This window comes from Bos indicus, chromosome 7, assembly GCF_029378745.1.
Source record: "Bos indicus isolate NIAB-ARS_2022 breed Sahiwal x Tharparkar chromosome 7, NIAB-ARS_B.indTharparkar_mat_pri_1.0, whole genome shotgun sequence".
Taxonomy (NCBI): domain Eukaryota; kingdom Metazoa; phylum Chordata; class Mammalia; order Artiodactyla; family Bovidae; genus Bos; species Bos indicus.
In genome coordinates this window covers 91,964,848-92,025,795 of record NC_091766.1, presented here as the reverse complement: position 1 = coordinate 92,025,795, position 60,948 = coordinate 91,964,848, and the positions used below count along the sequence as shown (strand labels likewise).

At 34.8% G+C, this 60,948-nt stretch overlaps 1 long non-coding RNA gene across 1 annotated transcript; it reads left to right on the top strand.

Moving 5' to 3' along the window:
* Nucleotides 1-7,822: 7,822 nt before the first annotated feature.
* On the top strand, nt 7,823-26,728 carry LOC139183938 (uncharacterized). The gene is made up of 3 exons (XR_011567422.1): nt 7,823-7,956; nt 10,139-10,224; nt 26,450-26,728. It is a non-coding gene; the product is annotated as an uncharacterized lncRNA (long non-coding RNA).
* Nucleotides 26,729-60,948: the final 34,220 nt, after the last annotated feature.

Sequence of the window (60,948 nt, the reverse complement as noted above, 5' to 3'; positions counted from 1 at the left end):
ACAGAATTAACCTTTTTTTTTTTTTTAAGAAAGAGGAAATTTACTGAGTAAATCTGACTGATATCTAAGGATTCCATTTTGGTATGTACACAGAGCAGCAACCCAGAGAAGGAGGTAGACAATAAACAGGACAGGTACAGGGCTAGAAAGATAGATCCCTGGGTGAGATCTCTTTACCATGGCTGCACACCAGGAAGATGGGGCAAAAGTTATCCTCAAGTTGTGTTTTAGTAATAGATATTTGAAAAAAAGCCAGAACTAAGTTCGGTGGCCCAAAGACAAGTCATCAATCTGGGAGTCTACTGTGAGAGAGGAAGATAAGGTACTAACTACATCAATTGTCTTCCTCACAACAAGCCAACGTTAAATTGTATGTGTTAAAACAGGAACCGTTTACCATTCATCCTGAGTTGGGAACTTTCTTTGCTGATGGTTTGCCTCTTGGTTTGCCTCTTGCAATTCTCAGGAAATTACATTTCACTGGAGAATATGATGGGCTAGAATGTCCAAGATGGCTGATGGTGTAGACTGTTGGCTGGAGAGTCTCAGTACTTCATGGACTGTTATCAACAGTCGTTTAGACTGGCTCCTTACATGTCAGTCTTAGGGCAACATTGCCAGAAGCCAAAGACTTGAGGTCCAGGGTAGAGTAGTTTTACAACCTCAATCCTGTCATATTTTATTCATTAAAGCAAATCATAAAACTAGCCCAAATGCAATGGCTTGGGAAATAGACCCACTCTCCTTTGGGAGGAATTGAAAAGAATCTGTGGACATATAGCTGACCAGAGTCACTGAATCAACAGTGGGTGTTGAAATTAGAGACCCAAGAGCATTTTTTTTTATCAGAATTAGAGAATAGAAAAGTCTAGAGTACTTTTCAAGGCAAAGTGTGAGCGCTTATAGTAAGTGAAGATATTTGAAATATTATTCCTGTGCATGTTTGGTATATGTTTAAATATGTCTGTGGGAAGAATTCACTTACAGAATGAGGCCTAAATAGGGATTTTTCAGCAGTAGAGTGATTTCATATATGTAACAGAATTATACACCGTCTCTATATATATATATATAGAAAGTTGAAAGTGTTAGTTCTTCATTTCTTTTGCTATGTTGTTGCTGTTGTTGTTCAGTCGCTCAGTCATGTCCAACTCTTTGTGACCCATTGTCTGTAGCACATCAGGCTTCCCTGTCCTTCACCATCTCCAGATTACTCAAACTCATGTCCGTTGAGTCACTGATGCCATCCAACCATCTTGTCCTCTGTTGTCCCCTTCTCCTCCTGCCCTCAATCTTTCCCAGCATCAGGATATTTTCCAGTGAGTCAGTTCTTCACATCAGGTGGCCAAAGTACTGGAGTTTCAGTTTCAGCATCAGTCCTTCCAATGAATATTCAGGACTGATTTCCTTTAGGATGGACTGATTTGATCTCCTTGCTGTCAAGGGATTTCAAGAGTCTTCTCCAACCCCACAGTTCAAAATTATCAATTCTTTGGCACTCAGCTTTCTTTATAGTCCAACTCTTATATCCATACATGACTACTGGAAAAACCATAGCTTTGACTAGATAGACCTTTGTTGGCAAAGTAATGTCTCTGCATTTTAATATGCTGTCTAGGTTGGTCATAACTTTTCTTCCAAGGAGCAAGCGTCTTTTAATTTCATGGCTACAGTCACCATCTGCAGTGATTTTGGAGCCCCCCAAAATAAAGTCTCTCATTGTTTCCCCATCTATTTGCCATGAAATTTTGGGATCGGATGTCATGATCTTAGTTTTTTGAATGTTGAGTTTTAAGGCAACTTTTTCACTCTCCTCTTTCACTTTCATCAAGAGGCTCTTCAGCTCCTCTTCACTTTCTGTCATAAGGGTGATGTCATCTGCATATCTGATGTTATTGATATATCTCCAGGCAATCTTGATTCCAGCCTGTGTTTTATCCAGCCCAGCATTTCACATGATGTGCTATGCATATAAGTTAAATAAGCAGGGTAACGATACACAGCTTTGACATACTCCTTTCCCAATTTGGAAAATTGGAACTCCTTTCCCAGTTCATTGTTCCATGTCCAGTTCTAACTATTGCTTCTTGACCTGCATATAGATTTCTCAGGAGGCAGGTGAGGTGGTCTGGTATTCCCATCTCTTTTAACACTTTTCTGCAGTTTGTTGTGATCCACACAGTCAAAGGCTTTAGGGTAGTCAGTGAAGCTATAATAAGCTTTTAAGTGGTTTGTTTACAAAATAACTGAACTCCTACTGGACTTCCTGTCCTAAAGCTATATGAACTGGGAGTGTTTCCTCCCAAGTAATACTACATACTTTCACTGAGAAACAAACTTCAAAGGATTGATTTTTCAGGGTCATGAGCAAAAGCCAATTATGCATGGATTGCAAAATCCTAGGGTATTTTTTTCTTATGTGTTGGAGTCAATTTTATCTTGGATTTATCTAGTTATCTGGAGTAGGAAATGGCAATCCACTCAAGGATTCTTGACTGGAAGATTCCATAGGAAGAGGAGTCTGTTGAGTTACAGTTCATGGCGTTGCAAAAAGTCAGACACAACTGAGTGACTGAGCATACATCTAGTTATATCTTAGATTTTTGTTTTGTAAGTGCTACTCAAGAGGGCAGAAAGGTGAGAATATAGAATTGTTCTTGTGGTGATCCCAAGAAGAGAATCATAGTTCTAAGACTTTCTTATTTTAAGTGTCAATCACAGATTTATATAACCACATGAATTGAATTAAGGTGTGGCCAGTTTGGTTTGGCATTTCCTATTGTCCACAACTGATTAGGCTTGTCTCCATGTGGTCATTAGATTACAATACAAAGATCACACATCCCACATACTACGTTTAATGAATGGGAGTGATTATCTGAGTTCACTCTTCAGTTGTCTAGTGTATTCATAGGGTGGTCTAGATATTTTATCCAATGAGATCTTCACTTATTTTAGTTTTAATTTTTATTTAACTTCTTAATTATGGCAGATAATATCAGAAAAATATGGTTAAATTGTACTTCTGACCGAAGTATCCTTTTTCACTTACTGGAGAACAGCATAAACAATGCCTATACTTCCACTCAAGCTAAATTATGAGGTTCCCCCCATTGCGCAAAAGTGAGGTTTAGTTCTCTTTTGTATTTTTTTTTTTTTTTTGGAACAGCAAGCACACACCACTTCCTATATTTAATATGTATTACTACTTGCATCAGATTTAGGTTTAGCTTCATATCATACCTATTCTAAATAATCATAAGCTAAAAAGTTAATTTTTCTCTCGTGTCTAAAATTCCTTAAAGTAGGCAGAACAGGGCTGGTCTGGCAGCTCCAAAACTATTTCAGATATTAAGTTCCTTTTAGATCATTCTTTATCACCCCTAGGATGTGCCCATGGATTCCAGGGTAGCTAGTGGAATTCCAGTTCATATGTATGTTCTAGAAGTCAGCATAAGAGATGAAGAGGTAAAGAATGACTCCCATTATTCAAGTATATAATACTGAATTTTCATCTTACTGACTCAGTCATATAGCTACATCTGCAAAGGAAGCTGGGAAATGCAGTCTTTAACTGAAAGCATGATAGCCCATCAAAAATTGGAATTCTATTGTTAAAAAACAAAGGAGGAATAAATATTGAGAGACAACAGTTTTTTTTACAGTACTTCCTAAGAATTAATTGAATTAAAAAGAAATGAATATGTAGAGATTTTTGTTATATGCTTTGAGAATCACCACTTGGCAAGGTGTCCAAAATCACTTGACATCTCATTAATAGGTGCATTGTGTCATTTAAAGTGAAACTTGAATTTAGATCATCAGAAGATGCTATAACCTCTTCAAGTATAAATCTATCTTCAGTTTCTGCACTGATGACAACAGCTGCATCTTACCAACAAACCCCCATCTGATAGAAACATGTGTCTGATTTCTATTTTAGTCCTGGCATAGTAACTGTGAAAGACTTTGGTTGGCACTTAGTTATATTGCTAATATGTCACCTACTATTATTGCTGCTGAACCAGTTTTTCTGTCACATCTCTTATCTTGTACCATATCTGTAATCCCCATAAGTAAGCTAGAATTACATCCTTTTACAAAAATTTCCATCTTAATTCTATGCCTAAATATATACACACCCACTGACTTGTGCACTTCACAATTTCACTCAAATTCTAATACCATTATTTAAAAATTGTCAAACAATCAAGAAAGACTGAAAAGAAGGAAATCAACTAGAAAATTATATACTTGGCAGCACTATGTAAAAAATCATAAAATTGTACGTATTTATTACTTTAAAAATGAGATGATTATTTTGTTTGCTTCCTTTTGATTTCTTAGAACATTAAATCTTAAAATTCTTACCTAACTCAAAATGTGTTAGCTAAAGCATTGCTGGTATCCAGAAATCAAAATGCAGGGTGGTTTAACAATTTTGTAACAAAATGTTTTTCACAAGTAATTATATTTATCACAGAACTTCCTAAGGCTATTTAATAATTATGATCATTTCAAGTTGTTATTGTTGTTTTTGAGTCATATTTCAGGTAGACAATCCCAATGGTCAAATCTAACTTTCTTTGTTGATTCTTCCATTTTCCATCCACCCCATTGGTCTGGGGTTGTATTCTGCTCCTACAATATCCATTTTTTTTAAAGTGATAACTTTCAGTAAAGTATAAAATGCATACAGTAAAGTAAAGTATCTTAAACGTCTATCATGAACTTGTGCAAAATGAGCACACCTATGAAACCAGCCCCAAGATTAAGAATTAGAACTTTACTAAACCCCAGATACCACTTGCACCTTTTTCTAGTCACTGCCCTCCCTCATGACTTTAGCACTAAAGATTGCAAATATCCATTTTTAAACTTTTTATACAAAAATGCAATTATGCAGAACATATAAAAATATGTCTTTAGACTCAGACTTTTGTGTGTGTGTCTGGGGTGCTTCTAACTTCATTTTCACTGCTGATTAATTTTCAGTTGTCTTTGCTTTAGAGCAGTCTTCTTAGGGTGTTCTTTGGTATAACTTTGTAATTATTCTGCATGGTATTCATAAGACTTCTCAAATTTAAGGGCTGATGTCTTTTATGTTTTGGAAAATTTGTAGCCAATGTCTCTTCAAAGATTCTTTGTCTCCCATTCCCACCCCCATTCTCTGCCCATCCCCTGCCCCTAATTTCTTGTTCTCTCTCTCTCTCTCCTCTCCTTCTAGGAGCCCAGTTATTTATATGCTAGAGTTTTTTCACTTTTCCCACATTCTTCTTATGCCTTTTCTAGTCTTTAATGTATCTTTCCTCCTCCCTGCTTTTATTTGTCATTTGGATATATTCTGCTAACCTGCACATTTTCTTTCTGTCGAACAGTTCTCTGCTGTCTCTAACATTCTGTTGATACTGTTTAATATGAATTTCAGATATTTTATTTTTCAGTCCTAGAAATCGTGGCCCCATTCTCTTGGCAGGTCTCATACTCTTTCATTTTATGAAGCTGATAAAATCCGCAACCTACTTTTCAGAGATTTTATGCTTTAGCTTTTAATCTCCTACTCTGTAAAGCCTCAGAATTTGGTCAGTCCTTTGAGGTAAAGCCCAGCCATATACTTTAGCCTCCCGTGTGAATCTTAATCAGAAGCTCTTTTGGTTTTTCTGTTTCCTGGAAGTGACACTCTATTAGTTCAAAACCTCAATTCTCAGTGTCCTGCTCAAGCCTAGCGTGGGCAAAAGCCCCATAGTAAAAGCAGCTGCGAAAGTCAGCTCATTCTTTCAAGGTTCTCCTCTCTCTGGAATTTTAGACCCTCCAGTTCTTGGTGCCTCAGCATCTCTCCAATGTCTTCAAACAAATGATTTATATGTTTTATCACTTTCTCCCAATTGTTCTCCATGAGAACTTTGGACTGCCAGAATCAACTTAATTCCACCTGACAGGACCTATTTTTTTAACTGACCTATTCACTTTATTTTAAATACTATATTATATGGATAGCTTGAAAGTTTACACTCTACCTTTGTTGTCTGTTATTGATAAGCTTTAACTATCAAAGATCTGAATGTATACTTATAGTATATAGGGAGTGGTGTATCACTTTATGAAATAAAACATATTAGAAAAAGATTGTCACAAAATATGTAATCCTAATAAATACACTTAAAATTCTTAAATGTCATCCAACTATGTATTCTATAAAATATTTAAAATTAGCTCTATAAGATATATACACATTCAGAAAAAATTTTCAAAGACTTAGAAAAGTTTATCTGGCAGAATTGGAAGAGGGGAAGAGGGTATATGCTGCGTGTTTTTTCCCCTCCTCATTTCTAAGATTATTTTTTAATGTTTATCTGATTTGAATTATGTACTTAATAAAGCATATGTTTTTAGAAATTATGATAGATCTTATATTTTCTAATTTCTGTCTATAGCTCTGTTTCTTTAAGAAAGCTCACCAATGCCTACTACTTCAAGGAATAGTTATATAGTGATGATTTCCAGCCCAAACAACTCTGTTGGGCTCATGACCCTGTGCATGGAAAAGTCAACAAGTTATTGTGACTTAGATATCATATAGGTACTTCAGAATCAGCTTGCTGGAACAATTTCTACCCCTTGACTCTCACTACACCTGACATGTAGGATGCACATACTGTGTATCAGCTATCTGTGGTAGCTCAGTCAGGAAAGAATCTGCCTGCACTGCAGGAGACCCAGGTTCGATCCCTGGGTCAGGAAGATCCCCTGGAGAAGAAAATGGCAACCCACTCCAGTATTCTTGCCTGGAAAATCCTGTGGACAAAGGAACCTGGGGTGCTATGGTCCACTGGGTAGCAAGAGTCAGGTAAGACTTAGTGACTATACCACCACTACTGCTCTGTATTAACTGATTAAATGTCACCTCCTACTTCTGCTCCAATTCAACACCCTCTTTTTGCCAGCTGGTAGAGAATTCTTCTGGAGAAGGCAGTGGCAAACCACTCCAGTACTCTTGCCTGGAAAATCCCATGGACGGAGGACCCTGGTAGGCTGCAGTCCATGGGGTTGCAAAGAGTCGGACAGGACTGAGCGACTTCACTTTCACTTTTCCCTTTCATGCATTGGAGAAGGAAATGGCAACCCACTCCAGTGTTCTTGCCTAGAGAAACCCTGGGGTGGCGGAGCCTGGTGGGCTGCCGTCTATGGGGTCGCACAGAGTCAGACACGACTGAAGCGACTTAGCAGCAGCAGCAGCAGCAGCAGCAGCAGCAGCATAATATCCTGAGCATAACTCTATCATAGCACTTATTATGCTATGGTAAATATTTGTCTCTCTTCTCTCTGAATACGAATTCCTTGAAATTAGACTCTGCTATTGCAGGGCCAGTGTTTAATAAATATTTGAAGAAATGAAACTAGTGGATTATTTAACTGAAATTTTAGGTTTAAAACTAAGATTTGCAAACCAAAAGTATTTTGAAATATTTAATGAGAACTTTCAAAAGACATGAGATATACATATGTTTTCCATTCCTGCTATTTTTTAAACCAAAGTTCTTCAATAAATATTCATGAATAAGTGTCAGGTGTGGTCTTGAAAAGTGGTAATACAACAGTTAATAAAACAGAAAATGCCTGGTTCCTTCTGAAATTTATAGTCTAGTGATAAGAGGAAATATAAAAATTAAAAATAAATGTAATAAGCTTGTAAACCATATAACAAATAATAAGTAGATAAGTGTCATAGATATAAAGAGATATTAGAGCAGGTTGAAGAGGATCAATAGTTTGGGGGGGAAGAAGTTCAATTTTCATCTTAAAATGTTTTTCCTAGGCCACATTACAAGCTTTGAGCAAAGACTTGAAAGAAAAATATTTGTTTAATGAATATCTGCAAGAAGAATGGTCTGGATAAAGAAAATAGCTAGAGCAATGGCCCCAAGCAATTAAGTGGAGATAGAGTGGAATGAACAGGTAAGAGGGAGAAGAATGGAAAATGGGAATGAGAGGAAGTGGGTTCTAGTTTATGTCGGGAATTTTAGGTTTTGTTGTAAGGATCTTGGCTTTTACTCTAACTTGAAATGGAGAGTCATTTCACTACTGAGTTTTAACAGTGATAGAACATGGTCATGACTACATTGTATTGCTCTGTTTTGCTGTAGTATTAATAAACTATCAGGAAGAGGGGTAACTATCATGCTGGGAGACCTGCCATGGTGATGAGAGAAGATAGAGCTCTGATGAGGATGGTAGCAGAGAGTTGAGAAGTAACAGGTGCTAGATCCTAGATAGTTGAAGGTGGAGCCAATGAGATTTGCAGATAGATTAAACATGGTTTTCGCCTAAATAACTGAAGGATACAGTTGTCATTGACTGGAGTCTAAAAGACTGTAGGTAGAACAGATTTGGGAGAGAAGATCAGATTTGGGCATATATTAGATTTGTCGATTAGAAATATACATGATTTGTGTCAGGTCATCAATTCAGGAGAGAGATTTGAGCTGGAAATATAAGCATATAGATGCTATTTAAAGCCATGGAATAATGGGATAGCACCAAGGAATGAGGCATAGCCAGGCTCCTCCATCCGTGGGATTTTCCAGGCAAGAATACTGCAGTGGGTTGCCATTTCCTTCTCCAGAGGATCTTCCTGACCCAGAGATTGAACCTGGGTCTCCCACTTTTTAGGCAGACACTTTTATTGTCTGAGCCACCAGGGAAGTCATAGATGGAAAAGAGAAGATCAAAGAAAGAGTTCTGGGAATCATTCAAATTAAGAGGTTTAGGAGAAGAGGAGATAGAGTAAAGGAGATAGAGAAGGAGGCAATAGTCAAGAAGGATGAAAATCATAAGACTGTGACCTGTAACTCAGGTGAAGGAAATGTCTCAAGGAAGAGAGCAATCAGCTCTGGATTGCTGATAATCTAAGTAGAACAGGGACTCGGAATTGATCAGTGGGTGTACTACTGAAATTATGGAGTTGTGACCAAAGAGAGGAACTTGGCAGTAGTGGTGGTGGTCCAGATTAAAGTAACATTAATAAAGAATGGGAGTAGAGGAATTATATATAGAATAGAAAAGTCTGTTGAGTTTTGCAGAAGAGAGCAAAAAGATGAAAAACAAGTTTGTACTAAGATGTGACAAATACTATTACAATAATCAGCATATTATTTCCCATATGCTTATGAGAATGGTCTAGCAAAGAATGAGTGCTGTGTGTGCTCAGTCACTTCTGTGGTGTCTGACTCTGTGTGACTCAATGGACTGTAGCCTGCAAGGCTCCTCTGTCCATGGAATTCTCCAGGCAAGAATACTGAAGTGGGTTGCCTTGCCCTCCAAAAGGGGATTGTCTTAACTCAGGGATCAAACTCCGGTCTCCTCCATGGTAGGTGGATTCTTTACTGGCTGAGCCACCAGTAGCTCACAGTGAGTAGTTGATGTTATAGGAGAAAGTGAGGGGCAGAATTTCTGGTGCTATGCCCTTGAAGAGGAATGAAAGATGGGAAATTGTATGAAATTCAGACTTTCACTGTGGAAAGAGTTTGGAAATTGCATGAATAACATCAGGCAGGAAGGAAGAGTATTCAAGTTTATGTACTGGGGAATGTGAATGGTGGATTCTTTGGAAGTTCTTTGCTTCAATTTTTTTTTTTTTCAGTGAAGGAAAAAAAAATGATCAGCTGAGTTAGGACAGGGAAGAGGATGTTGAGGTCTAAAGAGTGAGAAGATGTCAAATACTTGTCTAGGAGCATACAAGTGTGAGTGGACTGGAGACATATTTAATGACATCATTAATGGTCCACTTGTAAGCTATGAACAGCAATGTAAAGTGAGACTAGTCAGCATGATGGGGAATTTTTCTCTAGCTAGTTTCAACTCTACAGATGCGGGAGCAGAGGAAGAATAAATCTGGTTTTAACCAAGATCAAGAGAGTGGCACAGGAATTATATGCAAGGAAATAATTATAATGCTTGACCATGGAGTTTTGTTTAAAAAAAATCAAACAGAATTCTTATTTTTGTAAACTAAAATAATATTCTCTGGAAATGGAATGATGATAATAATGTATTCATTAATAATAATATACCAAATAAAAGTTTAATTTGAAATTTTAAGTTCAAATGTATTTATGAAATTTCATCATCTCTTCTTTAGAACTTCAACAATACATCACCATTGACATTTCAGCATTTGATTATTTAGTGTGAATTCACTGAATGGAAGAATTATTAACTACCAGGGTAAGTAAAGTAATTAAATTTAAAACAAGGTCTATGACTGTCCAGTCATTGGAGTTATCTCTTCTAGATGAGATAATATTTAAGGAAATCAATGGAATAGGAAAGAATAACAAATAACAAACTGAAGAGCATTAAATTCACTTTAAAATTTCATTTTCAGAATGGTTATTAGAACTATATACAAATATATCTGTTATTTAACTTACCATTGAAATTATACTGAAAATCTAGAGAAAAGTGAAAACTGCATATTCAGTAAAGTACCATATCTCTCAAACAAGTACAAAATAGCTTTTTAATGATCGTTGTCCTGAAAGAGGTCACACAAATGAATGTGCATATTCCTTTTGCAACTGTATTTTTTGTTGTCCATGAGGGATGGCTCATTATTTGAAGCAAAACATTTAATTTTATTTGCTTTATAAGATGGTACCCTAAGTACTTCTTTCCCATATGATTGGTTAGAAATTCTTTTCTCTTTAAAGTAGCATTCTTTGGGCATTAAACAAAGTCAATTCAAAATAATTCTGTTGAAAGTCTCTTAACCTGATGTTTATGAATATCTTCATATTGTTTGCAAAGATTCTGGACTTTTGTTTGTTGATTTATACACAAACTAATTGGTGGAGGTCCCTAACTTATAAGGTCCCCAAAGGGATATTTGGCTCACAATAATAGTAGTGATAACTGATCCAGATACATGATAAAGGCGGTACATTTATTCCTATGCTCTAAAGAGGAATAATTCTAGTGCATACTTGAACCCATTGCACAGAGTAAAAATTTGTATGTAGTAATTCTGTTTTGTAAACTGAGTTACAAAAGGGAAAAGTGGATATACCCAAATCACCAAGGCAGCAATGTCAAACACAAAAGCCACATGTAAAAAATTCTCTCTCCAATGGACTAAGCAGGAGCATGCATTTTTTCAACTGTGAGCAATTGGCTACTGATAACCTCTTTTATTAACAAATCAAGCAGCTGTTCAGATCTACAGAAAAGCCCCCATGTTGTCCCTAAATACTCCAGTACAAAATCAGTGTAAACCAATTAAGTTACAGAATGGGAAAAGCATCAGATTTATAACTGATGATTCATTTAACCTCATCCCACTCTTTTAGCTTTCAGTAATCATCAACCTCCAGAAAATGATAAGCTTTTACATTAAACATGAATAAATATTCCAGAGTGAATTCTTCTATTTAAAGAAAAACACACATTTTAGGAACTTTTTTTTTTCTGTCTGGCTATGTAAACTTTATTTGTTTTTTAAACTTGAAAAATACTTTTAAATAGTGACTGGAAATAATCTATGCCCCAGAAGATTTTATTATTTATGTTAGGAAATGCTGTTTGCACATAAAATATTGTCCAATTATCAACAGAAAAAATGGTAAAGATATCAATATTTTCAAACTATAATGTTATAAATGGACCAAACTATCAAAATGTACTTAGAGCATGTAATATTTGTAAAAAGAAAGCTAAATTAGAATTTAAGGAGATGTGGCAAATTTAACATGTAAAATTACATATTATTTATATTTTTCATATAAATGGAATAAAGCTTATGACTTACCCCAGCTTTTAAAACTGTAGTTTAGAAATATTTCAGTTCAAAACTCATTATGTGAGAGTTCATATGATTGTATCCATATTTTTATAGTCTCTTACTTATTTGATAGTATCAAAATTATAGCTAATATTAATCTTAAAATCATAGCAATTTTAGAACTTCAAAGAACTCCCAAGGTCCTTGGGTCCAACTCTTTTATTTTACTTCCTCAATAAAAACTCATTAGGAAAATAATCCTATTTTTCACATTCGTTGCTAAAGGGAACACAGATTTCTATGCTCTGTCACCCTGCCCAGCTCTCTCAATGAAAGGAATGACCTTGAATTGAACTGTAGAAAGTAAAAGGAAGAAAAGTTTACTGAAAAAGTTTAGTAAGGATACAGAAGATTAATGCATATATTTGTGTTGGACAGACACCCTTCCCTGTGCTGCATATTCAAAGTGATGGGATCATGTTATTTATTATATTTTTCAGATCATTTGCAATGTTAATTTATATGAGTTTGATATCGCTTTTGTCTCTTAGTTGTGTGTTATTCTGAGAAACCCCTGGGGAAGCAAAGGATTTATATGCTTTGTGTACACGTTCTGCAGACTAAGCGCTCTGGCATAATTATTTTTGGCACTCACTAACTGATTAAAACATCCAATTTAACTCATGATCAGTAAGATTAAACCTTTTTAATATACCTCAAAAGTAAATTATCATTTACCACTCAAACATCCCTTTCTGCACATGTCCCCAGTAAAGCCATTCTTTTTTTTTTTTCCATTAATGTACCTTTTAACGAGGATTCCCTTTTATTTCTTCCTTTGGGCAAAACTGCCTTATCCTTTATAGAGAGGTAGGAACAAAGATGAGATGGAAGCTGACTAGATAAGTACATGGGTTTCTAATGTCATACCAATTTCAAGTCTTTATTTTTGTTGTATTCCATATAGAATTTGCTGTTCAAGAAAACATACCCCTGATTTGAGTTTATTTGATGTAAAGACAAACAGGAACAGTTAGAAGAAAATAGTACTAAAAAAAATAGTGTTCGAAAAAAATTATTTACATGACTCAGAAAAAAAAAAACCTGTCATCTTTTATTTAATATGAAATTAGTTACTTTTAAAAACTTAAGTGTTATATTTCAGTCTTGCAGTGAAACCCACTTAATGGAATTCTCAAAACACATTTCAATATTAGAATGATTTGCAGGGGAAAAAATCTTCCCAAGGATTAAAAAAGCATGATATAATCCTAAATTAGAATAATTGCAATTTGCAGGTTCTCTAACCTGCTGAGGACCCTTGCAGTGGTTCATCAGTATAATGAGAGCGGAGGAAAATAAAATGTAATAGATAACATGCATTGGCTAAACCAGCGCCTCATGGAGCTTTGAAGGAGTCACAGGTGTAAGCACCTCACACACTGAGGGAGGTGGAGGAACATCAGATTAGTGGAATCCTCCTGTGTGGATGCAAGGGTGTTACTGTGTACAAATGTCGTGGTTACTGCCTTTTATGCATAGGATTAACATAAAATGAAACAAGAATTATGGAGTAGGGCTTTAGATAGAAAATAGGTCAAGTCGATGCAGTAAATATCCTGTCAGAATTTTGATCCAGATTTACAAATACTTCACCAGATTGCTAATAAGCCTGTAGCCCGGCATGTAAATATTTGAACAGTATGAAAAATGCCTCAGAGTTAAACAACACTATTATGCCCCAGATAGGTTGAACTACTGAAATGTTGTCATAAACTAGGCAGAAGGGACACTTTTCTGGAATACATGATAGACAGACCCCAAACACTGCCAAAACTATTTCCCTAAATTGTCAGGAAGTCAAAATCTCAAAATGGACTAAATCTAGCAGTTGGTTACGCGAATGCTAAGAGCTAGCAGAAGCAAGCTGACAAAAGCTTTGTGTAGATTTCCCATTCTTGGATCTGTAAGTGTTGGAGTCCTCTGGAAATACCAAGGGAAGAAATGGCCACTCTTAATATCTTTAAAACTACCATATCCATAGAGTAGACTTCACTTCAAGATATATTCTAGACATGGGAATATCTTAAGGGGCACTAATATATGTGATTTTTTAAATTAGGTGTGTTTGTGCCAGCCCTCTGGACCTTGGGGTTTACACATAAACTTAAGCTCAGTGGGCTAACATTTTCTCCATTTCCTCATTCCACATGAAATTAGAGAATAATTTATTGTTGAGGAATAAGATGTGACTCCCTTGGTTAGTGTATTAGTTTCAACAGTTATTAAAACTTGTGTAAGACATTTCTATTGTACTTAAACATAATTTATGGTCTTCATTTTTTTTCCCTTAACTTTTTGGCCAAATACAAGACTAAAAGACTTCAAACTTTTTTTTTTAAGTGAAATCAGTAATAAGAAATATTCTATTTTCTCTTTTCTGGTTCTACCTTCTATTCTACCAAATAATATATTTACTCAATGCTAATTGATGAAATAATAAGCATCTTTTCCTAATAAGAAGCAAGTTCAATTACTGTGTATACCATCTGCAAAAAGGCATTATTATATCACTTTCCAAGAGTGTGATTTATTTTTAACTAAGAATGAAAACTTTCAACATGGGAGGGGTAAGTTTGTTGTGCTTAAATTTTTGTAAATTGGCAACTTTTGGCACAGGTGCCAAAGAAGGAACAAGAATAAATGTCTCAAGCTTTGGTTGTTAGGGTCTAATTATAAGCGTTGTGGTGTAGAATTCATGGATTATTCATGTGTAATTACAGATAGCTATTGTGCTCCTTTAAATCATCCCTATGGCCCATTATCATCCATAACAACTGAAATAGCAATTGTCATAGTAAGGTTTGGGTTCTGTCACAGAGTGTGGACTCTAGTCAATAATGATGAATGGTAAAATTTTACATCAAGCAGTCCAAAGTCTGGTTGGCCCCCTCCATAAATCTGGACAAACACCAAGCAGAGCAGCTGCAGGGTCTGGAAATTTAAAAGCCAACACTCGCCTTACCCCCTACGTGCATTTACCTCTGTAAAAGTTTAAAAAAAAAAAATAGGGAGGAAAGAAAAAAGGAAATGCTCAATATATCAATTCTAATAATTCACATGCTGTTTGAAGAATTTCCCTCTATTTAAAATAGGAGTGAACCCTAGGTTGTTTTCAAGGTCAATTTCAGGTGAAAAGGGGGTCATCTAGAGGTCACTCCGGCTCCCATGCAGGTCAATAAATGCCTCTTCACTTCCACAGCAGACAAGCCGCTCACATCCAATCAATCCACCAAGGCTGCTGCTGCACCCAGTGTAATGAACAGTGAATAAATGTAGCCTATCATCACAAAACATGCTTTTTAAGTACCTTTCCTTTTCATGTAAAACCTCTCGCTGTCAAATTCTACATTCACTCATCCAGCAGTGAGTAGCAAAAGTGAGAAATCAGACTCTCATTGGGGTTGGTAAAAGGTCACAGCTGACAGACAAGGAGGTTAAACTGCCGAGTTAAAATACTGTTCATTACCCACTGCAGCTTTTTGCTAACTACACTTCTTTGTGTTAGAGTCAAGCAGTACATCAATATGCCCCTCCTCCTAATTTATTAGCAATTGTTGAATTGTATGGGGTGGGTGCTAAAAGGGAAATTGATGTCGTATGGGTGGCATATATGTATGTATAAATTCTTTGGCTTTTGCAAACTTCAAATTCCTTATCTATTTTCATACTTAATACCCTATCCGGCATTGTGTCTACTTGAGATGTACCCTAATTATTAGGGAAACATGAACCTAAGATCAGAAGAGACTGAGGAATCTGAATTCCAAAGGCCCAGGGTCAGTTGTTGGGAGACTTTTTGAATTAAGAATTTTTTCTTAAAAGAATGATATAGAAGGCATGTTTACTTTTCTCAATCAAAATTTTGCTATTGAAACCTTTAATTTACACTAAAAGATGCAAAACAATGCATGTTAAATATACACACTGTTTTAAAATTCAGTTTATTAAAAATCATGAGGTAGCCTTATGCTGAGGGGGTTAGCACCTATCAAGCACATTATCAGTTCAGAATATAATCCGTTATTTTTTTTAGGGAAGTGTGTAATACCTGCATTTTTTCATTATCTCTCATGTAGTCAAAGGAGCCTTTAATAGCAGTGAGTAATCACAGGGATGTAAGTGCAAACAGTACTTTTTCTGGGTTCAGTTGACTAAACGAAATGGTTTGGTGTGAAATCTGAATGGATTAGAACAATTTTCCAAAAATGAAATTTCATTCTTTGATTAATTAGTACGTAGGTGGAATTCCCTTTACTGAAACACAGCGGCTTTGTATTTAAAGATTCCAGTATGAAAACAAGACGTAGAGTATTCCAATACAAAATCACAAATCATGAATAAAATAAAGGTTTATTTACATGCTCTCTACAACAATAATTTGACTCAACAAAATTACCATTATCTATTTACATCTTTAAAAAATGCATTCTGAAATATATTCTGGAAAATTATATCTTTTTCTCCCCCTCCTGTATGCCTTCTCTCTCAGTGGGACTGAAAATAAAATGTTATGACTTAAATCACAAGAGGCTAACATCATTTTTAGCAACAAGGGCTGCATAATTTCAAGACTATGAGTGAGTGGCTGACTTTAACTAAAATGTTTCAGTTCTCTGCGTATATAGGTACATAAATAATTCAGAATTAATCCCTGCAGAGGGGACAATGGGAATCGTAAATTATCCATGTGCCGTCCTCAACATTAGAGGCAATGAACCTATAGTAACAAACTATGAGTGTTACTCATTACATACATTTCACAGACACCTTAACCTTTTGAATATTAATTTCCCTCTGCAGCTTGTAGCTAGGCAGTATCATTTTTTTCATTTTCCTTCCCATTCCTCTTGCCTTCATTTCCTTCTCTCCTTTTCTTTTTTGCAAAATCTCTCAAATCATATTTAAGCCACAGCTACTGAGCGGATGCATTGGAATACATTGATTTGTTACAAAAGGTTGTTTTTTTGTTTTTTTAACTGCATGATTTCTGTAAAAATCCCTTAATATTACATGTAGCCTCTTTGAAGAATGTAAGGTGAGGTGTCACAGTCAGGCTGTCCTTATGAAGATAAATGGTGCAAATCTGTGCCAGTCTGACTTTACTGGGGTTGACAGTGTCCCTTGAATTTCACAAAAATATGTACACTAATTTTTTAAACTAGGAAGATATTGCAGAATTTTCATCTGAAGATGAAAATAAAGTTTTTTTTAAAAAGTACAATAGTTCCTAGTTATAAAATTATTAGGTCTTTAACTGTTAAATTAGGGAGCTTATTTTTATTTTTTTAAAAAGACTTAATGGGCTATAACAATGGGTAGTCTCATTTTTGTCTCTAAATTACTCTCTCAGTTTAAAATACTCTGATAAGCTTTGTAACTCTAATTTTGAGTGATATACAGAGTATAAATGAGTTCTTTCTAGTTTAATTCATTATGCCCCATTCTTATTAGATAAGATAAATTGAAATGTTGATTATGAAAAGATTTTTGCATAAATTTATGCACTAGGTACAAACTTGCATATGAGGATGTACATAAATATACACATACATTATGTGTGTGTATTATACATTTTATATATATATATTATATCAACAGAATTATAAATCTTAGCAATAAATTAAACAACACATATTATGAAGTGGTCCCACAGACATGGTTGGATTGAAATTCAGCAAAATTGTTTCAGCACCAGTTTTTTCCAATATTTCATTATGTTCTTCCCAAGCATGGTTGCATGTCTCTCTCCCTCATCTTTTTCAGGTCTTTACCTTTCTATACCTTCCATTAGTGCCCAATTTAAGATTATAAATCTACCAATCCCAAGACCATGTTTTATTTCCTTTATCCATATCTGAAGGTCTTTAAGCTCTGACATATATAGTGTGTTGGTTTATATACTTCTTATCCAGGTTGGAAGTTCTTTGAGGGCAGGGAGTTTTGTTAATTTTGTTCACTGCTATATCCTGAATGCCTTAGATATAGTAGGAGCTCGATAAATATGTTGAAGAAATGAAACACATTTGAAGAACTATTTGAGAATCACTATAGTCCCAACATGGCTATCAACATTAATAGAACTAATTATGACCCTAAATCTAAGACAACACTGTCTTTTTTATTTTTCTGTGGCATCCCTCCTGCCTACCCAAGTATACTAAATTTTGGCATACATTGCTTTCAGACTCTTTCAGCACCTGCTTTATTAAAGTTAAAATTTTTCAGTAAAAGTCTGATATCATTCATTTACAATTACATTGTACTTGTCAGTGTGTCCCATGAAATGTATTTGCATTTAAGCCTTATCTTATATGATACAACTAATGGATTAATTTTTTGATTAAAGAAATTTCCAGTATAGACAATTGTTAGGTGAAATACTTCTTTTCCTCCATTTTGGCTTTGTCAATTCTCATTTTATTGATCTTCAATTCACACTATTTAAACTTCTATTCTTCTCACTTACATATAAGAACAATTCTGTCTATGGTTCATTTAAATAAGTGGGAAATTGCCTTACCATGAATTGAGGTGGGGCTACAGGACACACATACAAACACACACACACACACACACACACTCTTTCTCACAGAGGGAAAAGCCAATTCTTAGCATTTTGAATTTGGTAACATATCATATTTCCTTATTAAAAAGCAGACATTGAAACCAAGCATCCAAAGTGTTCTTTGAAATTACTGAGGACTGGGTTTAGCTTTTACTTAGGTAATCGTATTTGTAGTTGTGAAGTAAATCAAAAAAGAAACTTCACCTTAAAAACTTGGGCTATCTGCCCCCAATTTTACTCCAGAAGAGAATTTTGTGGAACTGAGTTATATTTTATTCCATCATTTTGGCATCAATAATATTGATGTAAAATTAAGATATTACAATTCATAAAAGTAACACATGGATACTTTCATAATCCAATTTTTTTGAACAAGCCATCACTGAAGCTACATTATCTGATCAAACTGGTATTCTCCATACTTAGGATTTTGAAAGCCAAGACCTAGTAAGTAAATGGCAGCCTTTCTAAGCCATGTTGTGAGTATGATATTGGAATATGTCTTTTGGGACGTATCCTTTTTATTTTGTAACTGAATCTTCGTCTGTACAGTTAGCAGAAGTGATCATCATTTAGTGAAGAATGGCAGCGTTGTCAGGAACGTATCTCAATACTTAATCACAGTTGTGTAAGATGTATAACATTGCAATTTTCTATGAATGAACTTAGGATCTACTTCAGTTCTTCATTTGGAAGATAATGCTAACCATTCAGTGTTCTTTACCCATACCTGTTGGTAGAAATCTGTATTTCTGAGGCTTATGCAGTCACCAAACTTGGGGGTGGGGATAAGCATCTTGATCATGACCATTGCCATCTCCTAAACTGGCATCACAGGGGTATCTATCTACCTAAAGAGTTTGGCTTTTGGACCAAACACAGCCTACCTGTATCCCTCCCCCGTGAACCTACATGGCTTCTCTTACAGAGTTGTTTTAATAGCCTCTTTGATACACAAGACATTGCAATTTTTGCCTCTCTCTAGGACCACAGGAAACTTCAAGTTGTTCCTCTGACTTACTGGAGCATAAATCATGTTAGGATCATATGAGTACGCACCCCACTGAACCACATTTACTCACTCCCCACTGCACCATCCCTGCTGGTTGAGAGGGTAACACTAGGGTGATACAGCTTTTCTGATCATTATAGTACATGTAAGCAGTAAGCACCAGTCTTTGTCCTTTGATTTTCCCAAATCCGTTTGAATATGGTTCTCCACTTGCCTTCCTCTTCTCTTATTACTCCCTTAAGAAACAGGAGACTGGATCCTGATTGCAAAATTGACTTTTAGGATTGAATTACTTAAGATATTTGTGAAAATTCCCCATGGTTCCATACAAGTTTTTAGAAAAGACTATCGTAGAATTGGCATGTTTACACATCTAATCAGCTATTAAGCTGAGTTATCACTATAACAATGTGTTAACCCACAATGAGATATGTAACGTGTGAAACAGTTACTTTACTTTGAGCAGAAGAAAATAGAGCCCGTTTTCTTTACATAGGAAGTATGAGGGAAAGACATAACTCTTTTGTGACTTATTTCAGTATACCCTTGAAGATTTTAAAGTGGGAAAACCAATTCAGAAGAGTTCAGAAGAGTTACAACTTTCTGGGGAATCAGGTTTCCTTTGGTCCAGAGGAAACTAGTTTTCTCAATTTTTAATTCTCTTAGGGGAAGTCATTTTAAAGATAGTCAGACTATGATTTAGCAGATAGATAACTTCTTGTGAAACATGAATAATGATTTTATAAAATTATCCTTCTCCTTCTTAGTATTCTTCTATAAAATTATCTTATTCATCTATAATAGTCTCCCTATTCCTCTATAAAATTATCCTTATTCTTTCTTCAGGGGAAGAAAGGAATTAGTGAAGGAAGGTCCTTGTTATTCACCTTTATCATTTTTCCTTCTCGAGCTCCAAATACATGGTTATAGGTTCTGGGTGTCCATCTTTAATAACTTTCTTTAAAAGTTAAGTTGGGATCAAAAAGAGAAAACAGGTATAGGCAAACCTCCCATTTAGTGACATTCCATAAATAAAAGATTCATTAACATGGTTAAAACGCCTTCACAATATATTTGAACCAAGTGAACCTATTCATTCAGACAACTCTTGAAGGTGGACCTAAAGGAGTAAAAAATTACCATGTGGTCAAAGTATTAAACTTTTAATTCACATTTAAATCAACTACAGTTCTGTGAATTGGGCAACCTGAGTAAGTTTGAATATATAATGGGAACCATGTTGCCAAAAGTGTGGATTGAATGCACCTGCTTTCTTGCCATTTACAGTACTTTGCACATAGTACATGCTAAATAAACACTAGCTGAACTACTTTAGAAAGCTACCCCTCTCCATACCCGTAAGTGTCCACAGAGGATTTCGTCTTGCAGAATTTTAGGGAGAAATTCTACATACCATTCTTGGCAATATAGTGTATTGACTTAAAGCACAGTGATGTAGTAATAAATAATGTAATAATCCACAAATACCTGGCAGAGAGTTAATGTAACTAGCTATGCATTGGTTTTTCTGAAAACTATATGCATAGATGCAAGAAGGTGTCTAATGAGATCTTGAAGGTACTAAGCATCTAACGATGAAAGTGGTGCCACAGAGATGAAAAAAGTGTCTTTTAAAAATGCAGAGGCTGATGACATCAATGAAGTGTTTACTTACCTCTCAATTTTGATACACATTATTGCTGTTCTTATTTACAGGCTAGATAATAGCCGCCATCAACTATTTAAAATGTAAATGTTCATCCTATGAAAATATTTGAATCATTCTACTGTAGGAAAATATATATATAATCAACTTTAATTTAAATAGACAAATAATGGTTAAGGAAACATTGATTGCAGCCATGATGAATACTATAGGAACTGATAAAAGTATCATTTTCTTTGTATATATAATTGCTATATAAAACTCTACTTAAAAATACAAATTATTTAGTAATGCAGATGCAAAGAAAATCTAGGTGATGTTTTCTTCAAAGTATTAGTAAATTCTTAAAATGTTGGAAATGATAATGTTACATATAATATTAGAATAATATACTATGTGATAATGGATTATAAAAATTTCATAGTTAAAATAGCAAATATATGCATTTTTTAAAACAAACTTTTTAAAAAACAAGCTATTCTAATTTTTAAATTTTTATACTTGTGACATACAATTAGGATAGTTCTAGAAATAATATTATACTTAACACCCATTTTTTCCCTTGTCCTACTTTTACCCTTGTAATTTTTTGATCAAACATGATCAAACAGAAAGCCCAAGGCTATTGCTTCTCTGAGATGGTTTTCTGGGAATGACCTTATAATATTTTCAGACACATTTTGCTGCCAACATTTGGTAATATAGTGTAGATAAATGGCTAGGACTTTATTGTAGGGATTGGCCAAAAAATATTGGAAAAATGTTAAAATTTAGAGGCCCCAGAAATTTAATTCCTTCATTTCTCATGTATATGTATGTTTATGCATATAAGCACACACATATATGGTCACATATGTGACTCCAAGAAAACAAACTTCCAGACATCAAGTACTATAATATATAAATGTACAAACATATATATGCACACATATGTATATAATTCATTGATTCCTAGGTAAAAAGGTCCTGTATGCATTATATGTTCCTCAAAGTAATCAAAGCCCTGAAATTCTCTATAAATGTAACACTAATAATAACCCACCATTGTTAGTGTTACAGGATATCCACGTTATAAATTTTTCTAGGGTCTGATTTCTGAAGGGCTCCGCATGTTCTTTTGAATGTTCTTTAAAGCTCATGGACAGATTGAATGACTGAACAGTATCTTAAAAGTTGATGAGTAAACTAGGAAGAATGTGGTGAAGCAAAGATACTCATCTACTCAACAGTTTCCAAAACCAGTCTTGATTCAGAAAGTTGGAAAGTAGCAGACACACTGACTATTTGGGTATATCTTCAGGGTGTCATTCAGTAGACAGAAGAAACCAAGGCTAATCTATTGAGTTATTGAAGACCCCAATATTACATGAAATTTCAAGAAAAAAACTTGGATTAGAACAAACCCTTCAGGCTTAAATTAGGTAACTGTAATAGCCCATTTCCTTCATGGAGTTAGACTACAAGTTCCTTTATAGCTATAACTTTGTCTTCTTAATGGTTATAGCCCTGGCATCCAGGACATAGTAGGCATTCAATTCATATCCACTGAATTGATGAATGAATGATTAAAAAAATGCACATGAAAAACTTTTTCAGTTTATCATCACCTTTCAATACTTTATGATTTTGCCTAGTGAAACATATTCTACTATACAATACAATGTGAGAATAAACCGAATAAAGGTATAATAAAATACAACATTTGTAAATGTTAATCATTAAAATAAGTCTTTGCCTTAGAGGCAAGTGTGAGTCAAATTTGTTGTATCATTTCACAATGTTATAATTCACAATGCTGTAATGACTGTCAAATGTTTCATTTATTAGGGGTAACACTTTTCTATTTTTCTTAATCTTTCTTCAAATTTATGTTAAAATTAAACAAAGAGTGTATTTTTATTCAAAGAAAACTCTGAGTGAATAGAAAACTATTGTGTGAATATTTTGATGAAAGAGAATTAAAAAATCTATGCTTGAATGTTTGTGGCTATGTTAAATGAGCACAAGTTAATTGTGTGCTTAAAATGCATAAATCAAGTAAGCCCACTTGACTGGGACTTACAGATTACATAGTTTTCCTTCTTAGAGGAAAAAAATCTTTATGAGCCACAGTCCAATTATTCAATTTTGCTTCCTAATTATGGAAACTACTCATTTCTTGGCCTCAAGCAGTAGATGATACATCTCTGAAGGGTGATACAAAATCTGTCACCATCTATGGCTCATTTTATTCAATGTAAATATTTTTTGAAAACAAAAATAAATAGTTTAGAAATTCCTGCCTTCACAGTGGTTGAAATATGCATCATTCCTGCTATATGAACCCTGGTTCATATCCTTCTTTAGATAAGATTGTGGGGTATGATTTTCTCCTCTGGGACAGTGAAAAACACAGAAAGACAGCAATTGGAACAAGACTATAGACATGTTTTCTCATAATAAAAGCTGGTGTTTAAGCTATCAATGAAATTAGAATTAAATTGGGCCAATAGCTCATATTTTTAGAACTCTCATTTGAGAAATTGCATCCATTTCTCTCCTCTATGCCACAAAAAGATATTGCAAGTAACAAATTGAAATAGAGCTTCTTCCATACCTTCTCAAGTGTCCTCTGAAGGAGCTGAAGATTTAGACTCAAATTAAACTCCTCAAAAAAATGTGTTCTAATGGCCCTAAAGACCATAGAAAGGAGTAGGTGGTACATATGGAAAGTTTTCCATGCAATCACGGAATTCTGTACTGAATATAGTTGGTCTTAAAATTATAAACAAGTTTCATAGCAACCATTGCTTATAGGATGTAGAGCTCCCATATGCAATTATTTAATATAACTTTGTGATAATAAAGATTTGAAGAAAAATTTCACTTCAATATTTACCCAGAATAGCTGGCCCTCAAATTTATTTATGGAGTAGCTGTTCTTGCCATTTTTGTTTCTTTTTCCAGTAGTCCTCATGAAAAGTTAGGGGCTACTAACTAACCTCATGAAAATATATACTGGTATATTTTAAAAACAGTAATCACAAGTGATGAGAATCATACTTTTGTAACTATATAGACTACTTAAGTATTTCCCCCTGGTAGCTCAGATGGTAAAAAATCTGCCTGCAATGAGGGAGACCCAGGTTCAGTCCCTGGGTTGGAATGATCCCCTGGGGAAGGGAATGGAAACCCAGTGCAGTATTCTTGCCTGGAAAATCCCATGGACAGAGGAACCTGGCAAGCCATAAATAATCCAAGGGGTTGCAAAAAGCCAGACATGACTGAGTGACTAACACTTTCACTTTCAGACTACTTAAGTAATATGAATTTGAGAGAAATTTGTGACAGTGAATTTTTCTTTATTGATGGATAATATTGAAAAGAACTGAAAATATTTAAATTTCTAGAATTTTTATCATACTGCATATATTAGTAAAAAAAACATTATTTTGTGAAAGCAAGAAGGACGGTATTTCAAGAGTCATGTTTAATTTGAAACCAGGAATCATTTGATAGACAGAAATTTTGAAGTAAAACTATCAATATTTAAAAAATTGGAACGCAGAAATTGATTCCTAACTGGACCTTTTAAAAACCAGTAGAGCCATTTTTCCTTCCAAAACCTGAGATACCACCAAACTAAAGAGAAGATACAGGTAAATACTAGTCTAATAATTGTATTGCCTTATAATGAAGCATTCTACAAACTAGCAATTGAAGATATTTAAGGGCTAGACTGTTAACTTGTCAGGTGACATGTTTTGTAGAGTATTGAGTACAATGACTTATACGATAATAAGCATCAAATGACTAGGAAAATCTTAAATAAGAGGGTATGTATATGCAAGTTAAATCATGTAGCATAATCCTACCCACTAAATGTTAGTTGAATTAGACTTTTAATGTTTTATCATTAGGAATATTTTAGGTCATTTGAAGTCTTATAAAACTGATAGAATGACAATTAGATTTCCTGGATAAAGTTCCCTGGTTATTTCCTTCAACTCTATACTTTAGGCAAAACAAAACTTATTCACTGGCGGGGTGTCATGATAATGAGAAAGATAGTTTTATTAACACCAGCTGAATCATACAATAAATGGATCCATTCCAGTCCCTTGTTATTCTTGTGTCTTGCCTTCATTTTATATAAAAAATTTATTACTACTTAACATATTCTGTCTCCCCCCACTCAATTGTATACTCCATGGGAAGAATAACTTCATCAGATTTGATCATTTCTGAATCCTCAGAACCTGGTATATGGTAGAATTTAAATAAATATTTGTGGAGTGGAATAATTGACATTGACATTCCTATAGATACATTTATGAAGATACATAATCATATATGAGCAGAAAAGACAGTAATATGTATTACTCCCAATGTTTGCCATAGGATTTTTCTCATATTTCTTCATGGGGGTTTATATTTATCAACACATGTGAATGACTTAATAAATTTTTTTTAACAAAGAAACATAGACCTATTCATAGGAAAATCATAGACTAGCTGTGTAAAAACTAGAGTGAGAGATAGAAAAGATGTCTCAAACTAACAGTGTTTTATTTTTGATAGAATTTTGGTTTACTAATATTGATGTATGATCAAAATTATAGGCTGTGTGGCCCCTGGATGTGGGAGCTCTGTAAAGACCAGCAAGATAACTTTAAAACAAAAAACAGAGCCAAGGATTATATTTAGTGTAGGTATTCCATGTGAGGATAAGATATTTGTTTAGATTTGATGAGAGAAATACCTAAAGAGACAGAAGGGTTTGGAGTGCTAGGTGGTAACATTTATTTTAAGTACTTATAATGTACAAAAGAGTACTTTCACATTTTAACTTATGCGAACTGTATCATTGACATATAACACTCATTTGTAAATAACCACATACTCTATATTAGTAAATATCTTTCCAATAGATAAATTTCTGGTACTTTTTTGAATGATTATGTTTTCTTTGCCAATATTTATAATGCCATCAGACAATCTTGTTTGAACTTTGACAATAAGGACTGGAATTCTGTAAATTTAGTTCATGACTGTGACTAAAGTCACATATTTACATCTCACTTCATTTAATAATTAATAGAAATAGAACTTCTGTTACCTCAAAAAATGTTGATTCCTTAAGAATTCCTTTAGAGTTGGTTTCACAAAATAGATGCCTTGGCTAATACTAAAGGTGTAGTGATGATTTTACTGTATGGGAGTTTTCAGTCTTTTGAAACTGTTGTTCGTTTAAAGAGCTTTCAAAGTGTCCAGAAAATGCTAAGATAGTCTCCTAAAACATTAAAGTTCAATTACTGTTCTATGAAAGAAGACATTATACTCATTTTTTTCACTAAATTTACCTGATTTTTATATCAAATGAATCAGATATGTTGCTGTCATGAAGATATATCCAAAATTATATACTGAAGGCAGTGATCATACAGGAGGCAGACAGAGAATTCGGTATCTTCTATTGAAGTTGAGCATAAAGATATTCGAAACGGTAATTATCATTTCTTTCCTTTAATTGTCTGAGCACCTAGACTGAAAGTGATATTTTTCCTTTAGTTATTTTGACAAATAATTCTTTCATTTTGAACAAAGTTCTTACATAAGCAAATTTGTAAAGCCTTCTATAAACCATAATTCAATTCTAATTTAGCCTTATACATAACTGGGGACAGATGCCAATTTAGAATGGATATCATCATGATGCATCCATTTGATCCGTAATTTTAAAATCCAATGTATAATTAATATAATTGTTCTAGATTTTTGTTTTCTTATGCTGTATAAGTGTCCTAAAGTTCCATGGAACTCAAGCACCCACCCCTTTTGTCAACATACACATTCTATGTTAAAATATCTGTATGATTTCTTTCATTCACAGATTAATGTTGTCATTATTTGTTCAGATACTATTTATGCCCAACTTAGAATTTGCATCTCATACATAGCTACTTGGGCATCAATTTTCAACCTTCAGAACTGTTAGCAGAAATACAGAGATCTTTGAAAACACTGGAAACAGCAAAGTGATCAGAGCGTTCTGTGCTGATTTTCAGTATTTGACACAAATTTAGCTGACAGTTACTTTAATTAAATAATTAAAAAAAAAACTAGAGTAGAAAGTTATTCACCAGGAGGTAAGTGAAGACTACTAGGAATCAGCTAATAACTTGTTCTTACTTTAGACCAAACCTAGGTCAGAAAGGTAAGCATCTAGCTATTATACGGCCAACTTTATATCATTCAAGTCAAGCTTGAAAAAGCAGGTTTCAGATGTTGACTTTTGCTTTCCCCAGATATATGTGATCTTTGGAGGAGAAAAGGACAGCTTTAGGCCCTTGGTGCTGGCATTTTCATGTCTTTCTCAATACCGCAACCATGCTGTGTCCTTTGGAGGTGTTCTTTTACTGGACTGTTCCCCAATGAAACTGGGTCTTGAAGTGTCAATGGTATCAAGCGAGATCATAGGGTACCCCTCTAAATCTGCCTCTGGTTGATGTCAGTGCTGCTAGCCCTGCGGATTCTGGTCATAGCTGCCAACTTTCTCTTTGAAACTTCTTCCTTTTCATTATGTTTAGGTGCCTCTCAAGTCACCGAGCTTTGGTCCAGACTCAAAATCAAATTTCTTTTTTCTCGTCTCTCCCTGACTGATCTCAGAGATATTACAAAGCACATTAAATCTCCAAAGAGAGACAGCACTTAAAAGTGCTATTTCACTTTTGTGTTAACTCACAAAAGTCAGTATCTCTGACTGATCACATATGAAAGAACCCTTAAAAAGGACAGTATCACATTAAAAAAATATTAAAGCATTTTAAACTGCGCTTTGGGGTCTATCTTCTTTCAGACATTTCAACTTGATACAATGGTGGGGGGTAGGTGGGTGGAAACTTGGTCTAAAAAATAATGATTAGCAAATTTGGGAAAGTCTTTGTTTGACTGGATACTTTTTGCTTTGTCAGGACTCCTGCCAGTGTATGAATTTCACCTCTCATTTGACCGATTCAAATTTCTCTACACGACCTTCTGTTTTTGAAATATTGGTTTCTTTTTTTACCCCTTGGATAAAAGTAGTCGTAATAATAACAATGAATGTAGGCAAAGAATTCTGTTTTTATAAATATAAAATTGGGTACTGTTTTAGAAAAGGTATGCCATCTTAAAAAAAGTTAAGAAAGCTAAAACTTAAATGATGGGGAAGATTTTATTAAGGAAAGAAAAATTAACCATGTTTGATAGTCCATGGGTATGATTTCATAGCTGTGATTATGACTTCCTTTGCTCTCAGAGAAAAGGGTATTAACTTTAACATATTTACGAAAAATCTCGGATATCTTGTCAAGTAGGTAGAATAAAGCTCAGAAAAATCAATCTGATCTAAACTTCCCCAAATAGTATTTGTTTGTAACACTTATATTGTAAAACTGGAATCTGTGTATCTTTAACTAGCTCTTATAGAATAACATGGAATACCCAAGAAAGGTATGTGATTAATAACTTTTTTATTCTATCAAGGGAAAACTGAGTAATTCTCAGTCTCCTATACCATTAAGAATCTTCAATGGCTGGAAAATCACATGTAGATTTGATATTTATAAAATATTACCTATGACAAATCTTCCAAACTAGGCATGAAAAATTGAAGAACATTTTATCTGATTTTTAACTTTCCGAGGTGCATGGTGTATGTGTGTATGTGTGTGTGATTTTTATTTTCTGGCCTTTGTGAAGGTGAGCATACTTCAAAATAGAGGAAATGTGGACACTAGATTTTGGAGTAACTGGTACATTTACGTGGGAAAACACTGCTAAAGTATTATTGCCTCACAACTAAGATTGTACTAAGTATCATCTTCCACAAGGAAAAGGTCAACCGTAACTATGAAATAGTCTTTCGTCAACAGTTTTCATAACTAGTATCAAACTGATGGTTTTTTTCTTCCTTTGAGTGTTAAGCAACTGCTGGAAACCTTTATACTTTAAATCTTGAGGCAAGATGCATATAAATATTTTTATCATACAGAATAAGTAACTTTTAAACTTTTTATGCTACTGGATGTAATATATATTATATGTGAGTCTAAGAACATTCATGGAGCTTACTACACCTTTATATATTTATACAGTGTGAGGGTTTAATTAATGATTCAGTTTGCTCCAATTCAGAGTAGTTGACATTTTGATTTTCATATATTAAAACTTTCTAAATTCCAAGGGTACACCTCATTGATGGGCTTTCCAAATTTTTAGCTAAGGTAAATTCAGTATCAAAATCTATCTATATTCTTCTTTTTTTTTAAAAATATATTTGACAGAGAAAATAACAGGGCACAAATATTAGTATGTAATGTTATAGATCAATTATAACATCAGTGCCCACTAAATAAATAGTTAACCTCATTGGATAAATAATTTATACAGCTTATAAGTGGAAAAAGTTGCTTACATAGTATACTATTTAAAACATATGGAGCTTACCTATATGCTGACCATAATGTGGGAAAAGAAATAAATAGCTCTAAAGTTATACAATTCAAAACTGGAAGACTGTGTTAAGACTTCAATCTGAAAGATTCATGAAATAAAAAGTAGTTTTAGAGAGGATTGTCCTCTTGGTTATTTTAAAAAAAGAATATATCTTACATATAAGTCTTCTTGAATTAAATGTTTCATAAAATAAGTATTTAATTTTTGAAAAAGTAATAGTTGCCTTTTTTGTCCTCTTGGTTATTTAAAAAAAAACAGTATATCTTACATATAAGTCTTCTTGAATTAAATGTTTCATAAAATAAGGATTTTAAGTTTTGAAAAAGTAAGAGTTACTCTTTTTCATAACCTCAGATGTAATGTGAGCTTATGTTTTTAGCAAAATAGCTATTCTCACCAAAACCTACTTTGAAAGAGATAACATTTTTTGAGCAATTGTTACTTGGCAGAAATTGTTTATACACTGACAAGTATCAACTTATTTAATACTCACAATGATTCTGTGTGGTAAATACCATAGGAGATCATTTTGAAAATAAAGAAATTGGAGTATAAATTTGTAAAAAAAATTCACAGTTATACAACTCACATAGGTTGCATTCAGAACTTAGGCCCTTAACCAATGATCTCTGTGTGTATGTGTGTGTGTCTTAGTTGCTCAGTCGTGTCCAGCGCTTTGTGAACTTTTGGACTGTAGCCTGTCAGGTTTCTCTGTCCATACAATTTTCCAGTCAAGAATACTGGAGTGGGCTGCCATTTCCTTCTCCAGGGGATCTTCCCAACCCAGGGATCGAACCTAGGTCTCCTGCAATGCCGGCAGATTCTTTACTGCCTGAGCCACCAAGAAAGCCCCAACCAATAATCTATATTGCCCATCAAATGTTTCCAGAAACTCTCCTATCTGTCCTGGGTGTCTGTTTCCTTTAGTTTGCGTTGCTTCTCCAGAGAATAAGTATTGAGATGAACTTGAAAAACTTAGTTTATCATCTAGGATTTCTATTATATTTTCTAAACAAGATACAGGCAAATGAAAACTGATTTTATAATTTGTTTTGTTTTGTAGTTTCATCAAGATTTTTGCTCCTAGGTTGACATTAATTTAAACAACTGAATTAGAGGCAAACATACCCTAGAGAGAAAAGAAAGATTGGCAGCACACACTTCATGACTCAGTGTATCTGTTCCCTAGGAAGTTTTTTAAAGTTTTTTTTTTTTTTTAACATATCCCTGGAAAACATATTAGAAAATATTTTAGTTGGGAAGCTATGACAAAATACATGAAATACTGGGGCGATCAACTGAAATTATTACTTAAACTCTTAAATAATCCAGATGGCACAGTGGTAACAAATCTGCCTGGCAATGCAAGAGACATGAGGGATGTGGGTTCGATTCCCGGGTTGGGAAGATCCCCTGGAGAAGGAAATGGCAGCCACTGCAGTATTCTTGCCTGGAAAAGTGTGTGGACAGAGGAGCCTGGCAGGCTACAGTCCGTGTGCTCACAAAGAGTCAGACACAACTGAATGAATGAGCACGCTTGCTCTTAATATTTATTGTCATATAAGCATAGTGTTATTATGCTCTATAAATAAAGAGGGAAAAAGCATTATTTTATTATTTCAGTTTAGAAGTCTACAAAGGAAGATGTTAGTCTTCACTAGAACTAAAGATGAATAGCAACTCTAGCGGGGGAAGTGCTGAAATGAACAAAAGTTTTTCATCAGGTAGTGTATTAAGTTTTATGCAATAAACTAATTAAAAAAAAAAAAAAAAGCAATTTACACAGATGCCCCGTCAAACACTACAGGGGAAGCGCAGATGGGGCACTATCAAGTAGCATAATGCTCTAGTACTCATTTATAAAATCTGCATAATTCTTCCAAACATCTGAAGCCCTGTAAAGAAACACATGCTAAATTAAAAAATATATATTGCTCTAAATTCAAACACTCTTTTACAGGCTGTAATATATTTGAGTGGGTGAAGTGCTATTTGTGGGTAGTATTTGCCTCACATTTAGTAAAGTTTAGAAATGGAAACAAATGTATGCATACAGGGAATTCCCTTGAATAAGCCATGTATGTGCCCAATATTCTGATGTACACTGTATTTCCAGTAGATTGCTATTACTAACTGGATAAACATAGGATATCTTGAGTAGTTGAACAATTCACTTGGTTAAAGAGGAGCACAAAATCCAGAAAACTTTATCTATATGGTAGGAGAGATTTATTTTCTCCTTTTAAATTATTTTGTTTTCAAGCTTCAAAAGCCTCATTTTATTTAATTCATACTGATGTTACTTGTGTTATAATGTTTTTTTGGCCTGATGTGGGAAGCAAAAGTACCTAAATTTAATAATCACTACTAACTGCATGAATGCATTTTCCTCTAATGATATTAGTGGGCAAATTTATATTGTTTTGCTTTTTTGCTTATCTTTTAAAGATCTATTTTTGAAAATGACTCTAGTGCCCTGAGCTGTGTATAGAAGAAACATTAACTAAATGCCTGACTCCTCTTTCTCTGACTTATGCCTTATCATCTTTCCTGCCAAGATTCTTGATGTTCCTCTGTGATTTTATTCCTTTGCTTTTTTTGTTTGTTTGTTTTCTTAGTGGTATAAGTCAACACAAAGAAAGAAAGAAGTGAAGTTGGGGGTTAGGGTTGGGGGCTAGGAATGAAAAGCCTCCTTGAGCATTGTTTTACTTTTACCCAATCTCTCCACTACCTATATTTAAGATATACCATATGCAATCTCATTGCCTTTGACTTTATTGGTTTCGTTTTCATATGGGTTGAAATAATTAATACAGAGCCATTGAGTGATGCGAATGTACTCTTCATTGCATTGTTGAACATGCTAAATAATTTAAACGCACAGAGGACTCTCTAGTGCCTGGTGGGGGAGGTAAAACCATACCCATTTGGAGGGGGCAGGGGGTTGAGGGTCTTTGCTTTTTTGTTTCTATTGAATGCTTTTCGGCTGTACAGCTGGAAAGGGCATTCCTATAGGACTTTAAAGGCAAAGTGGAAAAATGACATAAAAGCCTTGCTTGGATTTGATTGATGCACTCTCATATTTGAAGTTCACTCAGAGCTTTGTGCTAGAAGGCCTGGGTCACTCTATCCAGCACTCTAATGAGACTGTGTGTGAACACTTCCAGCTTTGTAGGCCTTGCTTTAATCAGAGATTGGAAAACACTCCTGACTGATAGGCTCCAGAATCAGATCTAAACAGAAAATAACATGCTCGATTTGGCCTCTGAAGGTGGGTTGAGCAAATCTTTGTGATATATTGGAGCATTTGCTGAGTGCAAGTGCACGTGGGGTGGTTCCTATTTCTGTCGGCAAATACAAATTTTTCACTCAGCAGGCGTAATCAGAGCTAACTCGAGAGGAGAAATAACAAAAACTCAACAGCCCTTAGCAACTCAGCATGGCATAGAGGGATTTAAGACTTTAGCATTTTATCTCCATCAGTATGAAAATGTATGAGGAAATCTGAACTTTGAAAGTGCAAATAAACACATTTAACACATTGCAAGCCACCTATTTTACTGGGTCTTTTGGGTACTTTCAATTCTTCTTCTTTTTTTTAAATCAATTCTTTATCAATTTCACTTTAGATTTTCAAATTTCATAAAACGTGTTTCCTCTTCTGTACCATTTAACTAGCTGACTTATATGGATGAGCAAAGAATAATGCAAGTAGCACCTCCCAATGGGTTACTAATACAAAATGAGATTCTGAATTCTAAAATTTTGTGCTGAATAGCAAAAGATAGTGTCATTCACTGATGGGAAACATTCTCCTCAGGCTTCATGAGAACTACTAGAAATCCCCAACAGCCACCATATATGGACACCTGAGTCAGAGATCCTCTTGGGATTCACTTACTGAACTTTCTTATAAATAATGCAGTCGTGAAAATAATCCATAAAGGTTAAGTGGCATAGAGTGTTATTTTCACAAGCTGCATGAAGCATGCATACTCACTGCTTTGTTTACACAATTTTGATATTTCTAACTTCCTTGTTTATTAAATGTGATTTCCTAGAAGCAGTACAATATCAAAACCTATGATTAATATTGAACCTCATGTCCCTTTATCATTATGTCCAAATAATGACATCCTTCTTAGAGCACTATATACTGATATTGTTCGAGCATCTATGGTGCTAAAGTTCTATTAGTAAGGTAACCACATATTTTGTCATTCAAATTTATACATTTTCAGAATGAAAGAGAACTATTATTAGTAAAGCCAGAGAACAGACATACTGTGGATTGTGCCAGGAAAACCAGAACCTATGGTATCCTGCCTATAGGAAAGTAAAAGTGAAGTTGCTCAGTTGTGTCCAACTCTTTGAGACTCCATGGACTGTAGCCCACCAGGCTCCTCCATCCATGGAATTTTCCAGGCAAGAGTACTGGAGTGGGTTGCCATTTCCTTCTCCAGGGCATCTTCCTGACCCCGGGATCAAACCCAGGTCTCCCACATTGCAGGCAGACGCTTTACCGTCTGAGCCACCAGGGAAGATTTTGTTAAATAACATGGAAATCTTAACAAATCTTGGAATGGCAACTTTTCCATACCACAAATTTTACCTAGCATTTTTTGCATGGCTGGTAGTCTCAGTCAACTTGATTTTTAACAACAGGCTAAATATGTTTGATGTTTTATAGATTTTTTTTTTTTAGCAATTACAATTTTAGATGTACTTGGGTTTGAGAATATTAAAGAAATATTATGAACTGGCAAATATATGCAGCATCTTTTTTCTCTTAATATTTGGCTTGATGCCTGGAAGGACTCCTAGAAGGACTACTGGAAGGACTAGAGGGATATAAGTAGTTAAAGGGATAAGGGCACTGAAATTATTTTCTTCATCAGAAAAGAAGGCATTAGACATCCAAATCAAAGATAGGAAATTAACAGAATTCCACACTCCACATCTTGACTCACGCCCTAACCCCGTCTCGTGTACTCTCTTCCTTAATCACTGGGGATGTTTACTATGGAAAAAAAAATCTGCCAGATCACAGGATTACACTTTTTAAAAAACTAGGGATGCACTCCTGTCAAAACTATAAGTTCTGTGATCAATTATTCTAGGTAAATTTCTACTTTCGCTATTGTCTAGATATTCTCAAGTTTTCCTCAGTCTGTTTTTCAGAATGCAGGTGAATTATTTGGTGAAAATTAGATTCCTCTCTTTGTCTCTCTCTTTCTGCAGCAATGCTTAAAACTAATAATCCTGAAATGAGGGAATCTAATAAGCCAGCTAATCCTTTTGACTTTTATATTAAATAACTTGCATGTTTGCATATATCTCATAAAATAATAGTTTATTGAATGAGTAAGGAAATAGGACTAAATTAAAAGGTATAATGCAAACATTTCCATATATACCTATATGAATAATTATACAAGCACAAATGTGTAAATATTTGTTTCTAAAGTGCTTTTGATTCAATACTGCCATTTTTTTAAGGTTGGAAGAAGGATTATTCATTTTCAAGTATTTTCTCTGTGGTTCATCAGTTGGCAAGTATTTATGATTCTAAGTATGCCACAATTGTTCTTATTTTGGGGACGTCTTTGCTTTACATAATTTAATGAAAAATAGATGTAATTCTCTCTTAACTCAGAAATTTCTAGTAAAACTGAAGTGGTTACAAAAAATCATATTCTCGCTAAAGTAAGTAAATTTGATTGCATGTCAAAATATTATCCTGGTGTTTAAGATTATGGAGAATATATAGGTGAATAAACTTGTTTATGCCATGTGCTTCCTTATGGTATCATCTCAGCATATTTGGGGTTATAGTCAGTTGGCTCATATAAGCACATTAAATGTAGCAGTGAGATCATTTGGTGTAATTAATATATTGTTTATAACCTTGATTACTTTTTTCATTTCTATCACATCTAATCCAAGACAAACCTCCATCCACTCTACCTTCTAACTAGCTGCCAGACAGGGCTGCTTTTCTCTGTAATTCCTATCACTGATTTAGGTTAGACCACAGTTATCCTTCCCACATGAATTGTTTGCCTATAATTTTGTTGTTTTTCAGTCCATTTTCCACATTGTGAGGACAAGCTTTCTAAAATGCAAATCATTTTAGATCATTCCCCTGCTTGCAAGTGTTTGACAGCTCTCCACTACTCCCAGGTAAAGCTGGGCTCATTCGTAGCTAACAAATTTGTTAATCTACCATTCTCCCATCATTCCCTCCCTTGCACTCTCTTGTTCATTTCCCCCAAGTATTCCTTTCAACCCCACCCCCTTTCCTTCTATAATTATTTGATTATTTTCATCCATTCAGGACAGTTTCGGCACTTCCCTTCAAAATCTTTTTTGATTTCTGAAATCTGGATAGGTTGTTCTTCCTAGTGAAAGTGAAAGTCTCTCATTCGTGTCTGACTCTTTGCAACCTCACGGACTATACAGTCCATGGAATTCTCCAGGCCAGGATACTGGAGTGGGAAGCCATTCCTTTCTCCATGCGATCTTCTCAATCCAGGGATCAAACCCAGGTCTCCCTCATTGCAGGTGGATTCTTTACCAGCTGAGCAACCAGGGAAGCCCAAGAATACTGGAGTACCAATAATAGCCTACTCTTGCTTTATCATACTTGTCCATTTACTTATCTGAAACCCTATTATATTGTAAGCTTCATAATAGTGCTTGTCTTTCTTGTCTGGTTTGTAGTAAGTCAGAGTGAGGTATATTGTGTGGTATATCAGTATGTTTTTGTTTGCTGAGTCAATGGATTGGTTAATCAAAACATGAGCCTCTGTGAAAACAACCTAATATTAAAGACATATACATTCCTATCTTGTTAACTACATTTTCTAACACAGTTCTATGTAGATATCTGGTTTCAATTATATGAAGTACTTAAAAAATTCATCATTTGATTTCAAATCTTTTACAATTGGTTTTTGTTATTTTCCACCTTTGTAAGTATATTCTTACTCTTTTTCTTTCTTTCTCTCATTCTGGTCCTATCTATGTTTCAAAGTAAAATATATCATCAGTAGGACACAGAACAAACAGCATGTTATTTTCATGAAATGTTGAAAATGAATTATAAAACCCTTGAAGGAAGAATGTAGACATGGATTTCCATGCTATATTGCTAGTCATTAGCAGAGACATTTACACTGGTGCATTCTTCTGAGTAAGGAAAACATCAAACTTCATGAAAGGTTATTGATTTTTCTCTGTCAAGTGACTATAATACTTAACTATTAATTTTATATTAAACTATTTTAAAAATCAGGTATCATACTTTATCTTCTCCCACTTATACTTCTAGGTCTGAATCTTGCTTTATGTGTCTGAATCATATTTAGACATATACTGATAATTTAGTTGTAACATCTTCCTCCCTGCAATTGTGACACAATAAAGTTAAAAGAAGAATGCATTTAATATATAATAAAAAATGAAACTCACAAAATGAATATACATATCACATATATGATTTTTTATTTTAATCATTTTCAAATTCCTAAAATACAAAATGGAAATGGAAGAAATAAAACAAGAATACATTTACTTGTCTTATAAAACTTAAAGTTAGAATTAGAGTACGTTTAAGTCAATTTGGGAAAATTTTTGAAAATCCAAGATTTACGGGAATTAAGTCACCTGAAACATAAAACAAATATTGGAAAATACACTTGATTGGAAAGATCAAGCACCAAACAAATCAAAGGACTTGAGCCAGGTCTTGTTTATGTTGGATATAGTTTCCAAGCGTATCATGTTTACTTACAGTCTCAATCCCCTTTGTATCAGCGTCCAGGTGAGCTAGTGGTGCATTGGCTGGTGCTAGCGCCAGTGCAGGAGACAGAAGAGATATGGGTTTGATCCCTGGGTTTGGAAGATCCCTGGAGTAGGAAACGGCAACCCACTCCAGTATTCTTTCCTGGAAAATCCCAAGCACAGAGAATACTCTGGAGGGGTATAGTCCATAGGGTCGCAAACAGTCGGACATGACTGAAGCAACTGAGCACTGAGCACCTACTTTTTTATTTGACTTGAGGGATTAAAATATTTTGGTAAAGCTTAATTAATACTCCCAAGGGATTTAGAAGCTTTTTTTTTTTTTTTTTAACATGACAATTTTTCTTTCTTTGATGGGACCACAAATGGTTAACTGAACACCTCTTCTGAGTAACCAGATGGTTCTAGTCCTGACAGTACAAGGGGAAATCGGCATTTTTGTGGCCAGTTCATCTTCCCATCCCAACTGCCTGACTCCAAAGCTGCAAACTCTGAGCTCCGGGAAAGTGTGACCACTGTGTTGTCATGCTCAAAATTTGCACTGTTGCCTATGGGCCAGACCAGAAACCTCAAGACAGAATTTTACTGGGTAGCCCAATAGTTGGCTTTTGTGATATGAAACTGTAGAAACTTACACTTACTATATTTCATCCATATTCCCTCTGCTCTATTATTTGTTTATAAATAAAAATGTTTAAGTAACAATTGCTATCCACACCTGTGCGAGATGCCTCTTAGCCTTAAACAAACCTCTGGGGAATAACACTACTGGAATCAGAAGAGAAATTAAAAAATCTAGTCACCCAGTTCTAGGAAATCCCTTGGAAAGCAAAAAATATATCCACATTTTAATATACGAGGGAAAATAATCTTATTAAATAACATTCCTCTGTTTGTATAAGTAATTTTAGGAAAAGTCAAATTTTGATCAGTTACATCACCCTTATATAGTTTATTCACTAAAATCAAGTGTTTCTTTCTACTTCACTTATAGTTGTCAAAGTCTGACACAATGAAAAGCATTCCAGAAGTGTTTTTTGAAGTGTTTCGTATTTCTTTTAGTTTTTTGTAAAGAAATAATATTCTTATTGTATTAATAAGAACATAGTTGGGAAATGTCTCCAGCTATTTCAGTTTTAAACTAAAAGTTCAAGGGGTTTTCAAGGGTGACTAATTGTGATTGAACTATCCCCTTTTTTTTTTTTCAAAAAAGTTTGATTCTTCAGTAAATGATATAAACATCATATCAGAGATTGCTCATGTGGGTTAATGAAATAGTTTATTATAAACAGAACTTGCTCCTTGGTTGTAAAGAAGCAGAGTTGAGATCAGAGAAAATTAATTTTGTTTTTCAATACTTTGGTTAATCCCCTTTTATTGCTTTTTTTTCATTTTGGAAAATGCAGTTTGTTCTTTTAAATCAATAAGACTTATCTACTGTTTTGTAATGTAATACAGAAAAAAATAAGCTAATAACAAATGAGAGGGCTGCTTATATTTTTTTAACTAAAATTCTACTAAATATGTCTACTAAAATAGTCTACATGCTAGCAAGATACATTTTAAGATTTGTTAAGCTCAGGCAAATTGTGGAAAGCAAACAGATTATGGTTATGGAGGATAAAGATATATGAATTAAAATAGAATTTATAATCATTAAACTAGAGAGAAGAGAAACTGAAATAAGTTCTTTTCTTTTCAAAGGAAATAATCTGTGTTTTTTTAATCAGAGAAGAAAAATACAAAGGTCTAACTACCATGTAAATTCATTTTAAATGTCATGTCTTATTAGAACCTAATAATCAGAATGCCTATTTCCCTTTTTCGCTTGAGCCATCAAATTTGTCAAAATTTTATGATAATTCATTCCATCATTCCTTAGACATTTAAATGACAGACTGTCGTAGTAAAGGGAGGGAAGTCTCTGTAATCCTACTTCTCTTGTTAAAACTGCCTCCAGAGGGGTCTTTAAAATATTCCATATCATGGCATGAGCAGCTACTGAATTTCTCAAGTCTGCTTATGATTCCCTGCCTTTTTGGAAAATGGCAATAAGTTGGCCACCTACCATTCTTGACCTTTTGACTTCCTAGCCATGGCTGACCAAGTCCTAGTCTGGCTTGTGGAAGCTCTAGTGTCAGTCTCATCCTCTCCCATAGAGTCTGAAGCTGTCTCCTGAACGCGTAAGCTCCCCCTCTAGTGTTCGCTGCTTATCAAATTATTCCTCTAACAAATAAGACAGAGAACTGCCAGATTTTTGGCTCCTCATACAAGGACATAGCTTGGAGTAACATTTTATGAATGTTTGTAATGGTACAAAGAGGAATATGTAAGTATAAATTCTACATTAAAAAAAAAAAGTTCTTTCCTTTTGAGCATCTGGAAAGCATCCTAGCTGTTTGGCTATGGAATTCTAGAAAATGCTGATTGTGCTGCCTTGCAGGGGAATGCATTGCTGAGGAGGATGAGCTTGGATGCTGTAAGATGACCTGGTTAAACAAAAATCATCCTTTGTGTTGGAAATTTGAAGCCTGGTTATAAATAAGTGACTTTCTATTGAAAACTGACACCGAGGAACTCCTTAGTTTTGCAGACTAATTACCAATCAAGTAGCACGATTGAGTAGTATGGACAGTTAGCGGCCTCAGGATTTTATTTTTCCAAGAATTTTGAGAAAGACCAGTAAAGAATTAAATCCTCTCTGTTGGCCATTACAAGGAACCTGGGTAAATAAGGTCCTAAATACTAAAAGGCTTAACCTCCCTATAGCTGACACAGAACTACAGAAAAAAAGTACAATGGATATTGGTGATAGTTTAAAGAGTGTTGGGCTCAAAGGTTAAAAGTTCAGCCACTTTGTTAAAAGTAGTGTTGAAGCTTCAGTGAGACATAATCCAGAATTTATCATGCAGTGAAACTAAGAGAAAGGAAAAACAAAGAAAGATCAAGCAAAAGAAGGAAAAAAGTAAAAAATAAAAATCTGAAAAAGTCCTGAGAGGCAAAAGCTCCAGTTGGTCACCAAACTGAAATCTACAAGGCTATGATATTTTAACTATAGTACATAATTTTTTAAACTAAAACAAACAACAACAACAACAAAAACCCCAGAAAACATGCACAACATTTTTCAAAGAAGGCAAAAGGAGTTTTACTATTTAAGTGATTGCATCAAAATTTGTTTCAAAGGATGGAATATGTCTTAGAATAGGTTATATAATTTATTTAAGATTCAGATGGGAAATAATATGACCACATTAAATTAGCTTTGGCTTTAATCTTCTAAATTTAGGGTAATTATTTAAGTCCTCAGCCAACATTTTTCTTTATATCAGTGATTCTATAAACATGGTTAGCTAATTTTATTCTTGTGTTATAAATTAATATATATTTCTTAATAACAATCCTAAAACTTTTAAAAATGATAATTAAAAAGGGTAATCTCCTATACTCAAGGGAGAAACTTCCTTTTAAAGTGTTTTGTTTTATATTATTTCATAATAAAAATGATCACTAGTATCATCATTATCACTAAGCAGATATCAAGTCCCTACAATTTATATAAATAATACATTCTGTAAGAACCCAAATTACATTTCTTTTGGTGTTGAATTACTCTATTTTGGTTTAATAAAGATGTTAAAATATCTTCTAAAGTAAACCATTCCTTAAAAATATTCCTTATTTTGTTGCTATTGTTTTGGTCTCTACTTGGTCATTTAAAACTGGGTTGCTTAATACAACAAAAGAAGAATAATGCCTTCAAGCCCTGCAATGTTAGACCCTCTCAATGTTTTCCTCTTTCCAATTTTCCCAGTTCTGTTTTATGAAATCCTACTTTAGCGCTCTCTTTTAAAGCTGACTTAAGGGCCTTAAAAAGATCATCATTCATGAACTGGTGGGGTCAGGTGACAAGGGCCTGTCTTTGATGCACAGGAGGCCCTTTGAAGGTTTAAAGGACTAATATGGTTCATAGGTCCATTCAGTATTGAACTTCTTGGATGAGACTGACAACAAATAGGATGATCATTTCCACTGAGCGGAGAGTTTTGCAAGGTGGACAACTCTCTGCTCTGAACTGGACTGAGATCACACGCACTTCTCTCTGAGCAGTTGTTTGATAGGAGTATCCCTTCGTCTCATGTCTCATGCTAGGTTGCTTTATGAGACACACAGCGTGAATTCAAGGCCAGGACAAATATAAATACCACTTTCTGAGTTTTTTTTTTTTTTAGATGGTGCTCTGAGCCATTGGCTCAGGCAAACTTGAAACCATCAATAAAATTCCAGAGTAAAAAGAATGCCACGCATAAGAGTAAAATTGAACTTTATGAAATTTTCATAATTCAAGTCTCTAGTTGTACAAAATTTACATCAAAATTTCTAGCATGAAGGAGGCCATGAGTTATATCAGCTTGACTAATTTAATTGCTAAAGATTATGCAGCTTTGCAAAGGACAAATGAAGGGGCTTGTATCCATCAAAGTGATTACAGGAAAATAAACACACAGAAAAATAAGACAACAACAAAAATAAAAGCCCCAAATAAATTTAACTACACAGAACCCGAAGACCCTTGTAATTAAGGGTGATTTATAATGGGATTATAAAATACAGGAACCATAAGGGATTTTAGAGATGACCTCATCTATTTTTCTCATTTGCCAACTCTCAGGCCCAGGAAAATGTAGAAAAATAAGTTGCTTATGTACTATCATGTGGCTACAAAGTGGAGAACAAAGGCTGGGATCTTCATCTCTGGGTTTCAATGGCAGTTGCTCTGTTCACCAAGTGAGCTTCAGCCATGCCCTGAAGGTAGGTAGGGAGGCTTTTACTGAAACAGAAAGAGACATTTTTGAAAAGTTTGGAATAGATGTGACTTATTCAAGGAGATAGTAAACAGAGAAGAAAGAAGCTGAATGCTTGATCAGGGTAGAAAAGGTACTTTTTACATTCTTCAGACTCATGATCTTTACTGAAAGAATTAGTAAGATATAATTTTTTGTTGAAACCAGTAATTAAGGAACAAATGATGGCTGACTGAAGACCATATACTTCTTTTTACTGAATATATTGGAAAAGTTTATCAGGATGTTTACTTTCTTAGTAGTTCTCTGTAATAAATGTGTAGTCGTAGGTCCTAACAAATGCATAAACGTGATTCTTATGGATTACAGTGAAAACTTTGATCAAGTTTATTTTCAGAAGAAATTAAATATTAGTTCATTAGTTAATTAACAGCAATTTCAATGGTGAGGAGATAAGAGTAAACTGTTCGATGGCTTTTAAACAAAAATAGAAAATTAAAAAGAGGGAAAAAAAGGTGGAAGTTTTGAAAACAATGAAAAAAGTCTAGATTTAGTTAAACGAAGATGGTCATAAGAAGTATAGATTGATACCTTTCAGAGTTAGAAGTCAGTAAGGAAATAAATGTTTATTTGTAGGGAGGAGTGGCTAAAAAATGTGGTTTAATGTTCTCATTGTGCTGCTGAACTAACATGAATTAAATGAACTACATGAAGTAAATAAGAAACAGAAGTATTGTTGGTATTTACACTTAAAACACGACTCATGGATTACAGGTTGTTCTTTAGTATGAGAACAAAGAACCCGTACATTAAACATGAGTCAGATTGCCCAGAATCAAATTTAATTAGTGGAAGTAGCTAGTCCACCTGGTAAATAAGTCATTGTGGACATGTTAGAACTTGATTATTTTGATCATCCTGTAAAACTTCGATTGATTTTAAGAACTCGATTTATTAACTATCTCCATCAGGAGGAGCTCTCTGATACTCCTGTTCTCTATGGCTCCCTTCTTCCTTGCTTTGCTATAATTCTGTGGTGTATTTACTTTTCTGCACTCTGCCTCCTTTGTTGATCTTTTCATCTTACTCAGTGAAAAAATACCCAAGAGCTGTGATTATATCTCTCTTTTCTGCATTTACAGTGCTCTGTTCTCAGTGTCTGGCACACAGTACACACTCAATAGAAAACAGTTTCACAAATGAAATTGTTGATTAAGGATGAGAGAAAATGAAAGAATGAAAGGAAACTTTAGCTTCAAGTCTGCATTCTATAGACTACTCATTATTTTGTGGATATAGCAGCAAGGTTTCTGTGAGAATAAACATATTTTTTTCCAAGGTGAAGGGTCATATTGCAAACAAGAGCCACACCGTGGTAATTGTGACTCAATGTCAACTCTAAAATTATAAAATAATTGTAAAACTACTTTGCTCTAGAATGTTAAAATTGTATCTCCTTTAACAAGTGTCTCTCCAAATGCTACATGATAATAACTCAAGCACAGTAATCTCATCATAGTTTCAGTACTATATTATCCAACTCATGCCATCTATTCAGTGAGTATTTAAGGATGCTCTAGCAGAGTAGTAGCAATTACACTTTCTTCTCCTTGTGAAGTTTACATACAAGGATAAGAGGCAGTTGATAAACAATCAATGTGGCAAAAGTGCAATGGAAGGAAAGAATAACAGAATACAGGATTTATGGCAGAAAGTGAAGAGGAACTAAGAAGCCTTTTGATGAAGGTGAAAGAGGAGAGTGAAAAAGTTGGCTTAAAACCCAACATTCAGAAAACGAAGATCATGGCATCTGGTCCCATCACTTCATGGGAAATAGATGGGGAAACAGTGGAAACAGTGTCAGACTTTATTTTTTTGGGCTCCAAAATCACTGCAGATGATGATTGCAGCCATGAAATTAAAAGATGCTTACTCCTTGAAAGGAAAGTTGTGACCAACCTAGATAGCATATTAAAAAGCAGAGACATTACTTTACCAACAAAGATCCGTCTAGTCAAGGCTACAGTTTTTCCAGTGGTTATGTATGGATGTGAGAGTTGGACTGTGAAGAAAGCTGAGCACTGAAGAATTGATGCTTTTGAACTGTGGTGTTGGAGAAGACTCTTGAGAGTCCCTTGGACTGCAAGGAGATCCAACCAATCCATCTTAAAGGAGATCAGCCCTGGGATTTCTTTGGAAGGAATGATGCTAAAGCTGAAACTCCAGTACTTTGGCCACCTCATGCAAAGAGTTGACTCATTGGAAAAGACTGTGATGCTGGGAGGGATTGGGGGCAGGAGGAGAAGGGGACGACAGAGGATGAGATGGCTGCATGGCATCACTGACTCAATGGACGTGAATCTGAGTGAACTCTGGGAGTTGGTGATGGACAGGGAGGCCTGGTGTGCTGCGATTCATGGGGTCACAAAGAGTTGGACACGACTGAGCGACTGAACTGAACTGAATGCTAAAAAAATTTGTGTGTTTCTTATATATAGGTTAGGCTGTGCTTGCAGGTCACCAAGGCTCTGCCTTTGTGGTGTAATAGTGTATGCAATTGTTCTTCCTTAACTTTTTCTAGAGATTCAGACCAGGGATACTATGGTTGAAGGTTGAATTTTCAATGTTTTCATATCTAAATTGAATGCTCCCCACATTGCAATGACTTAAGTATCCTGTTGTTGATTATCCTCTAGACATATTCAGCCCAACTTAGTTTGTAGCAGAATTGCTACTTTAATAAAATTTAAGAGATATTGGGGGAAATGCCCAGGATATACTATAAAATATAACTCTTTGAGAAATAATAGGTAAAACCGAAGAAAATAGAAAAAGGGGTATAGGAGGCCCCCAGAAATCATTAGGAAAAGTAGAGCCAATGATCTATTATAAAACTTATACCTTCAGCAAGGCATAAGGTAAATTGGACAATAATTCAAACAATACTATGTGCACATGTGTACAAATTGACCTAATGGAAGGAGTAAAAAGTGATACCAGTTGAAAATAAGTCATTCTACTTCCAGTAAATTTTATAAACCTTTGACTGGAAATATGGTAGATGGCATTTAAGTAGGAATAAAAAGAAAGAGAACCAGCCATGACATGATTACAGATGCATAGTGTTTCGAGATGAAATAGATCTTAGAAGGACATGTATATAAACTTTTTAACTTTACCATTGAAACTGAATTGAGGGAACTATTAACGGCAGACCATCTTGAAAGAGAGGAGGTCAATAATTCTACACACTATAGATATTAACATAAGCTCAGCTCCTTTGCTGACTTCTCTTATACTTGTGATCACATTTTATGAATGCGAACTTCTTGATAGTAGGCACCATCTCTCACATACCACTGAAATCCTGTTGCTTAGAACAGAGCCTGGTATAATGGTTCTATTATAACTGCTTGATCACTGCCTTGCTTGTTGAGTAGATAAGCAAATGAATGATGGATAACTATATGACTGACTTTCCGCAAACTATGATAAATCAAAAAGCCAAATAACAGAGCATTTGATAAAACTTGGCTTAATTTTGGAAACTTTTCTCTCTCAGATTTTTAAGAAATAATGAAAAGAATTGCCAGTACAATCTTAATTCCAAATAAAATAGAGTCAAAATTACTAAGAGCAAAGCATGTACCAAACCACTTTCGTGTATTAGATTGATTCCCATGGCAACCTCCTGAGATATGTATTATCCTCAATGAGAAAAAAGGAATAGCCAGGTCTAGGGAAATTATATAAATTGCCTAAGTAACACAGCTGGTAAACAGCAGAACTAGATTTGAAGGCAACTCTGGATGCCCGCACAGCAAATGCCCTGCCTTTCTGTTCTTCCAGTCTCCCTTTCAGTGAAATAAGACTTGAAGAAGTGGTGTTTAGACACCTATGAGGGTGTAATCTCGGCTTAGAACTTACAATAACTATGGGTAGGTACACTGAATGCAATTTAACCTATACCCTAAACTTTAGGAAAACTGGGAAGGGAAGGCCTGATTCTATGGTCATTCCTTTTAAAATGGAAGATGGCTCCAGTGTTATAAAAAAAACTCTGAGACATGAAACTAACAGTAAAATCTCTTAACCACCTTCTTCTAAGTCCAGGCTTTGTCACTTCCTAGTGTATGATCTTGGGAACTTCTCTGCTTCTCATTTTCCTGATTTGTAAAACAGTAATGGCGGGAATACTTTTCTTTATAAAGTCGGAGAACTACACGAGGTACAATTGCAAAGAAAAATGTTTAGAATAATGGGCGCACAGTAGACATTTAATAAATGTTGAAGAAATGCAACCATCGCAATGGTTTTGTGATAAAAGATGCAAGATCAAGTGAATAGCAGCCTAGAAGGGAGGAAATGAATACAGTATGGAATGACATAGAGACTGTCATACAGGGTGAAGTAAGTCAGAAAGAGGAAACCAAATGTATATTAACACATACATGTGGAATCAAGAAAATCATATAGATGATTTTATTTGCAAAGCAGAAATAGACACATAGACAGTGAAAAAAATGTATGGACACCAAGGGGGAACGAGGGGAGTGGGATGAATTGGGAGATTGGCATTGACACGCATACACTATTGATACTGTGTATAAAATAGCTGAGCTTCCCATGTGGCGCTAGTGGTAAAAAATCCACCTGACATTTCAAGAGATGTAAGAGATGAAGTTTCAATTCCTGCATCAGGAAGATCCCCGGGAGGGCATGGCAACCCACTCCAGTATTCTTGCCTGAAACACCTCATGGACAGAGGAGCCTGGTGGGCTGCAATCCATGCAGTCACAAAGAATCGGACATGACTGAGCATCTGAGCACACACACGCACATACACAAAATAGATAACTAATGAGAAGCTACTGTACAGCTCAGGGAAGTCTACTCAGTGCTCCAGGAAATCCAAAAAAAGAGAGATTTATGTTTGCTGCTGCTGCTGCTGCTGCAAAGTCACTTCAGTCCTGTCTGACTCTGTGTGACCCCATAGACGGCTGCCCACCAGGCTCCCCTGTCCCTGGGATTCTCCAGGCAAGAACACTGGAGTGGGTTGCCATTTCCTTCTCCAATGCATGAAAGTGAAAAGTGAAAGTGAAGTCGCTCAGTCGTGTCTGACCCTTAGCGACCCCATGGACTGCAGCCCACCAGGCTCCTCTGTCCATGGGACTCTCCAGGCAAGAGTACTGGAGTGGGGTGCCATTGCCTTCTCCAGAGATGTATGTTTACATATAGCTAATTCACTTTGCTGTATAGTTGAAACTAACACAACATTGTAAAGCAACTAGACTCCAATAAGGGGCTTCCCTGGAAACTCAGATGGTAAAGAATTTGCCTGCAATGCAGGAGACCTGGGTTTGATCCCTGGGTAGGGAAGATCCGCTGGAGAAGGGAATGGCAACCCACTCCAGTATTCTTCCCTGGAATTTCAGGGACAGAGGAGCCTGGCGGGCTGCAGTCCATGGGATGGCAAAGAGTCTAACACTTTCACTTTCACATACTCTAATAAAAAATAATTTAAAAAATGACAGCATTGGATGACGTTTAGTGGAATCAGTTGCAAATAAAAAATCAGTTCTCTTTTAGGGAGAAGATTGAAGTAGCAGTTTAAATTCTGAAGAATAAAGTGAGTCTGCAAAAGTTGAATGCGGTCTGCACTGACTGCTGGTGGCATGAGTGGTGTGTTCTGCGTGACCACAGGCTTTTCAAAAAGTAAACACTTTGGGAATCAAAAGGAAGTTAAAATCTGGGGAAAACTGACTAAACTATCCAGGATTAAATGGAATAGAAATAAACGTAAATGCCTGAATTTAGGCTCAAAATAATAAGATGTTTGCCATTACCTTGGAGACAGATTTGTTTATTGACTGAAAATTATCTTGATTCCCTTTATAATATGTATGCGTGCTTAGTTGCTCAGTCGCGTCTGACTCTTTGGGGCCCTATGGTCTGTGGCCCACCAGGCACCTCTGTCCATGGGGATTCTCCAGGCAAGAGTACTGGAGTGAGTTGCCATGCCCTCCTTCAGGGGATTGTCCCAACCCAGGAATTGAAGGCAGGTCTCCTGCATTGCAGGTGGATTCTTTACCGTCTGAGGCACCAGGGAAGCCCTTTATAAGACTTATCACTATTATTGCATATTTCCTTGTGCATTTGTCTATAAGTTACTAGAATGTGTGTTTCCAGATAGTAGGGAGCTCGTGCATCTCGTCCACAGATGCCCACAATGTGCTTTAGCACAGTGACTGTCAGGTGGACGGTACACACCAGCAACATGTTAAAATGACCTTTTAAAATAAATCCCCTTCACCTTAGCTTTTTGGGGAAAGTTTCTTAACTCATCTAAGCCCCTGAGTCTTCATCTCTGAAAGTGTTATAATGAATGAGATGATGCACTAATACATAAAATACTTGTCTTGGTGTAGCTTCTCTTATATTCTAATTTTACTCTTTCTGTCTAGTGATGTTGTATAGTAATACATCCTATACTTTGTATATATGAAATGACACAGGTCTGGTCTTCTATAAATACCATGCATCATAGACTACATAATATTTTATACATTTTATCTTTGTCAGAAACTCCAAAATTATTTTGCAATGAAAACTGCTATCTGCAGTATATCTTTATTGAAATATTGATAAAAATCAAAGAAATTAAATCATATTGAATTCAATAGGCATTTATTGAACTTTATTACATTATATAAAGATAATACCATCTCTAGATTCAAAGACTGAGTGTGATCTAGCTTGCTGGACTTAAATAGCTATACTGCAAGGAATATATAAAAATGTAAAGAAGATCTGGAGTCAGCATTATTCTCAGTATGTGATTTTTTTTTTGTGCATAGTTGATATTGAACTCTTGGAGGCATCAATTTTAATACTAATAATTGCATGCTGAAGAGTTTTCTTTGGTTAGACCAAAGCACTACAATGCAGTAAAGCAAATCACAAAGGGTTATTTAGCTGTTCTATTTTCTTTAACTTCAAATGAAAACAATTATATTTGAGATGTGTACTGAAGAAATGGGTGAATCATAAGGTCAAATTATCCTTAAGACAGAATCAAATGACCATTGAAATCTCTTATGAAAGACATTTGGCTCAGGAAAATTGTTTTCTTTTACTTGAGACTCAGCATTTATACATTTGCTGTTTTAAAAATTACTTCCAAAGATTATCTCTCTATTATAATGGAATTGTTGTGCAAATATGGCTCAATACATAAAATGAGAGCTATTATGGTGTCCTTTATGGTTCCATCACGACCCTTAAAGAGGCCTCTCAGGTCTCTGCACAGTCTGCCCTCTGGTGCCCCAGGTCTGTGCTGCCATAGTCACATTTTCCAGCTTATCAGTCCTGAAATAAAAAGCATATTCTGAGCTCAAAAAGAGACTTGATAGAGGCAGCTTAAATTCAATTTAAGAAAATCAAATACTATCAAAGGCTGATTTTGAAAGAAGCTTTATACCATTAAAAGGCAAAACCCAAAATAAAATATCTTAAAAATGCCAGTTGAGCACTGTTCTAATTATCAGGGAAAAAAGCTATGATATTGTAGAAAGATTTTCAATATATCACACTAAACTTTCTGCAAGAATTATAAAGTGATTTTAGAATTTTGAGAGCTGAGTGTCTTTTGGAAACTTAATCTGTATAATAAACACACCTAGTAACAAATGCAGTCTTCATTATTTTAGATTCCTTCTTAAAGAAAAAGTTACAGCCAAACATACTTTTTCTTCTCATAGATATTTTTAAACATTAAGCAGAGATTCAAATACATACTGACCCTCTGATACCTACAAAATATTTTTTGGGCTTGGTTACCAAAATTCTTACACTTTAAATAATCATAGGAAATAAAGTCCAGGAAAGAAAAATCATATGTTGAAATTATAAAATATAGTTTAGAGTTCAAAAATTAAATGATGAAATTTATTTTTTAATTTAAACAAGCTGCTAGATTTTATGAAAGACATCTTTGTCTTCCAAATTAATGTTCAACGTGATCAGTCTAGTCTTATTTTAACCTGAAATGATCAAAATCGGGCTATTTAATACTTTATTAATTGTAATCCGTTAAAGAAGATGACTAAGTTCAGAATCTGCTTTTGAATATGTGACAGTAGCTGTCATTTTTGTGGTATTTACTGTTTATCATAAATGTCTTTTCACATAGAGAATTTTATTTATTTATTTATATGACTATATAAAAAGCATAGCAAAGTTTTGTGTATTGCAGAGTAGCTGGCATTCTTTTATGTTAAAAAAAGAAGTATAGCATTGGAGAACCCACAGATATGAAAACTATATATTAATTAAAATATTATAAATTAATTTGTTAAGGGGAAAGTAGACTTATGGTTGGTTTTAATGATTAGCTATATTGAATCTCTTGCACAATACCACACATGTCTTTGATGATATCAACCTCAGAAATACATCATTTTAAGTAGCAAAGGCAGCAATTATAAAAGGATGTCAGGTTAAAAAACTGAGCAATTAGACAAGAATTTTAGTAAGGCATGATTCAGTGTAGGTATGATTTTTAATATTAATTTTTATTATATCTCTTTATAATAAAATATTTTAATCTCTCTCAAGATCTCTCTAGTTTAACTAAGTCCTCCCACCAGATATGCAAACTAGAGCCACACTAGTCATTTTGGAATTGTGAAAAAAAGGAGGTAATAACGTGTTGTGTTAAACTCTACTGTTCCAATTCATTTCAATGAGAATCAGTCAATAAAAAGTCCTTGTTTCAGCAAAGGCGAGAGAAGAAACAAAAGGACTTAATGAAATGATCTGTTTACAAAATGCTAAGTGAGGGTTGAGGAAAACAGCATTAAATCCAATTTTGGTTTCCTAATGTAATTTAGGAAATCTCATACGCTCCCAGATTTTGTCATTTTTCTTTTTTTGTAAATGGACTGAGGCATGTAGTCTTTTTTTTTCTTAATGTTAAATTTTTTAAAAAGCCGTTTAACTTTCTTTCTCTTCAACTTTACTACTGTATTTCTAAATAGCCCAGAAGAGATAAATCAACGCCTGAACTGTAACCTTACACTTATATACTTGTTAAATGACTTTTTTACAGTCTGTTATTGCTAGAAATTGGATTGCTTTTAAACTAATGCTGTCTGGCGGGCAAAAGTGAGTGAAACCGCAAAGCCTGGAGGAACACTAATTACTTGTTTTAATTAGCACCAACTTTCACTAGAGTATAATCTCCCTACAGGCCACTTTTCCGTAGGTGTGAAAAAAAAAAAAATCATGTAGGAACAAACTGATAATCTCTTACTTGCCCCTAAATGAGAGCAGAACTCTGCTTCTAGTATAGACGGACCATTCTGTACAAGCCTCCAAACCCGCCGGGAACGGGGCCTACCAGGATAGGCTACCCGATTCAAAGATCTTTAGCAATCAGTTGCACAATAGAGCCCCTTATTTTATGCTGCTACATCATAAAAGTGGTCCTTTTGTTACATTTCCATCCTGAAAAGGGTCTTAATCCCTTTCTTTTCAGACAGTCTATGGCAAATTCCATGGGGACATCCCATTCGCCACAAGGACTGAAATGACCCACTCGGAAAGCAGCATGCAAAGCTTTGAGCCTTTCTTCCCCCTGCCACTCTCCAGAGAACATTAAATCGTACTTTTCATTCCCCTCACCATAGGGGGAACCCCCTTAATGATGACAGAGAAAGAAAAATTCCTTCACACTATCCTATGATACCATTCTGCTGTCAGGCAGGCGTTTCCCTGGCCGGAGAATCAAACATGGCTTCCAGCAGGTGGATGGTGCTCAAGGTCACAGGCAGCCAAATGCAGAGGTTACACGCGGAGGAAGCGCAGGTTCCCACAGCAAATTAAGTCATCTGTGAAGCCTTCTCATTTCCCAGCGACTAAATTTACGACTAGTCTAAAGGGTCATCATTGCCTGCATGCACATGTGCTTTAATGAAAGTATCTGAGAGTTTAGAAGAGAGGGAGCATCCCAATTAAACAGGCATACAGGAGCTACACATTCAAAGAAAATGAGTGAAATATTCAAATGTGCTTATGTAACTCTTGTTATGGATGGAATAGATAAAACTTCATTTTATTAATTTAAAAGTAAAGCCTTTGATAGTACATTAAATGTGGGCATATTTCTAAAAGTAAATGTGGAGGTATTGGGAAATAGCATTTTTCCTTGATAGGAAAAAATTATTTTAACTTTTCTTTTAAAGATATTGAAAAAATACAATATTATAAGTTGAGTAAAGCTATTATAAATCTTGCTTACTATGCTGTGGATTCCCATAGCATTTGAAATATGCATTTCGTTTAAAAAAAGTGTAGCTGACTTAAAATGATTTTTTTAAAACATAAAAGTAGGCAGCAGTAAATTAGTAGGCTCCATTGGGTTTAATAACCTGTACTTGATTAATTCAAATTAAAATAAAGTTTTTTTTCATAGATTTTTGCCAGTATTTAATTTTTTATTATTTAAAATACTTTTAAAATAAGGTAGTCCTTGTTCAGAAGATGAAATTGAATAGAATCTATTCCATTTTACACAAATGACTAAGAGAATTGTCTAGTAAACTTATACAATTGTTGAAATTTTCAACTGTAAATGGTGATATCATTATAAACATTCCTTTGATCTGATTATGCTACTTTTTAAAAAACAGACATTTGTTAAATATTATTTGTCAATTTTCTGGATTAATAATTAAGGAATAACTTAATTTAAAAGTCCTCCACCCCTTTAGAGGTAAAATTTCTTGCAAAGTTATTTGTATATAATCACATAGCGAATTTTATATATATATATATATATATATATATATATAATTTCAAATGGTAATATCATATACACATTGATTTGTCTCATGCTCAAAGATTTAAAAACTTCTGAATTATAAAAGCTACCTTAAAAATTAGAACCACACTCAAAATCAAGCACACCAACTCTAGAATACAATAGATATTTTTATTCTGCCATTGTTATACCATTCAGGTGGTGATATTTTTCTATGCTTATTTAAAATGTCAAGGAGAATAAAACCCTCTAACATGCTTATGCTGTAACTTTCCTTTGTTACTGCAGAATAGTTATCTCCAGGAACTTTATTTTAGCTTGCATAAAAATACCTTTAGTTACTGTTTTGTAAAAAAAAGTGAAAATTCACAAAGCATTTCTCCCAAATCACAGAATCCTGGGCCTGCAGCTTGTTTTCTTCAATGGCAGGTTTATGGTGGGTTGTATCAGAATTCATTTTGGGGAGGGCTGGGGGACGCTGTGCATGAGATGGCAAAAGGAGGTCTGAATGAGTAAAAGTAAACACCCAGAATAAAGGCACAGTTGAAAGGGGCTTTGTGAGCAAGGGTGTTGCAGGAGTGGAGAATGAGTGAGGGTGGGGCTGTCCCACTCTTTGTTTCCTGGCACAGCGGTGTGTCTGGGGACCTGCATTGTGCCATGAATGAACTGACCATCTCTCAAACAGGCTAATAGTCACCCCTGTAAGCACATTTAAATCATCAAGCCTAAATATTTGGAGTTATTTGGGGTTCTTTTTTCATTAATTAGTGGCTACCTACCTCCCCGTCTCAATTTTTTGTATGCTGTTTCTCCTTAATACTTACAAGACACATTCTGAAATCCATGGCCAAAAGCTGTGCATGGGAAAGGATGCTGTTTAAGTCTGAAGACAAATGGTTTATCTGTAAGATTTATAGGCAACGTAGAGCACGTACACATCAAGTGAGATGCAAACTCAAACACAATTTATCCCTGTCTTCAAGTTTTAATTTCTAAGCAGACTGTACTGTTCAGTGCAATTTAACTTTATTTGCTCTTCTGTGGGAAAGGATACCCACATTTGAAGAGGTATCTTTCAGGATCTACACGCCACAGAAGAAAGCTGACCAAATACAGGTTGGAAAAAGGAAAAAAAAGGAAACATATTTTTTATCCTGTCGCTAAATATCAAGGTATTTATGTTTTATAATCCTGAAGATTCTCTAGGTAGGTGTCTTGATGGGAAATAAAACTTGAAAGTCCACGAGGGACTCAATCACAATTTCCAAGTGTCATTTAAATTCCATTATTAACTTTTTCAGTATTGTGACTGGTGATTAGCCTCTTAGGGAAATACCATTAATAAAATGACTTAATTACTGAAAATTCAAGCAGAGAACTTACTTGTACTTCTTTATTATTTATATTACTGTATGTACATATATATATAAATAGCTGGTACCTTATTTGATAAGGCCTATGTAAAGGGTAATTTTTCCTTCTAAGGTAATAAGTGATAAAACTATAAGAAATTTTTATTATTAACCTTTAAGGCAAATACTTATTCCTGACTCAAAACACAGTCAACCATTATATATAAAGCAAAACTTTAAAGGTGCAAATATTATTTTGATAATTTAATTCTTTTTATCTTTGGAAACATTTGTGTTCAATTTTGAAACATAAATGCCAAAACAAAAATAATCTTTTATTTGAGAAGATGTGGTAATATAAGTAAATATTTTAATTAGAAGTACTTATAACTTTACCAGTACTAGCATTCTGGTTATACATCTATGTTCAAACTGTGAAAATTAATTAGGCTGATGTTTATTATTTGTTCCCTTTTGGTATGTATATTTTATTTCAGTGAGTATTCTATTTAAAATTTTAAGTAATTACCAGAATCATGACTCCAGAAGTTACCTTACAAATTGTTTAATATTTTCTTTTTTTCAATGGAGCTTATTTTCTTTTTTCAATGGAGAATTTTAAACCCAGATGTAGTCTTGACAAGGTCAAAACCTCTGACTACCCTTTTATGGAATATTTAAAAAGATTGTAAATAATAAACATAAAAGAACTCTGTTAACAAAAATGCAAATTGTAGTTATAAAGAGTTTTGTCTTATAAGGGTTAATTAGTTGCATGAGACAAGTTTGCTTACTTCTAAACATTCAAAATATAAAAATAAAGAAGTTAGATATATTCATAAATAAGTGTGTTAATTCTTCTGATTGAAATACAAAGAACTATGAAGTGTCTTTGATAAATGCTTACTATGTATCAGTTATTACTTTAAAAGTTTTCCCTCAATAATCATTTGTCTTTCACAACAGCCCTATGAAATAGTTACAATTATTCCCACTTCAGAGGTGGAGAAACTAAAGCTTTAAAAAAGTCAGAAGCCTAAAGCTATTTTTTTTTAAATTTATTTTATACTGAAGCACAGTTGATTTACAATGTTGTGTTAGTTTAGGTATACAACATAGTGATTCCATTATATATACACATATATCCCTTCTTTTTCAGATTCTTTTTCCATATATGTTATTTCAGAGTACTAAATAGGGTTCCCTGGGTTATACAGTAGATCCTTGTTGATTATCTATCTTACATATAGAAGTGTGTATATGTTTATCCCAAACTCCTAATTTATCCCTCGCTTCCACCTTTCCCCTTTGGTAACCATATGGTTATTTTTTTAAGTTTGTGAGTCTGTTTCTGTTTTGTAAATAAGTTTATTTGTATCTTTTTTTTTAGATTGCACTTACATGTGATATCATACATTTGTCGTTTTCTATCTGACTTCATTCTCTTAGTATGACAATCTCTAGGTCCATCTATGTCGCTGTAAATGGAATTATTTCATTCTTTTTCTGGCTGAGTAATATTTCACTGTATATATGTACCACGTCTTTTTTTTATCCATTCCTCTGTCAATGGATGTCCTGGCTATTGCAAATAGTGCTATAGTGGACACTGGGGTGCCTGTATCATTTCAAATTACAGTTTTCTGTGGACGTATTCATTAGTATGTGTTGAAGAATGGATTAGCATGATGGCAGTCTGACTCTGGAATCTATGCTCTTATTCACTGCTGCTGCTGCTGCTGCTAAGTCGCTTCAGTCGTGTCCGACTCTGTGCGACCCCACAGACAGCAGCCCACCAGGCTCCCCTGTCCCTGGGATTCTCCAGGCAAGAACACTGGAGTGGGTTGCCATTTCCTTCTCCAATGCATGAAAGTGAAGAGTGAAAGTGAAGTCGCTCGGTCATGTCCGACTCTTAGTGACCCCATGGACTGCAACCCACCAGGCTCCTCCGTCCATGGGAATTTTCCAGGCAAGAGTACCGGAGTGGGGTGCCATTGCCTTCTCCAGCTCTTATTCACTACTTGAGGCTAAAATACCCTGTAGGTCTTCCCAAGAGTATGCAAGCAAAGGTGGAGCTCTTAACTCCTCCAGATGAAGTACATGACATCACTGAATACGAATTAAACAATGATAGAGCTCACAGTGTTCGTTTCCAACTTGTTAATTTACAACTTAAAATGGATTTTCATATAAAAATGCTGTTATAAATATACATCCCAGATTATAAATATCAGTTTAATTTATGATTACAATTTACTGTGATAAGTTTGTGATCAAACTGCCATGCCTTATGTTTTATGAAGTAATTATTTACTATCCATTTATTGAGTATGTACTCTATGCCACATCAGAATATTGTACCATGATTATTAGTCACACATATTCTAACAGAAGAAATGTGGAATTTTTAAATGGACTGTTATAAGTCCTATAATAAATATACTTTCATAGTATTCTACAAATATAGTAGAGATTAGCTTTGTTCTGATTGGTAGATTTGGGAAAGATTTCAAATAACAAATGTTCAGTTCAGTTCAGTTCAGCTCATGTCCGACTCTTTGCAGCCCCATGGACTGCAGCATTCCAGGCCTCCCTGTCCATCACCAACTGTACTGATATCTAAATTGGAACCTAAAAGGTGAATAGGATTTTATAGAGACCCAAAAGATGAATAGAATTTGATGGGTAGAGAGGAAGAGATGTTTCTCCTGGAATGTTTCAGAGAGCATTGTGTGTTCTATGGAATATACATTATTATGTCTTATGTACTTTGTATTGTTTAAGGTAAATATAAAATAAAATTATGTATTTTTAATGAATTATAACTGTTAAAATTTTAAAAATTATTTTTATGACCCTTAAGGATAGGGCTTATAATTTCTGATTCTTGTTTATCCAAACTCAATTAGCACAATGTTGGAGAATGTTATTATTGTTGAGATTTTATACATGGTTACACATTCTTTAACAATTTTAAATGGAGAGGTGGGGTCAATTTCCTATTCCTTTCTATCTGGGTGGCCATGTGATTACTATGAACATCAGGGTATGCAGGAAATAATGCTATAGGACTTGTGAAGCTAGTTCATAAAAGGACATGGTGCTTTTTTTGTTTGCTAGAACAAAACAAGATAGCTCTTGGAGCCATGAGCTACCATGTAAAATATTTACTAGAAACCATATATTTTGAGAATTACTAAAGGGAAAGAGATACCTCTATTAAAATGGGGAAAAAAAAGCTTAATTAATGAAAGCCTCCATGTTAAAGAAGGCCCAATCAAGTTTCTGAACTGCACCCTGCCTTCCTTTATCCATCCCCACCAAGGTGCTGGCAATTTGAATGGAGTCATCTCAGACTCTAATTGCCAGTCCGTTCTCCATGCATGCCACATTAGGAAAAATAGCAACCATCCAACAGGATTCATCCAAATTCCTGATCCCCAAAATTATAAGGAATAATAAAGCAGTTGTTATCTTAAGCCATTAAGGTATGAGATTATTTGTTACCCAATGCCACATAGCCGTAACAAACTAGAATGAACATTTAAAAATTATTTTACATATACTAACATTACTTGACTTTTTAGATATCTCTAGTTACATTCTCGGCTTCTCTGATAGCTCAGTTGGTAAAGAATCCACTTGCAATGCAGGAGACCCCAGTTAGATCCCTGGGTTGGGAAGATCCCCTGGAGAAGGGAGTGGTTACCCACTCCTGTATTCTGGCCTGGAAAATTCCATGGACTGCATAGTGCATGGGGTCGCAACGAGTCAGACATGACTGAGCGACTTTCACTTTCACTTACATTCTAATAATTTCCTATACTAGAATTCTTGAATGAATGAATATAAAATGAAGTTAAGGATAGAACTTTAACATTAAATAAACATGCAAAATAATTATTATAATAAATTGTGATAAATACTATGAAGTAACTTTAGAAAGTGTTATTAAAAAACAAACAAATAAATGTTAGGAGAATCTACTTCACATTAGTTGCTCAGAAAAAATTTCTCTTCAGAAGTGAGAGGAATGATGGGAAAGAACATGCAGGAGAAAATTAAAAGAATAAACTTTCCAGGAAGAAAGAACAACTATGTTGCAAGTCAATGAAGTAGGGAAAAGCTTGAATATTCTAAAAACTAAAAGAAAAAGAACCACTATTGTTGAAACATAAAAGCAAATAGGAAGATAAAGTAACTTCGGTGATGTGGCTCAAGATTCAATATAATAGAGGAAAATTTCTTTTAAAGAGTTTGGATTTAATCCCAAATTCAAGGGTAGTTCTGTAAATTCTTTAGAGGTATTGCTGCTAAGTTGCTTCAGTCGTGTCCGACTCTGTGCGACCCCAGAGACGGCAGCCCACCAGGCTCCCCTGTCCCTAGGATTCTCCAGGCAAGAACACTGGAGTGGGTTGCCATTTCCTTCTCCAATGCATGAAAGTGAAAAGTGAAAGTGAAGTTGCTCAGTCGTGTCCAACTCCTAGCAATCCCATGGACTGCAGCCGACCAGGCTCCTCTGTTCATGGGATTTTCCAGGCAAGAGTACTGGAGTGGGGTGTCATTGCCTTCTCTGTTAGAGGTATTAGTTATTATTATTTCTGTTCATGTTGTACAATATTTATCAGATATCTTTCTACTGGAACATTATAATATTGATATAGCATTGAATTTATAGTAATTTTTCTTTGTAGAAAATGCTTTTGGACTTTTCTCAAAATAAAAGCATGTTCTTGGAAGAAAGAATAATGCTATTTCTCCCTATTTGTCCCCAAATGGTAACTCCTAGGCAGCTTCTACAAGCTACAGTGGCATAGGTTGTTAAGTGGAGGAAGAAAAAAGACTCAGGGAGGATATAGAGTGGAGATTCCATATGTTCCCAACATTGGAGAAAAGTACATTTCCAATGGCCATAGTGAGGGTAAGATATTACTTATGGCAGTTGTGAAATAGTCCATATATTTCATTGATGACATGATATAACACATAATAATAAAGTGTTAGTTATCATTATTATATTTGAGGTGTAAAATTATGTCAAAGAAACATTTCTTCTGAAATGATGTAAAGGATGCTTGTCAAGTCAAGATTCACAACTTGAATATTCAGTAGTTCCCATTATAGGCAGTAGCAATTTAGTTATAGAGGCTAGCTTTTCATTTATAAGCTATGTGTAAAACACCAGGCTGTCACTGAATAGGGCCATTTGAGAGCAAGCTATTTTAGTACTTTTATAAAAAAAGTAAATTTTATTCCTTAAAAAGGGAGTTTTTCTGATTTCTCACATGCCTTTCTCTATACTGAGAACATTTAGGATTACTTCACATAAACTTGGATAGTTAATAAGATCTAGTAAGATCAAACCAATACAGACTTTTATTCGTCTTTTTTCTGTCTCACCTTAAACATGCCAGAGGTATAAGAATATAGCCAGTTATTCCCCAAACTAGCTTCCTTTCTCTGTCTCTTCCCTACATGCATCCAAATGCAGAGGACTCCCAGGGGAAAAGTAAACCATGAGAAGGAGGGAGCCTGGTTCCCTAAATCACCATGTGATAGCTCTTTAGCCAAACACTGACTTTGAGCTGTTATGTCAACAGCAAAGAGACAGCTTGCCCATTAAGCCATTTGTTGAGATTTTTGGATTGTATGTGTTAGCTATTGGAGTAACTTGATTAATATAACCACACATACTCCAGACACCCCAGGAAATGCCATTCTCTCAAGAGATAAGCTTAATATATATATTTTTAAAGTCACTTAAAATTTGCATCTTTCCCTCCAAAGAATTTCTCCCCTTTAGTTGTCTGTTTCTTTTAATAGTATCACTATATCATTGGCTCTGTCTTGTCTCTCATATGTAATTAGTTGCCATCTCCTGTAAAGTTTGAAGTCTCAATGATCCTTATACCTAGCCCTTCTTCTGCTAATATAGCTGAAGAATAATATATATCTTCAGCCTTTTTCTTTGATCATTAAGCAATTCAACTACAATGTATTTTGTTCTCAATATGTGCTTAGCATCATGCTAGGGATTATATCAGACTCCAGCCAGGAGGAAAAAAAAATAGCACCCAGTAATGTAAACAGGGAAAACTCAATATGAAGGGTTAACTAGCAACAAACAAACAAAACAAAACACACACACACACACAAATCAAAACGTCTCTAAGGCTAGAGAAAAAGCATGTGCAGAAAGCAACTACTTTATCTAGGTATAAGAGAGGGTGAGCAAGAGGGAACTAATAACTTAGAAGAATAATTCTTCTAAATGCAGAGATTTAGAGCTCCTGGGAGAAAGCATGATTGCCACAGAAACACACAGCCTTCCAGTGCTTAGGAAATCTGCAGAAGTGAGAAGTGGGTCCAGTTGTTCCCTAAGAATCACCCATATGAGTGTTGAGAAATTTGCTTAAGGGTGGTATGGGATGTACCTCGTACTTAGTGTCGCCTTGAGTGAGTGAAAAACTTGCTGGAAGAAGCAATCAGGCCAGAGAGAGTCCCGGCAAAAGGTTTATCAGGAGGGTGTGACTGGGCTGGTCCCTAAGAAAGGTCTGGTTTTTACTTGTTCTTCTTGTGCCTTCTCTTAACAAAGCTTTGTTT